At 37.8% G+C, this 50,927-nt stretch overlaps 2 protein-coding genes across 5 annotated transcripts; both read left to right on the top strand.

Moving 5' to 3' along the window:
- Positions 1-1,534: 1,534 nt before the first annotated feature.
- LOC146313359 (glyceraldehyde-3-phosphate dehydrogenase-like) lies at positions 1,535-12,538 on the top strand. Its single transcript, XM_084738478.1, has 12 exons — positions 1,535-1,646; positions 1,812-1,859; positions 8,682-8,781; positions 9,035-9,144; positions 9,259-9,349; positions 9,755-9,870; positions 10,303-10,384; positions 10,724-10,875; positions 11,144-11,222; positions 11,343-11,426; positions 11,881-11,978; positions 12,220-12,538. Exons 2-12 carry the CDS (start codon positions 1,837-1,839, stop codon positions 12,287-12,289), a joined length of 1,005 nt encoding a protein of 334 aa, XP_084594604.1. The 5' UTR covers positions 1,535-1,646; positions 1,812-1,836; the 3' UTR covers positions 12,290-12,538.
- A 1,248-nt stretch (positions 12,539-13,786) lies between these two features.
- Positions 13,787-38,005, top strand: iffo1a (intermediate filament family orphan 1a). 4 transcript variants are annotated; one of them, XM_084739681.1, is made up of 10 exons: positions 13,787-13,998; positions 14,263-15,447; positions 27,998-28,058; positions 29,373-29,468; positions 29,964-30,104; positions 30,184-30,368; positions 30,691-30,808; positions 32,964-33,065; positions 33,609-33,739; positions 35,523-38,005. In XM_084739681.1, the coding sequence occupies exons 2-10, from the start codon at positions 14,453-14,455 to the stop codon at positions 35,674-35,676; spliced, it is 1,983 nt and encodes a 660-aa protein (XP_084595807.1). In that variant the 5' UTR covers positions 13,787-13,998; positions 14,263-14,452; the 3' UTR covers positions 35,677-38,005. The 4 variants fall into 4 exon arrangements, with proteins under 4 accessions (XP_084595807.1, XP_084595810.1, XP_084595809.1 ...); XM_084739684.1 differs by having other exon boundaries at positions 30,694-30,808; XM_084739683.1 differs by having other exon boundaries at positions 14,311-15,447.
- Positions 38,006-50,927: the final 12,922 nt, after the last annotated feature.

The following is a 50,927-nucleotide window of genomic DNA, read 5'->3' on the forward strand; positions in this document are numbered from 1 at the left end:
AAAGTGGCGTTTGTGTTGTCAATAACTTTTATTTCTTAATCAATGGCACTAAAACAAATTTAGTGCTTGTTGCAGCTTAATGGAGAGTTTGTGAGAACAATGCAGCTTCACTGATGGCTGTGTATTGTGTGAATTTAATAAAATGATGATAATAAGATAAAAGAAATTAAACTGATAGGTTGGGGTTTTTTGATGTGGGGTTGAATGAGGTACTTATCCATCAACTTCACTTTTTCTGGTCGAGTCTCCTTCTGTGTTGGCTTGTTATGTCTTTTATGTAATTTTCATCTTGTTACGTACTGTCTTTTATCTTGTTTTTGTCTTATGTCAATTTCATCTTGTTACATCACATTGTCATTACATTGTCTTCTCGTCGTTTTTGTCTTGTTATGTCATATTCATCTTGTTGCATCATGCCATGTAGTTTTCATCTTTTTACATTGTTTTCGTCTTGCATTAAAACCAAAATAATGACCCTGTTCTGAAGATGTAAGGAGTAGAAAGTACAGATATTGTGTTTAATTGTGGAGAGTAAAAATGAAAAGTCAGAAAAAGACATGCTCTAGTAAAGTACAGTTATCTGTACTAAAAATCTACTTAAGTACAGTCAGGAAGTATTTGCACTTAGTTACTTTTCATCATCAATAGATGGATAGGTAGCCAATCGTAGATAGTGCAAGTGAATAAACCGTAACCTATTTTAAAAAGATGTTATGATGTACACGCTCCTGAGTGGATCAAACTCTCACAGTGGCGATGACTGCATCACGATCAGAATTGTCAAGGTAACTGCAACAATAAACCATAATAACAACTTAGCATATACTGTGAGTATGAATAGTAATAATTTGGGTTTGACAACCACTAGCTATCAAAAGTGAATACTGGTGTGAAGTGTTGACATTTTTGTGTGGAAAAAAAATGCACAGATAAAGACAAGATGTCTGCCTATTTCCACACTGGATAAATGAACTGGATCTGTGACAGTGAGATGATGTAACTTCTGATAAATAACAGCCATCATATCTACGTGACAATAACAGGGTAATGGTAAACAATAGTTTAGAGAAGTAGAGAAGTCTGTGATAGAAAGCAATGTCTATCTGAAGTTAGCCACCATAAACTGAAGAGGCTGAAGCTGCTAAACTCCTGTATCAGCTGTATCAAATTGATCAAGGATGTGTTTTATTGCTTATGAATTAAACTTTTAATTTGAAAGTTGTGTACTTTTGTTTTTAAGAGGTTTTACTTTAATTTCCATATTAATTCTGAAAATCAAGAAATAGTTTCTCAGAACCACATCTTTTATCCCCCTGCCTAGGAACTACTTTGCCTGGCGGAGGGTTTATATTTTATTGAAAATATGCAATTAAAAATCACACCCTGTCGAATTAAAAGAAAGCAGTCCCTCAGCCTGACTTCAGGTCTGTTATATCTCCTCTCATCTGGTCTGTAAACCTCTTGACTCGTGGTGGTTTAAATAAACTCTTTGACGGACAGCTTCACGCGACCTTGACATTCTGGAGGGGGCGTGGCCAGCGGCGCCCGGCGGCGCGCGGTGAGGATAAATTGCGGTGGGACCTGAGCTCGTCCCCGCTCTCACTTCTCCCGCAGAGGACAGGCAGACTGAGGTGCACTCACAAACGGTACAGTCCAACTTCTTCTCCTTCATAGTTTGACTGAAGTTGTTATTACAGTTGTTATTTGTCCTCTGTGTTTTTTGTTGCAGCTTCATACCTTTGCATGATGTGTGTTGTGCTCTTTTTGGATAAAACATGTATTAAATGTGTCTCAATTTTTTCCTCTTCCAGTGAGGACTAGACCATAAAAGACAAAATGGTGAAGATTGGAATCAACGGGTGAGTTGATGGCTTTTAATTAGATTTTTAATTAGATTTTTTGTGAGTTAGAAAAGTTTTCATCTCAAACAAAGGGCAGTAGCTTTTGTGTGGCACTGGAAAATTTTCAACAGGATGTCAAAAAAAGCAGGTGAAAAAGTGGCATTTATTAATAGAAATATAAATGAAACAGGGGCAAAACACAAACTTAAGACTTGAAGTTCTCCGGCACTGAGGGCATCGATCAGTTCGTGGATAACTTTTCAGGCTCACAGATTTTTCTTGCTTTAATCTCTGCAAACTTTGAGAAACAGAATCAACTTGTAATAGAAGAAACGATCCTTCCTTTACAGCAGGTGAAAAAAGCCCCACTCAGTCAGTTGCATCTAAAATCCTCAGCTTCATCCTCTTCTTCCATGACATGTTGGCATTTCAGGCCCTCTGCAGCTCATCAAGTGTGCATTAGAGGTGTCTGATGAGGGCCGAAAGGCTCCAGAGCTTCTCTGCTTTACTGGACATTTTTTTTTATTCTGGGCTTTCAGCTGCTTGCTTCCATCCAGATCGACATGACTTGAGGGCAGGAGTAGAAAAGCCTTAATTTCCGAAATCACTAATATTATAAGCATCCAGTGGTTGCGAGTGTAAAAGGTCTTGAAGGCGCAGGACCCGGACAATGTTCCTGTGACCCTCAAATGATTATCTGACAGTGGATTTTAATTATTTCACCTCAAGACAAGAGAATAATCGAGTCAGTTTGAGGAGAGGAAATTGGAAATGTGGATGTGATTCAGTGACGAGAGATGGGATGACTTTTCTCTGAAGTAGATGGAAGTCATAAATTCTGTGCTTTGGGGATGTGATCGAGAACCAAGAAAGAAGTAAAAACTTCAGAATTTCCTGTGTGACTGTGAAAGTTATAAGGTTTTTTACTTTATTGAAAGACCAAGAAACATTACAATAGATGATGTGTTGATTAATTAAATAGTTGACATCGTTGGGAGTGTTTCTTTGACAAAACAAACAACTTGTGATGGGCCATTTTTAGTATTTTGTCGTATTTTGTGAGCCTGGCATGGACGGATTAATTTTGAAATGTGTAACTGCCAAAGCGATCACCAATCAGAGCAAAGTAACATGCTGTAAATGTAAAGTAGAGGCTGCCTGGTTAAGGTTCCCACACGTGACTAGTGGTAAAACTGCTCTGTGTTGACTGTGAGAGCTTTCTGCACCCAGCTAGTCAGAGGCATGGCGTACCGCTCAATATTGTCAGAGAGCCTTGCACTCAAAGTTTAATTTTTTAAAAATATGGCTGCACAGTTAATTGCAGTATTATCGAAACTGCAATATGCCAAGTGCAATATCCAAATCGCTGAACCAAATCAACATGTGTGAGGAAACAGCATCATAATGAGCTACTGCTGTGCTGCAGAGGTGTCCTGTCCTACAAATGTTGTCCTCCAAATGAAAGAGAACATGCTTGTTTGGTACAGAGCCCAACAAATGTCACATCATTACGATTTTAATGTTTTTTTGTCAGTAAAAAAGAAAATAGTAATGCAAAAATGTTTGTTCCCACTAATCATGCTGCATCTCTTCTTTACCATGTCGTGCAGCCCTAATTTCAACTTTGACCTTGGCTGCAGCTGACCTTTCAAAGTGCAGCCAATGAGATAACAGCTGAGAGTGTGGAGCGGTGATGGAAGAAATGTTTTTCAGAGTTCCCTGCACTCTGTGCCCTTTATTAAAAACATAGCATGATCTCAGCAGTAAAAGCAGCACATAAATTTAGCATAGCTGTTAGCCAGGAGCAAAATTTCTGATCATGTAAAAGCAGCTTTACCACCTTTATAATATTACAGATAAATGGTACTTTAAAATGTTTCTCAAAACATTTGAGGCAGGAAATAGTCAAAGTAGTGACAAGATCTTGATCCACATTTGATCAGCGCTGCTTAGTTTAAAAGTTTGTTTTGTTTCGTTAGCCTGGACAGACCGGGACTTGATGTGGTTGGATAGATCTACAACCAGTCAGAGAAGCGAAGCATGCGACATGTGACCTTTAAAATCTGGACTGATGACGCTCCTCTGTCAATCATTGTATAGAACTCAGCCCATATAAATATGAAATGATATTAAATGTTATATTTGGGGGGTACTGTAGCTCTGTGGGGAATAAAATGTCACTATATACTGAAATATGAATATTCCGACAATCTTGTCCACAATCCGTCCTTATGATGAAGGTGTCTTGGTTTAAAAAAATCTACAGCTGGAATAATAACAGTACTACCTTTTTATTTACGCAACCCTTTTACTCAAAGACACTTTATGTGACAAAGTGAGCCGCAGCCCATCCTGAGAATCTTATTCTGTTTGAGAGACTTTCTCTGTCCACATGATGTTGAAGTGACAGGAAAGGACTCTGGACAGGACCCGTCTATTCTCTGGTTATTTATAGTCCGGCGGTGTTGTGGTGTCACGGTCGGCCTCCCCTCTTCTTCCACACCCTTCAGACCCCTCCAATCCCTCTCTCCTTCTGTATCGCTGCTCCCTTCAGCTGTCACATTCCTTTTATTCTCCCCTCGTCTATTTTTAACCCTCTAACCTTTCCGCTGAAGGTCAGAGATCATCCGGCCGGCGGTTCGCAGACGCTGCTCAGACTCGGGAGATCACCGGTGAAACATTTCCTCCTCCTCTGTGAAGCAGCTGCTGTCGAGCTGCAGGGAGATTTAGCTCCTTGATTCTGGACTTGTACCAACACCAACACTGAGCCTCAGAAACAGAAGATGGGCTCTGGTCCAGTTTGGCCTTCTGGCTGCTTGATGGCCTCCCAAAACTAACCGAGGAAAACGGCAATGTCCACTGACACTTTGCCTTATGTCCAGAAATTTAGACAAAGAGATTTTGTAATTGATAAACTCAGATGTACAACAAGAATAACCTAAACTGGACCACATTCTGTGTGTAGTTTGGATGTCCTCCCAGAGTTTTCCTCCGCCGCAAAGACGTGCATGTTTGGTACGATCATCCTGGTGGCTGCTGCTCTCGATGTCTGGCGCTGCACCACAGCTGTCCAGACTGCTCCTTAATAGTTAGACAGGTTCAAATACAGACAAAAAGTTTCCCCACAGGTATTAATTAAAATGAAAAGCCCTGCAGCTGTAAACAACCTCATTTTGACACAGATCAGTAATTTGACAGGTCTTCTTTTTGACTCTCCTAAAAATGCTGCTGGAAAGAAACTAGAGATCACCGACCGGTCTTGATTAAGCTTGGTCCTGAACGCTAATTTGACCTTTGTTAAGACCAGTCTTTAGAATAGACTTTATCAGTTGCACAAATGCAAAAATTAATAGAGCTGCACAGCCAGCACAAGAAAATGCAGACTGCCAAGCAGTCTAAGCAGCCTTTGTTCAGAAAATGATGTACAGAAAATGTCCTCCTGACAAGGAGTAAGATTTACCCCGGTCTTAACGAGAAGAAGGTTTAAGCCTAGATGGGGCAACCAGTGTAACTATACGACCAACTTACCTTAAGAGCAGGCATAAGCCCCGTCCTAAACTCAACACCTCCTTGTTATCATTTCAGTTTTAAGATAAGAAAAAAAAAGAATCAAAAGTTCTCAAATATTTTTTTAATTGGAAACTATTATTTTTTTAAATACAAATTTGAACAAGTATTAATGCCAACTTATGGCGAATCAAAGTTTTTGATACTCTATGCAAACATCTTTCACCCCGACCCGAAAGTGCGGCGGTTCAAGAACCAGCCCTCGTCTGAGCTAGTTTAATGGTTTTGTTAATTGCCTAATTAAAACATTTGTTTTAATTAGGCAGTTAATTGTTTCCTTTGTACACGACAGCCTCAGTTTGATCTAATTCTTCAGAGAAAATTAATTATCTTGTTTGCATAAACAGAGCTCATATGAATATGTGTTAATAGTGGTAATAAAGGTTTAGCTCAGCAGTGTTACTGTGGATGAAAACCGTTGAAGATTCATTACACTCAATCGACCTTCCACCATCATGACAACCTTGTTACCAACACTGCTGTTGAGACTTCCTGGTGAACCTCGACCCCTGACCTTTCTGTAGATGGACGGGGGGTCTTTTATTTTGGCACACAGCGTGTGATTGTAGCTGTCACATGGCTAAGTTTCAAACTACAGTAAGTATGTAATGTGATCTTTGAGTGCTGGACACATGCGATGTTGCGTAACAGGACAGCCGGTGTTGACCATCAGATTCATAAATGGTATAGTTACAGTAACATGATGGCAGTGTGAAAGTCTTTATCCTCCTGCTGAGCCAACTGGAGGCTCAGGCTGACCGCACTTTGGATTTTTAGACTCTTTACTGCTCTTCTTTATTTATATGACTGTACGTGGTTCATCTTCACTCACTGTGTGACTGCTCACTACTTTTGAAACACCCCGTTTCTCTTAAACTTCTCTGAAGCCAGAATACTTCCATGCACTCGCTTTTAAGCCGGAGGTGCCTGTTGGATTGTGTCCATGTGCATTTGCTCACGTTCTGTCATCCTCCCAAAAACTGAGGAAGTAGTCTCTGTTAGAACAATAATATGACCAATTTCAAACTTAGTCAAATGATTTGGATTTAATTGCGTTTGCTGGTGTTTATCCAACTCCTGGTCACATTTGATGCTGTACCTGTCATGTTTTACACTATTATATTGCATTATACTATAAAGAGTTCACAATATATTTACTCCTCCTGTATGTAAATGAAATGGACAAAACACTGAATGGATTACAGTGCAACTCAATTGCAGCATCACTGCAGAACATCCAAGAACATTCAAACGACTAACGCAGATGTACAAATACGAACGCTGTTGTAATTAGGGGTGTAAGAAAATGGCTGTGGATTTAAACCCTGGACCACTAGATAGCAGTGTTGTCATCTGTCTTCGCTGTTCTGGTTGCATAAAAATAACTTCTTTAGCTTAAATGTTATGCTATGGTGTTGTCTTCTTTATATTATTAAAGTTTTCTTAAAAACTGATTGAAAAAATAGCAATATATCACCTTCCTTACCATACTGCAACACACAGCCCTGGTGGTAATCTAAGTAGGCTAATTAATTAAACCCCCTCACTGCTTCTAAATACAATGATTAAAAGTCATAGATGCTTTCTTCTTCATCCTGGTGGCTAAATTGGCCCATTGTGTGATGACACAGTGACTTTTGGAAAATGTGGACAGTTATCATGGGAGTTGTAGTCAGCAGATATTTGCACATCCAGTGTTGACCGAGGTCAGTTCAACCTGCCTGGTTCAGTACATGTTTCTACTAAAGAGACTCTTTCCTGCATGACTGCAGCAGCCTCGTCTTTTCTCTGTTAACAGTTTTTTTTTATCAGACAGCCATTACTTCTCTTCTCAAAATCTTGCAAACATGCAGATTTCACCAGCTGAACTTTGCTCGTTATTTGGCAACTTGGCTCTATTCTTCTGACCAAATACATGTATTGGAAGATCTTTGTTTGGGGATGTTTGGAAGTTGCATACAGCTTTTGCATTGCCAGTACAGACCAAAAAGATGGTTTGTAATTTAACAACACTAGGACTTAAGAATTTACAAACCAGTTTGATATCAAGCCATACACTGAATTTTACCACTAGGTGTCACATGTTACTTAGCTGCTCATAATGAGAGCCCATGAATGAGATTGTAACTTTTTCAAAAGTTTAACATTAAAATTATAAATGAAATAATACTAATAGAAATAACAGAAAATATTAAAAGTTGTTTATAAAGGCAGAAGCTACGTTTCATGTGTCATATGTGGCCTTGCAAGTCAGTGAGTTTGTCACAACAGATTCCTGCCTTATTAAAGACAAACGCTGCAGGATTTTCCTCCAAAACAACACATGGACTCAAAAAGCAAAAATAATCCCTTTCATTCATTACCCACAACCCAACCAGAAGTGTGAGGCGTCACCTGTATCCACAGAAACCCTGCCCTCCGCCTGTAACTTCTCATTAATTTCCTCGTTATTTTGCTGCGCCTGGGACACTTTACTGACCCGGTTGTTGTTTATTTGACGTCCTGGGAATGAGCCGATACAGTTGGTGACTCAGTTCACATAATCAAACAGGTTTATGCCTGCACACCCCGACCGGCTCTCAAATTTTCTCTTAAGACACCAAACTTTTTTTGATTTCCAGATTAGTTCAGATTAATCAGAAGTAGATCTGCGTGGACAGTGGTCTTGTAGTTTATTTCTACAGGTCAGTCTGTGTCTGGGACGTCTCATCTGCTTTCTTCTTTCCTCTCTTGAGTTTAAAATGAAGGACTATGGCGATTTCTGTCTCCTACTTTCTGTTCTCACGCTGTCTTAGATCAGTGATCATGTCAGTGAAGTGGTTAGAACATCTCTGCCCTCCGTTTGCTCTCCTCTCCAGTTTGGGGCGCCTCGCTGTTCGACCTGCTCTGACGGCAGCCATATTAGGCGTAAACAGGCTTTTGGCTGCTGGTGCCAACTATTGTTATCTTCAGTCAAGGTTGGCAGGCCTTGTATGGCCCTGCTGTCCTCCTGCTATGCTTCCCATCTTAGTTTGGGTTTCAGTGCCACCTGCTGGTCAGAGAAGGAAAAGACAGTGTCAGGTGGATGAGACAGGCTTTGTTTTGCACATAAAGCTGCTCTAAAATAAAAGATAAAAGTATACATGTTAGATATTTTATTCTGCAATCTGAGGTGGCATAAAATGTCTTCAAAATATCTAAAATATTTGTTTGATTTAATGCCTAGAGATTCATGTTTCATATTCAGTTAGTTTCATTGTTCCTCCATGCTGACCTTCTCCTCCTGCATTTCAGATTCGGACGTATCGGCCGTCTGGTGACCCGGGCCGCCGCCAAGGGTGGCAAGGTCGAGGTTGTGGCCATCAACGACCCCTTCATCGACCTGGACTACATGGTGAGAGGACTGGCTGCAGTCTGCCTGTAGATACAGTTCAGGGTAAAATGTGTTTGTGATGGTGAGACCCTGCAGTGAAATATGAGAGCTAATGGCTAAGTATAAAAGGTAGACAAGTTTAGTCAGATTAGTCTGTTTTCATTTATTTAAATTTATTCAACCAGATATTGTCCTGTAAGATTCAGGTGTTAATACTTGTATTTTCTGCATGTTTTTAAATGTTTTTTTCTCATCCCTTCTTGCCGTCCTGCAGGTCTACATGTTCAAGTATGACTCCACTCACGGCGTGTGGAAGCACGGAGAGGTGAAGGCTGAGGGCGGCAAGCTGGTTATCGGCAACATGCACATCACAGTCTTCCACGAGTACGTGCTCCTCATACTTTTATATTTACATTTTATAACACAGTGTTTCTTAGCAGCTTTAGTCCAGAACCATCCAGATGCTGTCTGACGTCTCCTTTATGTCGTAATGTGCAGGAGAGACCCCGCCAACATCAAATGGAGCGATGCTGGCGCCGACTACGTTGTGGAGTCCACTGGTGTGTTCACCACCATCGAGAAAGCCTCTGTAAGTATACTAACTTTCTCTCATAATAATTTTATATTCTTTTATAATTTGCTAATAACCGATAGAATGTAGGAGAATTATTCAACTTCATTTTCACTTGTTTATGAGCCATTAATGTCAATTAAACATTGGAGGGAAGCAGTCAGTTTTCTCAAAGTTTTATGTTAATAAGTAAATGTATTTTTGATTTTGTGCCCTTTTCTTTTAGAATGATTTGTGTTTTATCACTGTAACCTATAGAGGAGGAGGTAAAACTTTACCCAGGTGAAGTTAATTGTACAATTGTGAAGGGGCTACAAATTAATATTATACTTAAATGATGATGAATTGCAACCCTACATCCTTTCTGTGTCCTTTTAAAATGATGAATATTCCTCGTCATTGACCTCTTGTGTTTCCCTGTAGGCTCACCTGAAGGGCGGTGCTAAGAGGGTGGTGATCTCTGCTCCCAGCGCTGACGCTCCCATGTTCGTCATGGGCGTCAACCACGAGAAGTACGACAACTCCATGAAGGTTGTCAGGTGAGTCTGGATGTTTTTCTCTGTACAGAAGTTTAGTTTACTTTACAGAAGTTTAGTTTTTTACAACAGATGATGGAAGATAAATGTAGGTATTTGATGAAATCTCATTTTAAGTTTTTTTTTTTAAAAGCTCAGTTGTTTATAATGACCTTTAGATTGGACAGATTCATAATCTGAAGTGAGACGTCTGTTTCACTGGACTGACGTCACCTGGTCCTCCTGTTAGTGTGACGCAGGATGTCAAGTGTATTCAAATCGGTCAAGGACAGATGTGAACATCTGGATGCTTTTAAGTTCTCTGCCAAAATACAAATGTCAAACCAAGATCATCCCTGTAAAATGTACTCAGTGCACTTCTGATACATAAGTAGTACCTTAAGTTTGTACAGTTTTTGTGTCTTACATCATGTTCTCCCTGTCTTGTCTCCACAGCAACGCTTCCTGCACAACCAACTGCCTGGCTCCCCTCGCCAAGGTCATCAACGACAACTTCGGCATCATTGAGGGTCTCATGGTAAAGAACTAAAGACATTTCATTGATTTAAATTACTCACTGCTGCTGCTCTTCTTCTTAAAGTGGTGGCTTAAATAAAATGCTGCGAGTAATCGACCAATCAGAAATGTTTAGCACTGTAAGCCCCCACTTAATTTAGACTCTGGACCCTGCCAACCTGTGTAAAGTAAACTACTCTGATTTTATACAGTACTTTATTGCTAAAACAGTTTAACAGATTAAGATGTGGTTGGACAAAAACAAAACCAGCAGAGCATTTGTCTAATCCTAAACTATCCCGTTCAACACCTGAATCATCAGTCCATCTTCTAATGTGACCTTCTGCTCCCACTCTTCCAGAGCACAGTCCACGCCATCACCGCCACACAGAAGACCGTTGATGGTCCCTCTGGCAAGCTGTGGAGGGACGGACGTGGTGCCTCCCAGAACATCATCCCCGCCTCCACCGGAGCCGCCAAGGCTGTCGGCAAGGTCGTCCCTGAGCTGAACGGGTATGATTATCTTTCACCTGGTTGGGCTGTGTGATGAAGATGCACAGTCCCTTTAATCAGTCTGTCAAAATATCCACCTTGGAACAAATGGCTCGGGGAAATATTTCTTGCAAATGGACTGTTGAAACTTGCAAATATGCACTGGGACAGATCATACACTGAATATAAGGACAGACCCAAAGTTTAGTGCTGCTGTTTTCTAGCTGAGCTTGACCTCTGACCTTTCTGTAGAGGAGAAAATAAGAATGTTACTGTCTTATTCTTACAGCAAACTGACCGGTATGGCTTTCCGTGTCCCCACCCCCAACGTCTCTGTCGTTGACCTGACTGTCCGTCTTGAGAAGCCCGTAAGTATCTCCTAAACTTTGGAATATGTACCCTGAAGCTCTATGACAGGTCGTGGGTTGCTGCTTTACTGTGGAGGCAGTATACAGCTGAATTTCCTTTTTACTTGTCTTGTTGTTCAGGCCAAGTACGACGACATCAAGAAGGTTGTCAAGGCCGCCTCTGAGGGACCCATGAAGGGAGTTCTGGGATACACAGAGGACCAGGTACAGAAAACATGTTATTTTTAAATCTATAATGTGTAATTATAGAACAACAGAGTGAGGTGAAGTCAGGTGAGTCAGGTGTTTATGGGAATGTGTGTAGAGCCATACATAAGCCACTAGAGGGCAGTGCATCTGTAGTAATGTGGCAACTCAAGATGTCCTTGCAACTTGAATTTAAGACATTTTCCATTTATTCTTCTTGCCACTTCAGGCGTCTTTAGTGTGTTTGTGGCATACACAAATTAACAAAGAATGTTTTAATTGAAAAACAAACTACATTTTTAAGAAGAAAGTAAAATCTACAGATATTTGTACTTTGTATTGCTGCATGGGCTCGCTACTAAAAAATGACATACAGTAGCATTGATCAAGTTTCTTACAAACTGTGTGTGCAGCTCTATATCCACTGTACCTCTGCATGTATTAATGTTTGTGTTTGCCTCTTTCTGTTCAGGTTGTGTCCACAGACTTCAACAGCGACACCCACTCCTCCATCTTTGATGCTGGCGCTGGCATCGCTCTCAACGACCACTTCGTCAAGCTGGTTTCATGGTGAGTTGACAGTTGTGCGACTAGGACACTTTACTAGGACTTTATTTTGACAAGCATTTTATAAAACCAACTTCATATGAAAACAATTGCTAGTGGGGTGAATAAACCACAAGTCATAGAAATAAAACTAGAACTTTGTTACATGGTGGAGTGCTGAAGCACAGCAGTGGATACTTATGTATCTCTTGCCAGACAGCAGTATCACACTATTTCTAACTCTCTGCTCACTATTTGTCTGCAGGTACGACAATGAGTTCGGCTACAGCAACCGTGTGTGCGACCTGGTCCTGCACATGTTCTCCAAGGAGTAAAGTCCTGTCACGACTTCCTTCCCATGATTCCTCCTTCCTTCACCTGTAACTGGATGCCGTGCCATCCGTCCCCGGGAGCAAACTCTTCTACAACAAACGTCTAGCTGATAATAATAATATCTTTTTATATGATAAAGTCACCTCTGTTCTGTCTAGCAGTGATTGTAAAGATGTCTTTGGATCACTGAACATGCACAGTGGCTCCTTTGCACTTAACATGGTAATAAAGTCCTCAGTTTGTGGAAAGACTTGCTTTTTGTTGTTATGTATATTTTACTTGCTGTACAAAATTACTGTGTATACCTCTTTCTCTAGTCAGTAGGCATATTTTTTTGATCATTTTGAAAGGAATCAGATGAAATTGTCTGTGGCGTTCCTGCCTTCAGTGTCTACCCTCATGCTGTTACTGTCAGACAGAATCTGAAAGCTGTTCTAATTGTCCTGCCCAGACAAGTGACATTGAGTTTGGTGCAGAATAAGAAATTACTTTCTGGGAGAACGGCCAAAATTTAATTAATTTCTTCAACATAATTAGACTGAAATCCAGAGGGGAAGGCAGGATGGAAGTTAGGAGGAAACCACACAGTTAGTGCAGTTTTCTGTGGAGACATGTCAAGTCTGATCATTTTATATAAATCATCTTCAATTAGCTCTAACAATTAATGACTTGGTTTAAATGTCACTTTTTATTTACAAGAGAAGATTTTACCCAATTATTCAGTCATGTGAGTCATAGCAAAAAACAATTTAAGCTTACAAACCAATGGTTAACTCAACATGCAACTATGTTACTAAGGTAAAATTCAAAATGTGTCTTGAGAGCATCACTGTAGAGATTTTGATATGTTAAAGGGGAAAACCACAGGTGCAGCTACAGTTTGCCATCTCTCTGTTTTGTTTGGTGCATTTAGTCAAACATGTTTCAGGCAGAATCTTAAGGCTGCTCTTTTAGTCCTCTCCAGACAAGTGTCACGGAGTTCGGTGCAGAATATGAAATTAGTTTCTGGGAGAAAAGCCAAAAATAAAATCAAGCTGTTGCAACATTAGCTTGAGACCCAGTAGAGAAGGTGCAGTAAACAGGGACCCTCAAAAAACTGAAACTAGGGCTGCAGCTAAGGATTATTTTCATTATCGATTAATCAAACAATTATTTCCAACAATTAATTGTTTAGTCTATAAAATGTTTTTAAAAATATGAAAAATGCCATCTCAATTTCTGAAAGCAATGTCTTCAAACTGCTTTTTCTCCAGTGGTCCAAAATTCAAAGACCATTTATTTACCATAATAAATGACCAAAAAAGATGAAAATCCTTACATTTAAGAAGCTGGAACCAGATTGATAATCAGAAAATTGGCAATTAATTTTCTTTTATTCAACTTTGATCAACTTGATTAATCAACTGATTATTGCAGCTCTGCCTGACGCTTCTAACAACTGACTCTCATTATCATAAAAGAGAAAAGGATAAAGACAGCCCACTAAATTTCACACCTTCATTCATAAGTCGCCTCACTCTATTCTGGTCTTTACGGTAGCTGTGAAGGACTGCCAGGCGCCCCTCTACTACCGTCAGTACGGTATCTGAACGCCGCAGTCATTCACTTGTTTATTCCTGATCTCTGCTGCACCGCCGCTCGACACTCTGTTTGGACTGATTTCACCTCATTATCTGGTGCCAACGTTAACGTTTTCTCATCTGATTGTCAGGTACAGTGCTTACATCTTCATTAAAGCTTCAGAATATATTTTTATCGCCTTAGAGTAAATATTTAACGACTGCGCGTCAACCCTGTAATCTCTCGACTGCGTAAAAGTAAACTCGGTAATCTAATTTTGCTGCAGGGACCAGCTGTGTGTCTACGAGTTTAAAGGCACATTATTGCACACGATACTGTTTTATGCCCAATAGCGTATCATCATGGGTTCGCTGTAATATTTTGTTTGGATTTTGTTATTTTGCTGTGATTTTAGGCCCATAAAGCATGATTTCAACACGCGTCATCTGACTCCTGCACACAGCTGCTCTGCAGAAAGGTGATCATCGGGTGAAACTAGGAGGAGGACTCCAAAACGAGGCTGCAGGGCCTGATTCTGGGTCGGGAAAATAATCTAATTTAAGACTAAATTACCTGCAGAGTTGAACATATATAAGTTTGGGTTCATGCCGGATTTCGAGCACTTCAGATTTTCCTATTCGAGCATGAATCCGGTCCTGGGGGAGAGCGGCTTCCTGGCCCCGCAGCAGCACCACCACCAGATGACGGGCCAGACCGACTCCGCCATCCCGGAGCCGGGCTACTTCCTGGGAGACCACGTCGGCGGGTTCGGGCCTGATGGTCTGTCCGGGCTGGACCTGGGCGCTCTGCCGCCGTCGGGCCTCGCCTATCTGCACCTGAGCAGCCCCCTGCACCGCGTCCCTCCGGCGGCCACGGCGCTGCGTAACGACCTGGGCTCCAACATCAGCGTCCTGAAGACCCTGAACCTGCGATTCCGCTGCTTTCTGGCCAAAGTGCATGAGCTGGAGCGCAGAAACAAGGTGCTGGAGAAGCAGCTGCAGCAGGCTCTGGAGGAGAACTGCGGAGGGGAGGGACACCAGAAACCGCTCACCAAAGAGATGGGGGTCCAGACTGGGTTTATTGGGCCTATCCCAGCCAGACCGGGCCTCATCCCGCTCCACAACGCCAACAACTCGGCCTACCTGCCCGGCGGCCTCCTCTCCCCAACCCTGAACCCTCCTCCTCTATTTGACAACAAATACCTGCTGGGAAACAACCTCAACCCGCTCCCGGTCTCCACGGACTCAAACTCCAACCTCACAGCCGGGTTCTCCATCAGCCCGGCCCTGAGTCCCACCACCGATCCCAACAAAACCATCACCAACATCAACGAGAAGTACGCCTCCTCTAACACAGGAACCAACACCAACACTAACAACGTCCCCCCGCCTCCCCCGCGCTTCCTCCCCGGGACGATCTGGTCCTTCAACCACACCCGCAGGTTTGGCACCGGGAGGGAGTCGTGCGTCACGGGCCCCGGGGTCTCCTGGACGCACCCGGACGGTGTCGGGGTCCAGATCGACACCATCACACCTGAGATCAGGGCTCTGTACAACGTGCTGGCCAAAGTGAAGAGAGAAAGAGACGAGTACAAGAGAAGGTAAGACTTTGATCACAAAGAGTTCCTTTAAAAATTCAACTTGTCTGGATGGTTTGGGTCATTAATTCTCATGTTGACATTTTGGCTGATGTCATATGCATTGTGTGTACAGTGATGTTGTGTTTCCTGCGGAGCTTCATTTTGTCAGGATAAGCAGCTTTTTAAGGCAGGATCCTCCTGGTCTGGTGTAGCTATAGGTCTGACATTAACATCAATCATAATAATATCTTACCATTGACATTCATCACGATATTGTGTGCAACGATACCAAAAACTCAACGATAATACCCACAGTACGATATTTATGGCAATGTAAAATTTGCTTTTCCTTTTAAAGTGCTTCTGCTTTTCTTCTTTATTAAAATTATAAAAGTAGCCAGATACAACCTCTGCATGTGCAAAAAGTTGTCTTTGGCAATTAGTCTTTAAATTATGTGTGTACATTTGAAAGGTATTTGCAGTTGATTTGTAAAATAAAATTCAGTGCATTAAACCACTGTTTAATGCTGTACACCCCCCAAATTCTTCACTTTAAACAAAAGTGTTTAGTAACTATTCTTCTTTAGTTTTTTAATCAGTTTGTCTTAAATGAAAGTGAAACAATGAGCATGCTCGCAATTTATTTATTTAAAGAACAAAATTTTGTCATGAGACTATTCCAGTAAAAAACAATAAGGTGATGTTACTGAAATATCGGCCTCAGATAATATTAGAGTTGGGACCAGTCCTGCTCGACGTCAGTATGGGGTGCTGATACTGATGTAAATCACTGCATCAGATATCAGACTGATGTCACCGATCCATCTACCAATCCAGGTTCTCTAGTCTGATGTTTTCATGACGGTTGCCATGGTGGTGGTTTTACAAAGTTAATTTGTTTGACTGCTCTTCATGTACATTTGTGTGAGGATCAGTGTCTACATTTACCTGCAGGAAACATCCAGTATTTTGCTCTTATTCCAAAAAAAGACAATATTCCTACTAATCTCTTCACACAGCTAATGAAATGAATATTCCAACTGTTTTACCTGCAGCAGTATTCCAAAGCTTTCTGTAAACAGGCAAGAGGTTGTGTGTAGTGAACTGTGATAAAAAACCCCAGTGGAGATGCATATTCCCATTCCCATTGATTTGTGATTTTTTTTCTTCACATTTAATCGCGCAGCTCTAACTGGTATCTGCAGATATCCTTATTCAGGTATCAGAATCAGACTGGAAATGATAATAAAAGTGGATTGGTGCATCCCTTGTTTATATAAAATATAGTGAAAGATTTAGAAAATTCAGAAAATTTAGCCATAAAACAAACAAGAATAAAATGTTATCTCATGTCAGGCTTTACAGACTTTTTTCCTGCAGCTGTGGTCTTTTCTCATAACACATGCTGAGACTAATATTTCGATTAGTTCAGCGTGTAAAGGGCAGCAGATATCTTGATCGAGCTTTAGCTGCGATGAGCGAGTCTTCCAGGAAAAAGCAACAAACTAAAGTGTCAGATTTCATTACGATGATCAGTGTGTGAAGGTCACTGTCATATTCTGAATGGTCTGTTGCACTAAGGAAAAAAGTCTGGGGAAACACACTTGATAGGGTTGTAAAAGATAAAAGCATTATGGTAGCAGGATATATTAAAGCCAACCCAGCTCCTTTTCTGGGAACGACATTTGGCTCAAAGCGCCAGTCAGACTGAGAAGTATTGACCTCTGTTTCAAGCAGAGAGTGTGCTGTCACTATCAGAGCACACCTACAGCAGCTGCCTCCTAAACTAACACAGCGATGCTGATCTCTTCAATATGAAGAAAATAATACATCAGTCTGACTTACGGTGCATTTAAAGGGCAACTTCTGGGTGAAGGCGTGCATGTAAGATATGATTGAAGCTGCAAGAATTAATCAGTCAAAGAAATAGTTGGACAACTAATTTTTCAGGCAGAATTGTCAAACATCTGCTGGTTCCAGCTTGTTAAATGTGAGGATTTGCTGCTTTTCTTTGTCATTTATGACCATAAATGAAGACAATGTTGGTTTTGGACTGTTGGTTGGACAAAAGAAGCAATTTGAATATGTCATATTGGGGTTTTCACTTTTTTTTTTGAGGCTCCCAACAGTACACTTTCGTAGTTTTTTGTGAACAAATCTTTATTTGCAACCAGTGCAAGAGTGACAGACGCAAATGATTTAAAGGGTTTCACAAATTTTTTTTTGGCGGCCATAAGACGTCCCTGCAGCAACTTGTGCTGTCTTTCACATAGTCCTGACTGAGAATCACCACCAAGGAGAACTACAGTTGGATTGTGTGTTATGGTCTTACCTTTCATTTCAGACAAACATCATGTGCGTATCGCTCCGCAATAAATTTGCAGTTTGGTCTGTATTTGTCTCATGCAAAACTTGGTGGTTGGTTCCACACTGTGTTTTGGCACTGATGGTTTTATTCATTGATCTCTCCGAAGCGCTGATACAGGACATGATATTGAGTAGAATTGAGTGATGGATTTGTCGCAGGGATTTTGCCATCGTGCACTTGAGGCTGAGGTAGTGATCGCTTTAAAGTCTCAGGTTGTACTGGGTCACTGAGGGCAGTGTTGCAGATCAATGAGCAGGACAGCTGTTTGGCAAGATCACACAACAATAAGCATTTGTTTTTGCATCACAGTGTGAGAAGTACCTGTTTTGTCTGATATTTAATTCACTGAATTAACCTGAAAACAGACATTCTCACCAGAGGGGTGTCCTACAAAACAAGATTAATGGGTTAGTGAGCGATGCTGAGCCTAAAGCCAGAGATTTCAGTTTATGTTGGTTCTCTTTTAACCTGGCTAATTCAACGTAGAACTTCTGCTGCACATCTAACCTGCTTATTTATGTGATTTAAATTGGCTGTCAGAAGTGTCTCTCTTTAATTCTTTTTCTGATGATATTCTCAGCGGAGGGAACACGTTATAGTCTATATTAGGGCTGAGGCTAATGATTATTTTCACGGTTGAATAATCTGTTGATTATTTTCTTGATTAATCGATTAGTTGTTTGGTCTGTAAAATGTCAGAAAATGGTGAAAAATGTCAGTCAGTGTTTCTCAAAACTCAAGGTGAAGTCTTGAAATGTCTTGTTTCGTCCACAACCCATAAATATTCAGTTTACTATCATAGAGGAGCAAAGAAACCAGGAAACGGGCACATTTAAGAATCTGGAATCTGAGAATTTTGACTTTTTTCCCTTAAAAACTGCTTAACCCAATTAATCGATTACTAAAGTATTTGGCAATTAATTTAATAATCAATTATTGGATTCATCGTTGCAGCTCTAGCCTTTATGTAAACCAGACAAGCCGTACTTTAGTGATGTCGCCAAACGAAGCTGTGTGGTTACAGCAGCACAAACTTCCTCCGTCATGCATTCAGGTGGTGATGCAGAAAATGCATACTTTTGTTTTTATGTTAGGTTCTAAATTGCTTCCAAGTCCATTTTTACACTGCTGGTATTACAGCTAAGAGAACACAGATTAAATTATTAGTCTACTGGTGTTTATCACAGAGAATATTCAGTCAGTAAAATTCATTTTACATTGATTGGCTGAAAACTGAAGTGATTTCCACGTATCCTTTATAATGGAACAATGTCAGACCTAAATGCAATTCTTGAATATCAAGTTTAAAATTTAAGAGCTCTAATATGCAACTGTTGGTTAGATATAAACACTGAGAGGACACTGAGTGGTAAAATAATATATTAACTTCTGAATTTAAGATTTCTTTAGGATTTTTTTTGTGACCAATTTGTTTATTTCATTTTGCAAAAGGTTTGCAACAAATAACCTCTGTCAATAACATAACATCTAGGTTTACCAAAGTATTGATAAGTAGGTAAATAAATTACACAGATAATGATGAAATTAATTCAAAAAGTACTTTCCCTCCTCCTTTAAAATTCACACCTTATTATGATTAAGACAGTAACCTGAAGCAAGTCTTACCTCGTCTTCCACTATACCTGCAGGATATTATTAATAAACATTTAGGCCAAATCATGTTCGCTGCTTTGAGTGCCTCTTTCCTGGCTTCAAACATACTGAAGGCTCTATAGATAATAGATGATATAAAAGAGTGAGTCCACTGATGAATAGACAGAGTGTGCAGCGGTTACCACCTGACCGCTGACATCTTCTTAGCAGCAGTGCATGCTGATAGCCTCGGCATTTTTAGATCATCTTCATAGCTTTCCATTATAACAACCAGTTTAGGTGTCATACAGTTAGTCCATTTTGTGCAGAAGAAGAACGCTTAAATTGAGCAAAATGTTAATGTAGTCTGACAGTCAGTGAGACGGGCAGTCACTGAACTGTGTGTATTTTCAGAGCAATAGACTTTTGTTTACAGTAACAATCTTGTGCATTTCTTGCACTCCTGCGGTGCTCCTGCAGCCTGTCTGAGCTTCCTCGAGTCTGAGGAGGAGGAGGAGGAGGAGGCTGGGGAATCAATCATGGACTGTATATTTCACTGCACACTCTGTTGCAACATATGGCTCCTTTTTTTGTCGAGCCAGCTACTGCAAAGAAGCTTTCGTTCTTCTAGCGATGTCCAACTTAGTAGTAAACCTCTCAGGCTGTTTCATCTGTAAACTGTTTCTCCATTGAACTTAGAGAGAATTTAATATAGACTTTACAGCACACGTTTAAATTGGTCTGTTCAGTATTTAAGCTAAACTGGAGCTGCATTTAAGCTCCTTTTTTAGTAGAGGAATCAGTGCATGACGTATAAATGATATTTAAACCTCCACTTTGCTGTAAACTGTGTTGCTGAGCATGCAGCTTCTGTTTTTTTATGCACTGATCTGTCCCACACCCGTACGCTGACACACTTTAACACAGTCACCCACTGCTGCTTTCTGCTAAAAAGCACTGACCTCACCGCTTTGCGCTCCAGCCTGCTGAGGCAGGACGCCGCTGCAGGACAAACCTTCAGTCACATCGATTCCAGAAGCAGCAGGATGTTTTACCGAACGGCAACAACTCACACTCTGACCTGTGTGCTGCCGTGCTGATCGTCATTTACATTTAGTGCTGCACTCAACTACATTAAAGTTTGAAAGCTATGAAAGTGAGCGCGCCTTAGAAAAAGTTATTTCCTCCAATTAAACAGTATTTTGAGAACATCCTGCCTCCTTACCGTGGGTTCATGGCTGCATGAAATGATTCATAAGTGCAAAACAAAAGTACATCAGTCTAGGAGAGAGTGGCGGCTTGATGTGATGAGAAGTGAGAAGAGATGAGTCAGATCTGATTTTGTTTGTCGTTTTTATTTCACTTTGTGAAGACTCGCAACACGATAGAATGTTTCTTTCTATTTACTTTATTTCTGCACCTGATGAAGAGCCAGTTTGAGCTCAAATGATACTTTATCTAAATGTAAGAAAGTTAAACAGATGGCATCCGAAAAGTTGCTCAGAGGCAGAAATGGCTGGACAGTTTGTGGACTCCAGGAACCAGGATACCTGGATATAAATACAGAAGAAACCTGTAAAACATTCAAAAGTTTAAAGCTGTTGGCTTTATATCTCTAATTTGTCTGTGATTGGCTTTCTCTCCATAGCAATGGCAGCTAAGGCTTGTGGGTATTGTGGGTCACTGCAGCTGACTTCCCAGAAACAATAAAGAAATGATTAAAACTGATGGGCATAACGTGATCCTATAATATTCTTAAATTATTCAGGAGCTTCCTGTGTTTCTATGCGGGACTGTAGCCAGGATTTTAGAAATACTGGAGGCGTGAGTCCGGCAAATAAACTCCTTACCACCCTCAATTTTGACCAGAAACCAAAACATTCTCTATTTTTATTTTAATTTCTCTTGTATTTAAAGTAATAATCATTCATATAAATAAATGTCACTGTCGCCAAATGAGGTAACATGATGGTGACTGAGCCTGTGGTCCGCTGATGAAAGGAAAAAGCAACTTGGATGAGAGACACACTGTATGCAAGTTGTGTCCAACTCATTACAAATATGCTTTGTTACAAAACTAGCAAGTAGCCACATAGTTAGACAGAATAAATCATGCAAAGAAATAAATCATCGATAATCATGTTATATTGGCATCATAACTCTCTGAATCAGTATCAGAACTTTAGGTGCCAAGAGATTCCCACCCCTAACAGTTTTTATGACTAACAAGCAAAGAAATGATCGATGACTACAGACACTGAAGCTCCGGTAGTTTCCAACTGACAGACGTCACACAGGTGACACTGGTTGACTCTCCGGGAATTCGTCGGTGCCTGTTATTGTCAATTTACGAGGCTACACACGTCCTGATGTCCTGCAGCCTGCCTGTCTCTGCCGTGTCCGGGGAGGACGAGGAGGGAGCTTGGGAGGGGCAACTTTCTTCAACCACAGATTGTATTATAAACTCCAACTTGCTATTTAAACTGCAGTACGGCTGAATGACTTTGAAGAAATATCTAATTGCACTTATTTTGACAGATATAGTAATTGCAATATGAGTTGTGATATTAGAGGAAAGGATCATTTTTACATCATTATTCTCATTTTCATTGAAAAACACTAAAGTTATAAAGTTGGGTTATTATTTTCAGGGATCTGTATTAAACTGAGATGTTTTCTGAAGTCTACAGAATCATGCGTAGACCAGGACACTTCTGCAGCACCACGATATTTAATTTAAAATGGCACACATTTCACCTTTAACAAATATTGCACATCCTGCAATTTGAAAATTGTAGTAGACCACCAAACATTTTGATTAATTTGTTGTGCTCTAGACCGCAGTACTCGTTTTTGCACTTTCATTTTCTCCTTTAACTGTTCAGTTATACTATGTGATGCTGAGGATGTGACCTCGCTGTCATGAAATAATGAGGATATAATTAAAAGAAAACTTTGAGATGGAAATTTGTAGTTGGGGGGAATTAATTCCCAGAAGCAGTGACAGCTCTGTCTTCCAGTAAGGATAAAGGAGTAGGGCTTTAGTGCCTGTTTGTCTGAAGGGAGGAAGTGTCTGGGGAACAGCTTAACATGAGCTGTTGTTTTTCTCTCACATGATCTCCCTCACAAACTCCCATCTTCCCCTCCTTTCCTTTATTTCCTTCTTGGTCCTCTTCAATTAGTTCTGTCTCTCTCTTCCTCATCATCTTCTTCTGTGCGTCCCTCCTCCTCCTCCTCCTCCCCCCTGCTGGGTTTTTGTCCTGGTACCTGCAATGCAGCACTGGCCTGTGACCGCCAACAGTGATGTCACCCAGGCCGCCATAGCTCCTCTCTGTCTCCTCTCCGTTTCATCTGTTACCCTCTGCCTCCCTCTCAGCGTCTCCCTTTTTATCGCCCTCTCTCTCTGCATATCCTCATCTCTGCTCACGTTTCTCCCTCTCCATTTTTATGCCCTCTCTCTCTCTCTCTCTTGCTGCCGTCCCTGTTGACTCGTCATCGGTCTCTGCCTGCCTGGTTTCTCCCCCCTCTGTGCCATGTGAGCCTCTGCAGCGTCAGGCAGGCGCTGACATCATCATTAACATCTTCATCCCCAAACCATCAACCCCCCCCCACTTCAGATTTCTTTCTGTCTTGATTAGGGCTTCAAATTTTGTGCATTTTCCTTAACTGATAGTTGAAAACATTAATCAATTAATCATGAATATGTAAGATACAAAATGTGCGTTTTTTTTCTCATTTTCAGTTTTATTTAAACACTTCTAGCGACACATTAGTTTAGTGAAACATTAACTTGTGAAGCCTTAGCCTTAGTGACATTTCTAGACCAACAGGAGACAAAACCGAATCATTAGAAAACCTGTGAGCTCTGGAGAAATGACCAACAAAATATATATAATCAATTAATGAATTTTTAATCAGGTAAATTCTGAACTGTGATTAATGGATTCATCATTAACACCCCTACTCTTGATCTTTCAGATCCATTGAGTTCAACTTATTTAAGGTTTGTTGTCATATTTATATATTTTGATGAGAAAACAGATTGAGTACCTGGCCAAAAATTTGTGGACAGCCAAACTTATGAGTGTTGAACATGTCAGTCTAAAACCACATGCATCAATCTTGCCATCAGTCATTTGACCCGCGACTGAATGCTGATTATTCTCTTTCCCACTGAAGATGTTCGTGGCTGTGGGTTTTTTGTCCAGTGTTAAATGGGCTTTAGTGAGGTCCAGCACTGATCAGACCTGGCTCTCAGTCTGTGTTCCAGTTAATCCCAGAGGTGTTGGATGCGGTTGAGGTCAGAGCTCTGTGCCGGCCAGGCAAGTTCTTCCACACCAAACTGGGAAAACCATTTCTTGCATGGAGTCATTGTCATGTGTGACAGGAAAGGGACAAACACGAACTTCTGGCACAAAGTTGTACAAACTCAGGTCTGTTTTCACGGTTAGTGCAGTTTGTTTTGGCTGGTCTGAAAGCTGTCAGTCGAACTGTGGTGCGGATCAAACCATCCGACCGAGGCTGCTTGAAAAAGTGAGACTCGTTCTGCTTCGAAAGTGGACACTGACGCTGCAGTTTGTTTGTTGTGTGAAAGCGAACAAACCAACCCCAGGAATTTATAGGAGGAAAAAGATGTGTGATTTTAACAGGATTTCAAAAGTTAAACTACTAATAAATCCATCAGCTGATCGTTCAGGAAGTGATTAAATTAATCTGTATAAGCCATGTATATTTTTATTCATATCATTAAATACATTAATATTATTAAATCATTACATCATTCTCTCGATTAATAGGTAAAAAGCTCCCACTTCAAGTCCCACTCTGACAGTAATAAACCCTGAATCATCAGCGTACAAGACGTCTCCTTTTTGTCCCGTCTCTTCCTGTTAGTCATTATTCATAACATGGTGCATTTGCAGTCTAATAATACTAATAATGCTTATAATTGCTTTTCTCTGCATGAGCTTTGTGACTCCAAAGAACATAAATATACCATGTAAATATGCTTTTTTCAGTTCTGATCCTAAAGTCTGAATTTGGATATCTATGGTGGATGTTTATGGAAGTTTATGTTGGATTGTCATTTTTGTTTTGGTTTATTGTTATCATTTATTTTACTGAGGTGGTAAGTACATTTGTCTGCAAGTCTGACGCCTGATCATTGCCTTCCGTCAGCATCGGGCCTCGAAACTGATATTGGATCAGATCGGGCCCGTCAATTAAAATATACACATATTAAGGTGCTGCATAAACTTCTGTCAGCCACCTGAATTTGATTTATCATCATGATGATGCAAGATGATAATCGCCAAAATCGTCTAATCAGTGAGTCGATGTCAGCAGGAACCAGACCAGATTTAAAATGCACCATTTTCTTTTTTCTCGGTCCGGACTAAATGAACCAAACTACATGTGTGAAAGCACCTTAAAATATCATTGTCTATTGCAGCATGAATATTTCACGTCATTGGACTTGAGAATCCCAAACATTAAAGCTCACTAAATAACAGGTTGCAGCCTGTCCGTTTAATGTATAAACTAAATGTTTCCCTCTCCTCACAGTCTTTATATTAAACTAATCTAATTGCATCCTGGATCCAGCTCCATATTCACATGCACAAACTTGAAGGTTGTCAATCTTCTCATCAACTCTCAGTGAATAAATGTATATCCTGTGGTTTTTCAATGGTGGATGGCAACATACATAATGCCAATTTTAAAACAAAGTCATGTATAATTTTATTATTCCATTACAGTCTGGTTATGTCTGGTACATGGTTATGTTAGCCAGTGATGTGTTATTTTGGATGTTTTTATTATTAATTAAAGTGAAAAATGCATTGGGTTATGCTGTAGAAATGAGGTATTTACAGGACTGAAGGGCACAGTATGTTTGAAGTGTACAGTACATTACATTTAGGCAGACGTTTACAGCAGGATGTATGAGTTATAACAGAGGACTCAAAACTAACTTCATCCAAAAACTCACGAGCATCAGTGCTAACATTGTTCCACAGCAGCTGCACAGCGCAGAAGTCCGAACTGTGGTGAAAAAAAACATGCATTGCAAAATTGGCTCACTTGATCTTCCAGTCAGTCTGTCACTGTATTCTACAATGTTAAACTGCATCATTAAAGATGGTGTCACAACGGCTGATGATGTTTTCTCAGGAGGACAATTTAAATTGACGTCATTGTCTTCATGACGTCCATGTTTTCTGACATCACAGCTCATGAGTGCAGTGCAGCAGCCCAGCTTCATTCTAGCGACAGGAAAAATCCCACTTAAAACACAACATCAAGCAGAATTATGCATTTGAAGGAATTTATTATTCAGACATTCACTTGTTTTTTTTGCATTATAACGAGCTTTTCTATCATCCAGCGGTTTCGCCATCTTCGGTGATACAGCTGCACCAGTTTCTGTGTGTCCAAACAGCCTTGCTGCAGAGCCACGTGTTGAGACTGACAAACAGATCAGAGCGTCTGGGACGTCAGCTCGCTCGCTGTGACACTCTGCTGTCTCTGTTTATCATATCTGAGTCAGTGTCTCTGTCTCTGTCTCTCTGGTCACTGCAGCTGAAATCAAACCACTTTGTTTTTTTTCATCCCCCTCGTATGTGACACACATTTAGCGTATATCTGCATAAAGTCTGCACAGAGTCACGTTTCACTCGACGCCTGTAACCTACACGTGACTCGTTCTTTTGTGACTTGTAATTGTAAATTATCCCTGTTAGCAATCTGACCTGAGGTCATCCTCCAGAGTGCTACAGCAGCTCAGCTGAGCAGTTAAGTGTGAAGGACAAAGAAGCCAGAACCGCAGAGATGATTTGTTGATGATATTTACTTGCAGGAAACTGCATCAATTCAGTGAAAAGCCAGAAGAACAAACAGTTTAAAAGCATCTGAAACAAGCAACAGAAGCAACAGAAACAAAACAATTTGACAGATCAAAGATAGTTTTAACTTCACTGTTCTTAGTAGGGATGTCACAATAGCAGAATTTTAAACTTCTATAAAAGTATAAAAAAGGTTTTATGATACTGTGACAAAAAAAGTCCTAGGCACACAAAATGGGATTTTTTCTTTCTTTTTTTTTTTTTAAATTAACATCCTGCACACATTGCTGGTACAGAAAAACTCACTGAATATTGTCTTTAGGAATGTGGTATTGAAAAAGTATTGAAGTATTGCTACTTTTGACAACCTTAGTTCTGAGGGAGCTTTTCATTATGGTAATGTTTTATCTCACTTCCCTCTCGTGCGTCTCTTCCCTGTGTCTTAGCTCCTCGCAGCGAGGATGTGAGGCGAGAAAAGAGTCGAAGCTGCAAAATCAGAAGTCATTGGATTCATAGCTTCAGTCTTAAGTGATGTCAGTCACTCAGGTGCAGCATTTATACGTCATGCCGCTTGAAAAATAACTTGTGTAGGTTACACCTGTGAGGAGCCTCCTCTCTCCTCGTCTCCTCAGGTGCGATTAGGGAATTGGAAGAGCCTTCATGATGATGGAGGAGGAAAGACTTTCAGCGTTAGCGTAATGAAATACATCCTTAGACCCGCGGTTGTAGTAGGGATCTGACCTGAGGGTGGCACCAGTGCACGACACAGAATGAATATAACGCTCTTACTTTGATTCTCAAGGAATACCTGCTGTTTTTTGGTTTCAGCTGGGAACCAACTTTTCAGGACCGAAGGGCTCAAGGTGCACAAACTGGAGCTGGGATGGTTTCATGTTTGTGGAAAAAAAGGCCTATTAGTGGATCAAGTATCAGCCGTAGCATGAATTATCCACGGTGAATGTGGTTTCTTTGCCAGTGTCATTATAAAATAGTGTTTTTCAGTATCTGTTCCAGTCATTCAGTCACAGCAACTCAGTTTTTAATTCTGCAGTAATCTCTGACCTGATGTTGTCTGCTAGAGAGAAAACTTTAGACTGGTGCATCTTAACACCCTAACATAATTAGGATTCAGTTCCTCTGCATGTGATTCTTTAGTGATGCCATGAGTTCATATTTAGATATGAATAGAGGGAAAACCACCATTAATCATGAGATGCATTTCTCAACACTAGTCCTGCAGTTTAAGCTCAGCTCAGCCTCTGTGTGTTTATTTCTGTCTCCTCTCCAAAGTGATGGACTGAGTGTTGCAGCGTGCTCTGCATGCTCTTCGTGCTCTACATGCACGCCGCATGGTCTCCCATTATGTAATACCTGCTGAGTAATAGTAGTGGTGGTGGTAGGAGCCGTCGTACTGTGCAGGTCAGTCAGGAAACCACGGTGGGTTTTGTCTTTAAGCTGCAGAGAAGATCAGGAAGGTGGATTTATCCCAGGCTGAAACTCTTCAGTCATTTCATGTGACCGGAAAAAGAAGGCCACGTTCATATAAGACCAGACATTATAGTTGTTATTGGTATGAAGTCAGCAAAAATTCAGCAAAACAAAAAAATATATATATATCAGTGTATTTAAACCACTTTGAATCAATCTGTATGAAAGTGTCTGTGAACGTCAGGTGCTCATCTTAGTCTGTTTTATGCTACAAAGTGCTGTTTTATCTCCTCAGCTCTCTGCGTAATTAAATTATTACTTCCTCTGTGTGTTGTAGATGGGAGGAAGAGTACACAGCCAGAATGGACCTGCAGGAGAAGGTGGCAGAACTGGAGGAGGTAAAGTGACATTTAAAACACCAAGTACCAAAACCGCTCCGCTTCAGAAGTCCATTAAAGAAAATGTAGTTTTTTTTAAAGATGCTTTTAACTGAAGCCACATTTTCCCACCCACAAAGTCTAGCTCCTCTTCTTCCTTTTAACATTAGCAATGAGTGAAGGGATAAAAACCACACGCTCTTTGTGACAGAAAGCAACAGGCTTTATGGGAAATGTCAGCTTTATGAAATACATTAAATTATTTGTGAAGAAAGTTGGGCTATATATAATGAAATGGGTTGCACAAAATAGTTGAAGCTTCATTCATAATGTTGACATTAGTGCAGCCTTTCATTCAGTTAAACCCAGTATTCCTGCATAGTTGCAGATAAAGATCAGGCAACACTAATATTTTTAGTTTTATACTATTTGTAGAATTAATTTCCAGTAGGGGAACTCGTGTGACCCTGACATTTAAAAATAACCAGCAGGCGATTCGAGATGTGATGCCACCCTCCTCGCAAAATAACCAAAATGTATCCCCCTTTATTAACCTGCCATCCCTCCTCTCTGTCCCAGAGTTCAGGGGCAGAGGGGCTGTTAAGTGTGACTCATTGATCCTTTATCTGACTGACTTATTGGTTCAGGTTAGAATCTTTGGCACCGATCGTGGCTCTGATCTATCGGCAGCCTAACTCTGCTCTGTATTGATAAATCCATGGTGCTGAAGTAGCTCGTGGATTTGCAGCTTTTTCTCTCAGTCTCACCCTTTTGTCAGTTTCATTTTGATTTTAGAAGAGTCACCGATGAGTCATTCAGTGTTGTAAAGTCCAAAACTCAAATTTCCTTGAAGAAAAAGCAAAACAAAACAATGATATTATCATTCTCAAAATTAATGTTTTTATATAACAAAATATTCTGCTTCAATACGTATTTTTTTGCATCAAGCAATCCAAAAACATTTTCACAAACCATTTGCTCTTCATCTCTCCTCTCACAAAGGGAGGCATGCAGTTGTATTAACAGGGCGGTCTAGCAGCAAAGTAACAGCAACATAAATTAGATTTATGTTGACGAAACTGAAAAGTTTTATCCATTAAAAAGAAAGTTGGTTTAATAAAAAGACTAACTCATTTAATCTGATTAATCACTTTATTCAAATTGATTTTGTTCAAGGATTTAAATTTTGACATCAGTAAATATGATGATCCAAAACCTCAACAGAAGCTTTGAATGTAAGAAAAAAAAACACAATAATACATAAAATAATAAGATACACATCAGGACACAACTTGATACTGTGTGTGTGTGTGTGTGTGTGTGTGTGTGTTTCAGGACCTGCAGGAGAGTGAGGTGTGTCAGGATGAACTGGCTCTGAGGGTGAAGCAGCTGAAGGCTGAACTTGTTCTCTTTAAAGGACTCGTCAGCAACGTAAGTCTCCTTCATCATCACAAGTACATGTACTCAAGTACTGTTCTTTTGTACCAGTTTGAGGTAATTGTACATAATTATTTGCATTTTATGCAACTTTGTACTTGTACCACACTACAACTCAGAGGCAAATATTGTACTTTTTTACTCCACTACATTTGTGTGACAAGTGAGTTTACAGATTACAACATTTCATACCCCTCCTGTCCAGAGAAAACCATGTATCGCCATGTAGTGTTTATTTTAAATTAGTTTTTTTTTTTTAATGAACAGAAGGATTAATTGTTTAAAAATCTCTTTGGATTAGCTAAGAAATGCCTTGTCACAAAACTAAAACTGCCCAGCAGTATATAAAGTAGTTAAAAGGAACATACATAGTATTCATACATCTGAATACTTCTTGAAGACTGAAGATTTTGAATTCTACAGTAGTTTGTGAATTTTCTGGATTATTAAATGAATGTAAGATAAGAATCGTGTCTGTCTGTCCATCAGAACCTGTCAGACTTGGACACTAAGATCCAGGAGAAGGCGATGAAGGTGGACATGGACATCTGCCGGCGGATCGACATCACTGCCCGCCTCTGCGATGTCGCCCAGCAGAGGAACTGTGAGGACATGATTCACATGTTTCAGGTACGTTTGTGGTGACGAACGTCCACAACGAAAAAATCATCCACCTGAACTTTTGAGTAAACGCGACTCCTCCCAGCAGGTGGCCACGCCCCCCTCCACGCTGAGCGGCCGGGCCAGGAAACAGAGCGGGCAGTCGGCGAAGGGTGGGGACGGGGACGAACTGAGCATGTCTGAGGGCGAGGGAGGCGGGGCTAAAGACGAGGAGTCGTGCAGCACGTCGGCCAATCAGATCAACGAGCAGATGCAGAGGATGCTGAATCAGCTGTAGGTGTTTTGGCCAATAATATTTAAACACGTCACATCTCCACTTCCTCCCACTGAAAAAAATGAAGCCAAAATATCCCTGATAACAATCGAGTATCGAGGCCCCGCCCACACACCCAGCCAAGCCAATCACAACCCTCTTTTTTTGTCTATTAACATAGAAGTAGAAATTCTGACCTTTACTGCAGCCAGCCACCAGGCGCTGATCAAGATGTTTGGGCTTCATTTTTGGGGAGCTCTCATGTCGTCCATCTTTGTTTATGTCAGAGTGTCAAACCATTTAACTGACGTGTGTGTGTGTGTGTGTGTGTGTGTTGTCCAGAAGGGAGTGTGAGTTTGAGGACGACTGTGACAGTCTGGCCTGGGAGGAAACTGAGGAAACTCTGCTGCTGTGGGAAGATTTTCCTGGATACTCACTGGGAATGGAGACACAGACAGAGGTGCGCAAACACACACACACACACACACACGTAGTGTTACAGATTAAATCAAAATTGATTGAAATAATTTTTTTCTACAAGTGCTTATACTATTACTAGTTATAATAACCAACAATGACAGAGAGAAAACATTAGATTTTTTTTATACAAATTTATTAACAATAAAAAAGAAAGCTCTCAGTAAAATCAGTATTCTGACTGATTGTTATGACACTGAGCTAATTATGAATCTTGTTTGCGTTGATTATCCTTGAGAAATTTCTAGGACTTGATTAGAGAATGAGAACTTCCACACCAAGAACTATAATTATAACTGTAAAAATAATTCTAAGTTATGTGGGTAGCGGAGTCCACGCCACATGTGTTATGACAGCAAGAAGAAGCATAATCAACCCAAATTTACTTGGTATATCCTCCAATTTATAAAATATTTTAAAAATGATGCTGCAAATGACACATGTAAAGCATCATTTTACCTGAGACATGTGGACTTGGCACTAATGGGGTGTCTGAAGTTTGTTTGGTCCTCACTGAAGTCCCCCTCCATGATCACCAGGATACAATCAAACTGATCAAACAAAAGTATGAATAAAATTTCTCCTCAAAAGACGACAAACCCTAAAGATATTCAGTTTGGATTTATCTAAAACAGCAAATCCTTATAATGACAAGCTGAAACCAGCCATGATAAATTAATGAATGATGTTAATTACCTTTCTATTAATTTATCAATCAGTGACTCAGCTTATCTTTTCAGCACCGGATCTGTTTAGAAGATGCTGCTGGTTTAGCTCGTGTCTCTCAAACACTTCATTGTTTACTGCAGAATTCTGCATCTGGCTTTCATAACTCAATCTGAATGAACACATTCAAATCTCAATGACTCTTATAGGAGGTCATATAAGTTCACTGTGTTCAGGATGACTTATTGGCTCATGTCGTCTCGTCAGACACATATGTAGCAGCTTCCTGGCTGCCATCTGTACCACGACACTGTAGGATAAACATTTTAAAACGGGGACAGGAGCTAAAATACTCTCGTGTTTGATAAGATTAGATGAAAGAGAGGCTGTCTTTAAAATGTGAGACAGACAGACAGGAGTCAGCAGCACCTCTGTGCAGATCCGTTTTCCCACCGTCAGTGAAGGCAGCGGTGTTTCCCATCATGGGACAGTTTTAACGGTGTCCCACATGTCTGACCTGATCTGGTGGACGAGCTGTTTTTAGGCCGCTGTGACATTTAACTGCAGCAGGTTGATTATTTTGTTTGAGTTGAGTCAGATGACGCAGAGTCTATCCTGGTGATCTGTAAGCTGTTTTTAACTAAATAAGCCAGAGAGGACAACAACCTGCTTAGTGGAAGACACTGCAGGAGAACCCTAACAGATTAAAAGACCTCTCAACACGTGTGGTGCTCTCACACTGGTTTTCTGTTTCTTTAATTGCCTGTATCCAACTTCTATAAATTACAATTATTACTTCAAGTGCCAGAAACAAAAATCTGTCAGCATTTTAATAATTGCTAAAAAAAAATTCATTTATTTAGTAAAAATGTCATTCAAGAACAAGAAGGCAATTATTTTAAAGTTACCAGACAACTGCTTTGTTCATAACAACCATGTTTATAATAAGTTTCATGCAAAATGTATAAAAAAATAATTTTTTTCACAATAAAAGCTCCCATATCTTCCCAATACAAGATAAAATGAATTTATATGTTTGGATAAATCCACATTAATACCTGGACCAGCTTTTCAAATTTGAGGATTTGCTGCTTCTCACTTTTTGATATGACTGTAAACTCAATATCTTATAGCCTTGTATTGTTTATCAGATAAAACAAGCGATTTCAAGAACAGAATTATACTTTGGATTACTTTACTTTACTTACTTTGGATTACTTTCAGATTCTTTGTATTCGGGATATTTTTCTGTCACTTTATATAATTGATTAACAGTGTTGGGCAAGTTACTCAAGAAGTGTAATAAGTTACTTTTACTATTGTCTATATTTTACATCACATTTACAACTTCGACACTGACATGTATATTCAGAATATGTTAATGTACGTATGTAAAGCAAACATTTCTGAGATTAATACAAGCTATATAGATCATGTAAATCAACAATATTTCATCCTCTCACTGTATCCAGCTGCTGCAGCAGGAGGAGTCCATTGAGGACGTGATTAAAGACACAGAGACTCTGTTCAAGTCCAGAGAGAAGGAATATCAGGACACCATCGACCAGATAGAGGTGAGTCTGTTCTGCTTTGTATTTATTATGTAATGAGGACAAACCACCCGTACAGGGTCAAAAACACAGTGTCCACAAGGTATTTATAGTTGACATAATTGAGGTTTTTAGTGTTGGAACGAGGTCAAAAGTAAAATTCTGCTCTAAAAAGAAAGAAAAATTTTATCATATACTGTTTTTATTAGTAACTTGGAGTGTTCATAGTTGAAACTGTTGTTGCTGCTTGTTGTTAACGTACGTAACTGATTCTTAAGCTCAGTAATTTGGGTTTCTTGCCAAAATGCACCTTGGTGTACCACATTTTTATGTACACAGGCTTGTACCTTCTACTTTTTTTAAAAGAAGAACCAGATATTTTGTAACACAGTTATTAACATTTTGTGCTAATTATTTAAGCGTGAGTTTCATGCTGATCCGAGCTGTAAAAGTGTTCCAGCTGTGAGTCACACCTCTGGAGCCAGCTCTATAATAGGCCTCGTATTAATTCATTATTAAGTCGTTAGCGTTAATGGATTTGTGGTTTGTGTTTTCTGTCCTGGTCAGTTGGAGTTGGCCACAGCCAAGAGCGACATGAACCGTCACCTGCACGAGTACATGGAGATGTGTTCGATGAAGAGAGGACTGGACGTCCAGATGGAGACCTGCAGGAGACTCATCACGCAGAGCGGAGACAGGTAACGCAAACACACACGTCTTACACACGAGCTGTGATGCTACATATTTACTTATTGGAAGAAGAAAAGTTTCCTAATCGCAGAACTTTCTTTTAAGAAAGAAAGATTAACAAGACATTGGATTTTATTTTACTTATAAAGTAACAGCAACCAATTAAACTATAGCTGCTTCAGAATTACCAGAATAAAATGTCTAATCTTCAAACAAGTAGTTGAAACCTTTAAAGAAAATGCGCCACCCAATGTATTTTTTCTGTACTTTCTTTAATTTTATGACATCTTTCATCCAATTTGAGTAACATTTTATTCTACACTGAAAAGCCACTGCTTTATGACTCGACTGTATCCCAGGAGGGGTACTGTACATGTGAAATTTATTGCTGCCTTGTATCCTAAACGCCTTATAGTACAACAAACTAAGATGTGTAATATTTTAGATTTTGGTACCGTGCTTTACTTTTCTGGAGGGAATCATCTGCAAAGTTTGTTGTGTCACTCATCCATAACACAACACTTGCCTTCTTCAATCCTCCAATTCAAGCATCCTTTATGAGGTGCACCCAGCAATAAATTCTACCTTCAATAAGGTTTAAAATGTTTAGTTTTTGTGTTGAATGTTTTAAAAGATATTAATTTAACTGTATAATCATTTTGGCGGCTGTTAAATTGAACTTCATGATACAGATTCAAGGTTTTTGTTCACCTTCTACCCCTGATATCACGGTGACTAAATAACTTAAATCTGTTAAACAACACAATACGGCAGCACACGAACTACAGCCATCAAAATAAAGTTAATAAAATAGAGTTGAATGAACGCCTCTTTAAAACGTTAGGTTGTTGTATTAGGGGTATACCTAATAAACTAGTCTGTAAGTGTAACAGTAATGCACAGAATTAACAAAAAACACATGATAAGTATTGTTTTAGTAGAATAAAAGTAAAGGTTTGTTTCAGATATTTCTGATGTGAGGTGTATTACCTACAGTAGATGGATGTTGACATCCAGTGTGAAAAAGCAAAAGGAGTATCATCACGTAAGCTAAGGAATGTACTGCTGTGGACAAGGTCAGCAACAAAGCAATACTGGTTGAGGTGAAATCTATATTTAGAATATTTTCACCATATTCTCGTGCCATCAGACGGCCATTTCCAACAGAAAACCGCTGTCACATAAAGCCAAACATCGCCCTCTCCACCTGCAGAAACACTCATTGCAGGACACGTGAGTTGCCGGTCTACTGCTGCCTCAGTCGGTTTGTTTGTTTGTGTTATTGTGTGACTTTGGTGAAACTGAACTATCCGTTTAAAACACAGAAGTCACAATGACGCAAACAAACCGACCAATCGAGACAGAGGTAGACCAGCAACTCACGTCTGGTGGCTTTGGAGAGAGTGATCTTTGGCTTTTATAGCAGCCATTTCCTGTCAGAAAAGTCTGTCTGAAGGCAAAGTAAAGCACTGGAAATATTCTAAATACAGCATGAGCCTTTTTTAAGGCGTCTAAAATGCATTTTCCTGCTGACCCTGTCCACAGCACCAGTTTACTGAACCAAATCTACTGTAGATAAGTACCTCATACGACCCCACTTCAAAGAATCTGAACAGTCCCTTTAAAATACTTCTGGACCTTTGTCACAGCAGACATTTTGACCTCTCGACAGCTGCATTCCATGTCGGTGTTGGGGGCTCTGGTAGTGTGCATGCTGACTCACTTCAGTGTGAAGAAAACATCTGAGCAGCGGTGGCAATTGAAGTCACATCATGTCTTCTCCCTCTGCAGGAAGTCGGCCTCACTCATCACGCTGACGGTGGACGACTCGGACAGCGAGGAGAAGGAAAGGAAGAAGCCAGCTCTCCCTTCCGACTCCGAGGCCAGCGATTCTTACTGCGACGCCAACGCCGCCATCCCTCCTCTGACCTGGAGAAAACCATAACACACACTCAAACACACACTGCTGGTACTCTGAATGCTCTTCTCCTCCTCTGCTGCTGCTTGAGAGCAGGAAAACAAATTGACTTGTGTAAAACTGTAGAACTTCCACTTATCTAAAATTATGTCTCAGTGGTTTCTGTTGACCTGAGGTAGAAATTATTTTAAAACCAGCAGGTGTCTCTTGATCTTTAAGCTTCTCTGATGATTTTAACTGGTCACAAACTCAGCCGACATGACAGCAGGGTGAATTAGAGCAAAAGATGGGAAAGTTACACCAACGTCCTCACAAAAACATAATTTACTTGCAAAGCTTAAACTGAAAATTCTTAATTTTCAAGGCTGTTGCTCAAACAAAGGCAATAATTCTTCACTTAACTGTCACTGCTGCCCTCCTGTGGTTACCAGCTGTAACTGCACCTCAGTGAAGGTCAAACAGAACAAAATGGCACTTTAAAAAAAAAAAGGGACCTTCACTGATTCTCTTTATTGATGAGATGAAACGTTTGGACTCATTTTATCTTATTTTGCACACAGACGTTATTTGCACAGATTCTGTAATGATGCCTTTCAGCTGCAGGTTCACACACAGAGAGGCAGTGATGCACAAAGATAGTTTGCACATAACTGTTCACAGAAGTGATTATATGAATGAACAGCTTTACTAATCAATTACCACTTATTTATTTTGGTGAAATGCTTGTTTTTACTCTATATTTGTTATTTATTTATTATCCTGTCATGTGCAGCAGCTTTAAAAAAATAAATTCCTAAAACATAAATTACCCAATTGCCATTTTCTAGGAATATACTGCAGGTAGTAAATATTTCACAGATCTCCAGCTTTTAAATCCCAACTTGCCTTAAACTGATATCCAACATTTAAGAAATATGACACCTTCTCTGTCCTGAAAAAACATCTTAAAGGTTTTGTGCTGCGTTCCAGACAACTCAGAAAAGTTCCGACTTCCTACTAGAAAAAGTACAATTGAACGCCACACATAGTCGTTCGTACTTGTGAACCCCAAAAAATCCTGTATTTAATTAAACTAATGCATATTATCATATAAACCTGTTCTGCATGTAAATTGATGTCTTGCTAATGTAATTAGGTCGCTGGTTATAGTTTTGTTTATTTATACCAGAAGGCTGCGCTGCTTTACACTTGCCAAAGAAATTTGTCACGGTCAGACATGTTTTTTTGTTTATGTTTTGCGTCTTGCACCTCAAACGCTTAGACATCAGAAACTTCACTCCAACTTTGACTGGAACGCAGCATTAATCTTCCAATTTTATTCGTGTGCCACAGTACCCAAAATAAACTGCATTATTAAAGGAGCAATATGTAACAATTACACATCCGAAAATAAGTTGGAAGAGAGAGTTGGAGTCATAGACGGTGTACGAAGTTGGTTGAATTCCTATTTAATATACGATCTATGGTTGAAGTGAGTTGTTTTCTGCTCCACAGACTTTCAGGCAGATTTTCGGAGCACAAGGTGACAGTTTATCCATTTAAGTGACTACCTGCCAGACTCCATTAACATTTTGCTCAATTTAACCCTCATAAACATCTAAACCTTCTAAAAGATTATTGAAGAATTCTTACACCTCATGAACAGACATTCATTAAGGAAACATTTGGTATTAATCTGAACTCCAATTAATGTGACACTGGCAAACTAAAATTTAGCAACTGGGCATGTTTGCTTAATTTCTGATGACATATTATGGTCATTATGATTTCTTACAGTAAATGTAGCACAGATTTCTCCTTTAATTAACTGTAATTAATTTAAAGAATATTTTTCATGTAGATATTTGTCAGATTTTTCACTCTGAGACGGGAATCAATGCTTGAGGCAGCAGCTACCAAGGAGGACAATAACATAACATCCTAACATATTATTTCAGGAAATTAAGCATTTTAATGATCTGTGGAGCCGTTTAATGTTCAGCAGTCGCACATGCTGGGTTTTTAAAGAGTTAGTTCAGACTTACAAACTAAACAATCGAGGCAGTGGCAGATCAGCAACTCCAGAGAGCGATATTTGGCTTATATAACGGTGGTTTCCTGTCAGAAAAGGCTGTTTGACAGCAGGGAAAGTGGTGAAAACAGTCTAAATATAGCCTACATTAAAAATAATATTGATAGTTTAGGTGGGCCTTTTTTTAGGTGTCTAAAATTTTCCTGCTGACCCTGACCACATCAGTACGTTGCTTAGCTTCCTACACCGATACTCCTGCTCCTTTTCCAAACTGGGACTGTGTAGACCCCATCTACTGCAGGTTACACACTGAATATGAATAAATATACTTCAACTATCCCTTTAAGTGAGTACTTGATTCAGTTCTTGACATATCAAATAAAGTTAGTTGAAGTCTTTTTATTCTAAGGGAAGGTGTCATATTTATGTGCCATTAATCACAAGCCAACGTCCTTGTCAGCATTTTGCTGTCGACGCTAATGGAAATCAATGTGTTAGAAAATCGTTACTCTTTAAGTCCCATGCGACACATTTCATCCATTTCTCCTGCAGAAATAAAGGACAATAGATTTGTTTGAAAGAACTTGTCTGTGATTTTGAGACAGAAACTTAAGGGCGTTTTAGTTTTCTTTTTCTTTTTCAAAGTGAAAACCTATTTTAAGACATAATTGTCCTCAAAATTGTACAGTTTGTAAAGGCTAAATATTGTTTGTAATGTAAATAATGAGGCTGTCTATAACGCTGAACTATAATGCTGTAAGCTTCATGTTATTATGATGCTAATTTAGCTTTAGAGACCGGTGCAATTTAACATTTTATTTATACCATCTTTTAGTTTTAGTGTCTTAGTATCACAGTATGTGACAAGCCCTTTTAACATTTAATCAGCAGGTCTGACGAGTAGAGATTTACTTTTCACCAGTGGAAATGTCATTTTCAGATGTCAAAATGTGAATTTAAGGTACAGATAATTTAATGTAATTATAGATAACAGTAATTTCTTTGTCATTAGTATGAATGAGGATAACAGATATCTGCAATTGAATTTCCACATGCTGAAAAAGAATCGTAATGAGTGGAAATGTTTCTCCAAATGTTTGATATCGACAAATCATTTTTGATAAGAACACAGGGTTCAATGTTTTTTTTTACCACTTAACAGGAAGTGGGTCAGAAATCTACTTGCCCAAAGTCAAGTTCTACTTGCCCTGCTTTATTAATGGCTATAAAATAACAACAATGACTACAGTTAATTGTTTAGTTTAATTTAGACTGCTGTGTTTTATGCAGGGCTGCAGCCTCTAGAAAGTGTCAGAAAATAGTTTTTCAGAGCCCAAGCTGACGTCTTTAAATGTCTTTAAAAGTCTTTAAATGTCTTGTTTTGTCAATTCAAAACCAGAGATTTGATATGATGATAAACAAAAAAGAAAACTCTGGTCCTCTCTGTATTTGAGGGTCTGAAAACAGCATGTTCTGCATTTCTTTTTGCATGAAAACTTACTTTAACCAATCAGTTATCAAACTAGTTTAATAGTTTAACTTTTTTATCCCAATGGAGAAATGAGCTGCCAGTTTTACTTGCCCCAGGCAAGTGAGCAAAATTTTTTTATATCTAAAATTAAATTCTGATTACTTATATTATAATTGTTTCCAGTAAAAAATCTAATTTTCACTACTTTCAGGTGTCTGTAATTACATTTTTACTAATCAGAAATTCAAGCCAACATATCAATGATTTAATCCTGATCAGTCAGAATTGAATTTTATTTAAGAATCTATTTATTATATCTACTGTAGGGATCTACAGTTAAAGTTACCACTAGTTAAAAGTGCGCCGTGGATAAACAGTTGACATTTCCACCAGAGAGAAATTAACTGTAGATATCTTTAATTAGAGTTGCTGCTAGTCAAATTTACATTATTATTTAAAAAGAAAATGTTGATATCTACAACTGCTATTACTACTTGATTGCTACTGATTAAATGTTAAGAGGCCATAAATAGTTCGGTTGTCTTTTCGTAGTTGTTTCAGAGCAAATACACCTGCAGCAATGGTTAAAAGGTGAAGTAAATTTAAATTTACTGCCGTTTAAGGACGTCTGTGTACATGAGGGGAAAGAAGCCATTTAGCAGGAGGTGTTTCAAAAACATGAAACTTTTTTTTTTTTAACTTATTTTGTGTCAGTTTTTCTCTTTTTGTTGTCATACTGCTGCAGTGAATGCCTCACAGTTCACCTCATCAAACACATCTTTCATTAATGAATGTCTGCTTATTCAGTAACCTGCCATGTTCACCACAGAAAACAGAACCATTAAAGGAACATGTTTAGTTTCAGTCCCGCAGTTTTCTTCACTGAGCAGCATCTTTCTAATCCCATCAAAACGAGACGGAAAAACCTCGTTTCCGCGTACCACACTGTTACTTTACACTTTTACAGATTTAGCGCTCAGAGAAGAAGTGGACTGAACTTGATAATTGTTCCTTTAATGTCAAGGAGAAACAAAACAAAGCAACTGCAAGTGTACAATAGCAAAATATTCAGAGATCACTCACCTCATCAAACTGTACAGCTGCTGCTTTAACGGAACTGTTGATCTATATTATCAGAATGTAAATATCATCTGTGGAGAGAAAACAGAAATAAATCAAGTGTGAAAGAGAAAAAAAAATGACTTAAAGACCTCATGAAACAAATCTGAGAGTGTGGTGGAGATAAAAGCCGATTCAACAACAAGTATGGATTTAGGTATTTGGCTGCAGATGTTTTCAATGATTTTATGAGTCTGGATTAAATTCTCCATCCATTCAAAAGAAAGTTACGTCTTTATTGTTTTCATGAGGTCTGTAACGTTTGTTTTTCTCAGATACATTGTGCAGAGCTGAATGTTTGATCGACTGACTGAAGCAAAATGAAAAGTTGCACAGAATAAAAGATATTCTAAGAGTCTCTGTTGTGAGTTTGTCCTTTATATATATTCTATACTTTAACATTTTTACTTTATGGACTGAAATACTTCATACTAAGACATTTTAAAGTGAAATATTGTTTCAGCACCACATTTGACATCTACAGTTACTTTGCAGATTAAGATTACTCTTAAATGTAAATGCAGATCAGATATGATGCATTACTTTTGGTGGAAAAGTACTCAGATCCTTTACTGAAGTAACAGAAGCAAAACCGCGTTGTAGAAACACTCGATTACAAGTAGAAGTTGTGCATAAAGTAAATATAAGTATTATTAGTGAAATCGATTTAAGGAGCAAAAGTAAAAGAAACAGCCCCTGTGAACGTTGCATGTCTATACACAGCGATGAAAAGTAACTAAGTAAATTTACTCAAATACTGTAGAACATTTCTACTTTCGGATCAGCAGCTTGTTATATAAATATGTTCTACTACACAACATTTGACATGTACACTTAATTTCACATAAAAGTATTTCCTGTCTGCATCTTGCATTGCAATTTAATTTAGCTTTATTTAATTTAATGTATAAAGTATTAGAGCCTGACTGACTTCAAAATGCTGCCCAAACTTTTAATAATAATTTTCTAAAGAAAAAATAATCTGCATTATATTGTGTATATTGGCGCATATCAGACCATACATACATACATACATACATACTACACTACACACATACTAAATGGTACAGTGTTGCCTACAGGCAACATTTAGCCAAAGAACTTTTTAAATTCTTTTTTAAATTCTTTTTAATTTAAAATTTAAAATGAATTGTGACTTCTTGATGTTATTGAATATTTTTGCATATGTTTATGAAATAAACAATGTTCAAATTGGAAAAGGAACATTCTTTTTCACTTACGCACCATTATGGTACAATGTTGCCTACAGGCAACGAACCCCAAAAACTTCCAAAAATAAAAATAAAAATAAAAATAAAATTTCTTCAGATTATGATTATTTAGTCTATTTTGAGACATAAAAACAAACAAACAACCAACAAACATTTCCCTCACTGGCATCATAATGTGTACCATAGAGGGATATGACCATACATACATACATACATACATACATACATACATATGACCGTACATACATACATACATACATACATACATACATATGAGCATACATACATACATACATATGACCATACATGCATATGAGCATACATACATACATACATTCATACATATGGCCAAACATATGACCATGCATACAAACATACATACATATGACCATACATACATACATACATACGAGCATAAATACATACATACATATGAGCATACATACATATGAGCATACATACATACATACATACATTCATACATATGGCCAAACATATGACCATGCATACAAACATACATACATATGACCATACATACATATGACCATGCATACATATGACCATACATACATATGACCATACATACATACATACATACATACATATGACCATACATGCATACATATGACCATACATACATACATACATACATATGGTCATACATATGACCATGCATACATACATACATACATATGACCATGCATACATATGAGCATATATACATACATACATATGACCATACATACATACATACATACATACATACATATGAGAATACATACATACATATGACCATGCATACATACATCTGAGCATACATACATACATATGACTATGCATACATACATATGAGCATACATACATACATATGACCATACATACATACATACATACATACATACATATGACCATACATACATACATACATACATACATACATACATACATACATATATATGACCATACATACATACATACATACATATATATATACATTCTTTTAATAATTATTTTTAATTTAAAATTTAAAATGAATTGTGACTTCTTGATGTTATTGAATATTTTTGCATATGTTTATGAAATAAACAATGTTCAAATTGGAAAAGGAACGTTCTTTTTCACTTACGCACCATTATGGTACAATGTTGCCTACAGGAAACGAACCCCAAAAACTTCCAAAAATAAAAATAAAAATAAAAATAAAATTTCTTCAGATTATGTTTATTTAGTCTATTTTGAGACATAAAAACACATTTCCCTCACTGGCATCATAATGTGTACCATAGAGGGATATGACCATACATACATACATACATACATACATACATACATACATACATACATACATATGAGCATACATACATACATACATATGAGCATACATTCATACATATGGCCAAACATATGACCATGCATACAAACATACATACATACATATGACCATACATACATAGATACATACATACATATGACCATGCATGCATACATACATATGACCATGCATACATGCATACATATGACCATGCATACATACATACATACATACATACATACAGACAGACAGACAGACAGACAGACAGACAGATCGATCGATCAATATCAACAATTAAAATCATCTGACTGATATATTGGACTCTAGCAAGTGTTGCTGGTAAAAGAAATGCCCTTGTGAGGTGCTGTGTTACATAGTAACTAAGTACATTTACCCAAGTATTGTAGTTAAGTACAATTTTGTGATACTGTTATCTGCCACTTCACAGGGAAATATTGCACTTTGACTCCACTACATGAGCTCTGAAGTTACTTTACATGTTAAGATTTTTTTTTTAAACTAAACTAGTATAAAGTGGTGAAAAGTAACAAACTACAGTCAAGTTTAATTACAGTTGTAAGATACTTGTAGTTTACTTAGGTAATTCCATTTTATACTACTTTATGCTTCTACTTCACTACATTTCAGAGACACATATGGTCATTTTTACTGCACTACTTTTACTTTACAGCTTTAGTTACTCTGCTGATTTACAGCATTAATACAAAACAGGATGAAAAAGTTAATTATAATGAATTTTCATAGATATATATGGTATATGAAGTACTTTCAGTGGTGTTTATTTACTAATGCATCAATAATTATAATATTATCATTAAGATATAGTATATTTCATTCTTCAAGGAGTACCTTTACTCTTTGTACTTACAGCATATTCATCTCAGGGACAATACAGTTATTATATATCTGTTACTTACAAATAAAAATAAAATAAATCATATTGTAAATTTTGTGACAGATATTGTGAATGCAGTGTGATTCAGGATTAGATTATTTTTACCTTCTGAAATTTGGATATTGCACAATTAACATGTTAATAAATTCTGCAGCACTGTTTCTGCTGCTACTAAAGGACAGAAATGTTTCTTCCACCACATTACAGTCATTTATTGATCAGACACTAGAAAGTATTGGGTCAGCAATGATTGGTTTCATTAGTTTCGGTTCGATCGTCTTGCTCCTGTAAAGATTTGGTATTAATGGCCTCCTGACTGTTCAGACTGTTTACTGGCTGAGCGGGACACAGGGGGTCCAAAGCAGCAAAAACAAACAGCTTCGCAGTGAGTCGATGAAGAGGAACAAACGGTGAAACAGCAGAAGAAGAAAGAGCTGCTGAAGGAAAACAGCTGTGCTGCTTCAGCACATTAAACACTGAGCGCTCAGAAAACCACAGCTGGATGGATGATGTGTTTACATGAGAGCGACTAACAAACACTCTGCTGCTGCTGTCTGTTTACATGGAACACAAAGATGAGATACTCAAATTAACTAAGTGCTTTTACAGTTAAAATTTGTACTACTTTTTACTGCATTGTATTTATCTGACAGCTGCATTTCAAAATAGGATTTTACACACAAAACATGTGATCAGTTCTATAAAATCTGTATATCTATAATAAAATACATCATATTTTGTAGATCAGATTACTCAACATTATATGAAACAATCAAGGACATTTATCATTTTACAACAGAAGGTCTATCAATGAATCAGGGCTGCAACTAATGATTATTTTGATTGTCGATTGATCTGTTGATTATTTTATCAATTAACTGATTAGTTGTTCATCTTTAAAATGTCAGAAAATGGTTTTAAAAATGTCATCTCTGTTGATATTCAGTTTACTATCACAGAGAAATAAAGAAACAAGAAAATATTCACATTTAAGAAGCTGAAATCAGATCATTTGTACTTTTTTTCTTAACCCTCTATGGTACCATGTTGCCCTCAGGCAACAAACCCATTTTTGCCCTGTCACATCTCCACAATGCAGCCCTTTAAATGATGCGATACTTTAAAAAAGAGGTAAAACCATAGGGAACCATTAACAATGCTTTAAGTTGTCAGATGACCTCCAGGAAGCAATTTTGAAACCCTTCTTGGCGGGCTTTTTCTAAGGAGACAGCTCTGCTATCTTGCTGCAAAAAAAAAGACTCTCAAAAAGTTATTTTTTGTCCCTTTTCCACCTGGAAAAAAATGTCTTCACACTAATAGGTGAGTAAACTTTAAGTTTTGATAGTTTCATGCAACTTATTTACTAATTTAATAGTGGATACTTGTTAAAATGCAGCTGTTGCCCTGAGGCAACAACGTGCCATCATGGAAAGTTGCAATGTTGCCTGCAACAGTGAACCATTATGGAATCACTATAGCAAACACAACACTGACCACTGGCCTATTTGGGTGGAGAAAAAGGGCAGATGCAGATACCCTGGATGTAAGGGTATAGTGAAATCACAGTGCACAAAATGTGTCACCTGCCTGTGCTTCACTCCTGAAAAAAACTGCTTCATGGAGTTCCATAAGCACTGAGCAGCAACACCACAAGTGATGGCAACACATGTCAGGAAAGACACAGGGGACTGACACAAAACATGCACTGAAATGAAGCAGTGATGATCAAACACTGGAATTTGTTGTTTTTGTTTTTCAAATGGTTATGGTAATGGTTATCTTTGTTGATTTAAGTAGTTTAAAGTTTTATACTTTACACATTTATTTCAATGGGTTGTTCCTAAATGGTACAATGTTGCATACAGGCAACATTTAGCCAAGAAACTTTTTAAATTCTTTTTGAAATTCTTTTTAATTTAAAATTTAAAATGAATTGTGACTTCTTGATGTTATTGAATATTTTTGCATATGTTTATGAAATAAACAATGTTCAAATTGGAAAAGGAACGTTCTTTTTCACTTACGCACCATTATGGTACAATGTTGCCTACAGGCAACGAACCCCAAAAACTTCCAAAAATAAAAATAAAAATAAAATTTCTTCAGATTATGTTTATTTACATAATATATTTACAGACATAAAAACACATTTCCCTCACTGGCATCATAATGTGTACCATAGAGGGATATGACCATACATACATACATACATACATACATACATATGACCGTACATACATACATACATACATACATACATACATATGACCATACATATGACCATACATACATACATACATACATATGACCATACATACATACATACATACATACATACATACATACGAGCATACATACATACATATATACGAGCATACATACATACATACATACGAGCATACATACATATGAGCATACATACATATGAGCATACATATACATACATACATTCATACATATGGCCAAACATATGACCATGCATACAAACATACATACATATGACCATGCATACATACATACATACATACATACATACATACATATGACCGTACATACATACATACATACATACATACATACATATGAGCATACATACATACATACATATGACCATACATACATACATACATACATACATACATACATACATACATACATACATAGGAGCATACATACATACATACATACGAGCATACATACATACATACATACATACGAGCATACATACATACATACATATGAGCATACATACATATGAGCATACATACATATGAGCATACATATACATACATTCATACATATGGCCAAACATATGACCATGCATACAAACATACATACATATGACCATGCATACATACATACATACATACATACATACATACATACATATGACCATGCATACATACATATGAGCATACATACATACATATGACTATGCATACATACATATGACCATACATACATACATACATACATATGACCATACATACATACATACATACATACATATGAGCATACATACATACATACATTCATACATATGGCCAAACATATGACCATGCATACAAACATACATACATATGACCATGCATACATACATACATACATATGACCATACATACATATGACCATGCATACATACATACATACATACATACATACATACACACACATACATACATACATACATACATACATACATACATACATACATATGACCATACATACATACATACATATGACCATACATACATACATACATATGACCATACATACATATGACCATACATACATACATACGTTTATACATATGAGCATACATTCATACATATGGCCAAACATATGACCATGCATACAAACATACATACATATGACCATACATACATACATACATACATACATATGACCATACATACATATGACCATGCATACATATGACCATGCATACATACATATGACCATACATACATACATACATACATACATACATACATACTTATGACCATACATGCATACATATGACCATACATACATACATACATACATATGACCATGCATACATTCATATGACCATACATACATACACACATACATACATACATATGGTCATACATATGACCATGCATACATACACACATACATACATACATATGACCATGAATGCATACATACAAACATACATATGACCATGCATACATACATACATGTGACCATACATACATACATACATACATACATACATACATACATACATATGAGCATACATACATATGAGCATATATACATACATACATATGAACATACATACATACATACATATGTCCATACATACATACATACATACGAGCATACATACATACATACATACATACATACATACAAGCATACATACATACATACATATGAGCATAAATACATACATACATACATACATATGAGCATACATACATATGAGCATACATACATACATACATTCATACATATGGCCAAACATATGACCATGCATACAAACATACATACATATGACCATGCATACATACATACATACATACATATGACCATACATACATATGACCACGCATACATACATACATACATACACACACACACACACACACACACACACACACACACACACACATATGGTCATACATATGACCATGCATACATACATACATACATATGAGCATACATGCATACATACATATGACCATGCATACATACATACATACATATGAGCATACATACATGAGCATATATACATACATACATATGACCATACATACATACATACATACATACATACATACATATGAGAATACATACATACATATGACCATTCATACATACATATGAGCATACATACATACATATGACTATGCATACATACATATGACCATACATACATACATATGACCATACATACATACATACATACATATGACCATACATACATACATACATACATACATACATACATACATATCAGCATACATACATATGAGCATACATACATATGAGCATACATACATACATACATTCATACATATGGCCAAACATATGACCATGCATACAAACATACATACATATGACCATGCATACATACATACATATGACCATACATACATATGACCATGCATACATACATACATACACACATACATACATACATACATACATACATACAACCGTACATACATACATACATACATACATACATATGACCATACATACATACATACATACATACATAAATACATATGAGCATACATACATACATACATATGAGCATACATACATACATACATATGAGCATAAATACATACATACATACATACATATGACCATACATACATATGACCATACATACATATATATATACGTTTATACATATGAGCATACATTCATACATATGGCCAAACATATGACCATGCATACAAACATACATACATATGACCATACATACATACATACATACATACATACATACATATGACCATACATACATATGACCATGCATACATATGACCATGCATACATACATACATATGACCATACATACATACATACATAAATACTTATGACCATACATGCATACATATGACCATACATCCATACATACATACATATGACCATGCATACATTCATATGACCATACATACATACACACATACATACATATGGTCATACATATGACCATGCATACATACACAGATACATACATATGACCATACATGCATACATACATACAAACATATGACCATGCATACATACATACATGTGACCATACATACATACATACGAGCATACATACATACATACATACGAGCATACATAAATACATACATATGAGCATAAATACATACATACATACATATGAGCATACATACATATGAGCATACATACATACATACATTCATACATATGGCCAAACATATAACCATGCATACAAACATACATACATATGACCATGCATACATACATACATACATATGACCATACATACATATGACCATGCATACATACATACATACATACATACATACACACACACACACACACACACACACACACACACACACACAAACACACACATACACACATACATACATATGGTCATACATATGACCATGCATACATACATACATACATATGAGCATACATGCATACATACATACATACATATGACCATGCATACATACATACATATGACCATGCATACATACATACATACATATGAGCATACATACATATGAGTATATATACATACATACATACATACATATGAGAATACATACATACATACATATGACCATGCATACATACATATGAGCATACATACATACATATGACTATGCATACATACATATGACCATACATACATACATATGACCATACATACATACATACATACATACATATATATGACCATACATACATATATATATATACATATACATATATATATATATAAATATATAAATTCTTTTAATGATTCTTTTTAATTTAAAATTTAAAATGAATTGTGACTTCTTGATGTTATTGAATATTTTTGCATATGTTTATGAAATAAACAATGTTCAAATTGGAAAAGGAACGTTCTTTTTCACTTACGCACCATTATGGTACAATGTTGCCTACAGGCAACGAACCCAAAAACTTCCAAAAATAAAAATAAAAATAAAAATAAAATTTCTTCAGATTATGTTTATTTAGTCTATTTTGAGACATAAAAACACATTTCCCTCACTGGCATCATAATGTGTACCATAGAGGGATATGACCATACATACATACATACATACATACATACGACCGTACATACATACATACATACGACCGTACATACATACATACATACATACATATGACCATACATACATACATACATACATACATACATACATAAATACATATGAGCATACATACATACATACATATGAGCATACATACGTACATACATATGAGCATAAATACATACATACATATGACCATACATACATACATACATATGACCATACATACATACATACATATGACCAAACATACATATGACCATACATACATACGTTTATACATATGAGCATACATTCATACATATGGCCAAACATATGACCATGCATACAAACATACATCCGTATGACCATACATACATAGATACATACATACATATGACCATACATACATACATACATATGACCATACATACATACATACATACATACATACTTATGACCATACATGCATACATATGACCATACATACATACATACATACATATGACCATGCATACATTCATATGACCATACATACATACACACATACATACATACATACATATTGTCATACATATGATCATGCATACATACTTACATACATACATACATATGACCATACATGCATACATACATACATATGACCATGCATACATACATACATGTGACCATACATACATACATACATACATATGACCATACATACATATGAGCATATATACATACATACATATGACCATACATACATACATACATATGAGAATACATACATACATATGACCATACATATGAGCATACATACATACATACATACATACATACATACGAGCATACATACATACATACATATGAGCATAAATACATACATACATACATATGAGCATACATACATATGAGCATACATACATACATACATTCATACATATGGCCAAACATATGACC

Source organism: Lutjanus erythropterus, chromosome 16, assembly GCF_056507025.1.
Source record: "Lutjanus erythropterus isolate fLutEry1 chromosome 16, fLutEry1.hap2, whole genome shotgun sequence".
NCBI classification, from domain to species: Eukaryota; Metazoa; Chordata; class Actinopteri; order Lutjaniformes; family Lutjanidae; genus Lutjanus; species Lutjanus erythropterus.

What these genes read in the sequence shown, in the direction of transcription:
- iffo1a (XM_084739681.1), top strand. Translation starts at nt 14,453, where the DNA reads ATGCCGGATTTCGAGCACTTCAGATTTTCCTATTCGAGCATGAATCCG. An exon ending in TTAAAGGACTCGTCAGCAAC is followed by an intron (nt 29,469 to 29,963) that starts GTAAGTCTCCTT and finishes TCTGTCCATCAG; the next exon opens with AACCTGTCAGACTTGGACAC. An exon ending in ATCACGCAGAGCGGAGACAG is followed by an intron (nt 33,740 to 35,522) that starts GTAACGCAAACA and finishes CTCCCTCTGCAG; the next exon opens with GAAGTCGGCCTCACTCATCA.
- LOC146313359 (XM_084738478.1), top strand. Translation starts at nt 1,837, where the DNA reads ATGGTGAAGATTGGAATCAACGG. An exon ending in CTGTCCGTCTTGAGAAGCCC is followed by an intron (nt 11,223 to 11,342) that starts GTAAGTATCTCC and finishes CTTGTTGTTCAG; the next exon opens with GCCAAGTACGACGACATCAA. An exon ending in TGGGATACACAGAGGACCAG is followed by an intron (nt 11,427 to 11,880) that starts GTACAGAAAACA and finishes CTTTCTGTTCAG; the next exon opens with GTTGTGTCCACAGACTTCAA.